The sequence below is a fragment of the Cyanistes caeruleus genome, chromosome 2, assembly GCF_971803275.1.
Source record: "Cyanistes caeruleus chromosome 2, bCyaCae1.hap1.1, whole genome shotgun sequence".
Taxonomy (NCBI): Eukaryota; Metazoa; Chordata; class Aves; order Passeriformes; family Paridae; genus Cyanistes; species Cyanistes caeruleus.
This window is the reverse complement of record NC_141702.1, coordinates 106,119,596-106,188,546: the sequence shown is the minus strand read 5'-3', so window position 1 is coordinate 106,188,546 and position 68,951 is coordinate 106,119,596. Positions and strand designations below refer to the sequence as shown.

At 51.0% G+C, this 68,951-nt stretch overlaps 2 protein-coding genes across 6 annotated transcripts; one reads left to right on the top strand and one right to left on the bottom strand.

Moving 5' to 3' along the window:
• The first annotated feature begins 29,327 nt into the window (after positions 1 to 29,327).
• Positions 29,328 to 52,567, top strand: RRBP1 (ribosome binding protein 1). 5 transcript variants are annotated; one of them, XM_086878911.1, is made up of 24 exons: positions 29,352 to 29,464; positions 34,889 to 35,590; positions 38,399 to 38,547; positions 38,749 to 38,871; positions 39,651 to 39,803; positions 40,276 to 40,394; positions 41,176 to 41,329; positions 43,040 to 43,178; positions 43,512 to 43,699; positions 43,851 to 43,888; positions 45,054 to 45,144; positions 45,743 to 45,835; positions 46,180 to 46,272; positions 46,372 to 46,452; positions 46,552 to 46,641; positions 47,078 to 47,170; positions 48,087 to 48,158; positions 48,339 to 48,434; positions 48,897 to 48,980; positions 49,561 to 49,650; positions 50,484 to 50,567; positions 51,043 to 51,141; positions 51,593 to 51,736; positions 52,016 to 52,560. In XM_086878911.1, the coding sequence occupies exons 2-24, from the start codon at positions 34,909 to 34,911 to the stop codon at positions 52,052 to 52,054; spliced, it is 2,994 nt and encodes a 997-aa protein (XP_086735037.1). In that variant the 5' UTR covers positions 29,352 to 29,464; positions 34,889 to 34,908; the 3' UTR covers positions 52,055 to 52,560. The 5 variants fall into 5 exon arrangements, with proteins under 5 accessions (XP_086735032.1, XP_086735034.1, XP_086735033.1 ...); XM_086878906.1 differs by lacking the exon at positions 49,561 to 49,650 and having other exon boundaries at positions 29,328 to 29,464; positions 52,016 to 52,567; XM_086878908.1 differs by lacking the exons at positions 49,561 to 49,650; positions 51,593 to 51,736 and having other exon boundaries at positions 29,335 to 29,464; positions 52,016 to 52,567.
• Positions 52,568 to 56,428: 3,861 nt separating this feature from the next.
• On the bottom strand, positions 56,429 to 68,506 carry DSTN (destrin, actin depolymerizing factor). The gene is made up of 4 exons (XM_086878912.1): positions 67,892 to 68,506; positions 59,185 to 59,492; positions 58,878 to 58,954; positions 56,429 to 57,785 (listed from the first exon to the last, which is right to left on the bottom strand). The coding sequence occupies exons 1-4, from the start codon at positions 67,892 to 67,894 to the stop codon at positions 57,676 to 57,678; spliced, it is 498 nt and encodes a 165-aa protein (XP_086735038.1). The 5' UTR covers positions 67,895 to 68,506; the 3' UTR covers positions 56,429 to 57,675.
• Between the last annotated feature and the right edge of the window lie 445 nt (positions 68,507 to 68,951).

Here is a 68,951-nt window from a genome sequence, read left to right as displayed (position 1 = left end):
GGTTTCCCTTGCTCCCCAAGAAGGTGAGGAAGATGCTCTGTTGGATGGACACGTGTCTGAGCTGCTTTACCCATGGTGTGCCATGAGGTCAGTGAGTCAATCAGTGCCCTGGGCTGCACAGTGGGTTTAGGAGCAGGTCAGACCCTGCTGAGATCTATGGAAGAGACATCTTCTGTCCCTGTAATGTCAGCCTGGATGCACTGAAGAGCATTGGATATATCATAGGTACATGGGCTGCGTAGAAAGCTGTTTCTCAGTGTTCTTGGATGCAAAGCTGCAGGAGACAGGACCTTTGGTAGTGTTTGTGTAACACCTCCTGTACAGGAGTCCCAATCCCAGATCTAGGTGATCATCCCAGGAGCAGGTGCTTCCTGAGCCTTTTGAACCTTTGGGGCTCTTTGCTCTGCAGAGCTGGACCTGAGAAAATGGATCCATCCCCTTGGCCTGGAATTGTAGGAATGCTTGAAGGGAAGGGTTGTAATGTTGCAGTGAACAGGTACAGATTGAAGGGGGAAAATGAAAGGGAGAGACAGTGTCAGCCAAAATGCTGGAATAAATCAAGGATCCCCTGGCTGCGGGAATAATGTGTCTTCAGTGTTCTCATCCAGGCACAGAGAGATGTATCCCTCCACATCCGTGACTGCTGTGTTTGCTGATGAGGAGTGTCCATGAGCCAGCTGCTCAGTTCCCAGATGGAGGACAAGCTGTTTGCCTGGTGGAAGGAGAGGGTAAAGAAGACCTTTGCTCTGCACTGAACCTCCCTATGGGTTCCACCATTCCTTGTATCCCTGCCTGGCCACTCCATTAGGCCTCCTGTGCCTCCTGGCTGGCCTATGCAGGATGTGTTCCTGCCACATGGGTGTTTTTGCTGTGAATGATGGAGCCCAGAAATCTGATACATGAAAGCAATATCACAGCTGATTTCCTGGAGCCAGTAAGGACAGGGATTGGAAGAACATGTTTCAGTGAGGTGCTTTTTGTAGTGTGGCACTAGGCTGGGGAATGAACAGCAGAAAGTGGAGGGTGGTGAGCTGTGACAAGGACACCACAGCAGGTAGGAGAGGAGGAGGGGTTCTTAATGTGTGTGTTTCCATACTACAGGGTCCTGCTGTGAATTTGGGAGGAATGTGCTCTTCCACTGAGGCAGGGCTGAGTGAAATTCTCTCTGTTAAGCATCAAAGTCAGGCTGTGCTTCCCTGGCAAGTACAACTTGCTTTGCAGCCTCAGGAAAAGGAGAAACCCCAGGAAAATGGTCTTGGATGGCTGCAAAGGTCAGATAAAATAGAAATCCATAAATGTCCCTGCAAAAACTGGAATAAGAGATATTCTACCCACCTCAGGGTGTTTGTACTTAGGTCTCCAAATGGGGAAAGGAGCATGCAGGAACTGCTGTAAAGAAGTTAAAGGTGTGTAAGGGTGTTTTATAGGCAGTTCTGGCCAAGTCTGTGTGTTATTAAATTATCTCCAGCCATGTCCCTGCTGCTGCTGGAAGTGCTGTGTGACCCATGCTGTTTCCCAAATCTTGGATACCTGCAGAATGAAGCTCCTTGGCATGGGCTGAAGCCATACCAGGGACCATCCTAACAGTCATGGTTCCAACTCCCTGCCAATCCAGAATCTGCCTCCTCCTCACTTTGATCCAGTGGGAGGCTGGTTTGTCCCAGCTGATCTGTGTGAGCACAGAGGAATATTCAAATTCCAGGACTACCTGGACAAGAAAAAGACTGAGGGTCTTTTGGGGCATTTGTTGGGAGGTGGTGGTGGGATTCCTGTGGCTGCTCATCTTTCTTGCAGTGGTGCCAGCCTTTCCTGCTGGGCAGCAGGCTCCTTGTGGTCCCAGTGCCTGATGTGGGGTGTTGTGGTGAGGTTCTTGTGCTGGAGAACCTTGTGTATCACTAGGGCTTGTCACTGTTTGGCACGTTATTTGGATTGTTTTCCCACTTCAGCTGTATTCAGATCAGCATCTTTAAACCAAATGCCCTGAAATCAGTCCAAGAAAAGAGTATTTGTTGCTGAATTTAGGGTTTGCCAGATCTGTCTGCAGCAGGCAAAGGCCACAGGTACCCTGGCAGCTCTGTTTGCTGCCCAGCTGCAGCCACAAGCACAATGTGTGGCAGAGCTCCCACCCTCACCTTGTCTGTAAATATTTGTATCCTTCCCTGGTCAATCAACAGCCTGGTATTTGCACACGGAGAAGGCAACAGATACTTGAAGAATTAATTTTCTGTGCAGCCCATTCACAGGAGCTCTCCAGGAAGGATTCTTGGTGGAACTGTGGGATAACAAAGCAGAGGGAGCAGCAATGATTCCTTCTGCTGCATAATGATGCCAAGGGCCATGGTCTCAGCAATGTTCCTTTGGGGATTTATGGAGCACTGAGCTTATCACCTGCCTGCAAAACAGGAGGTGCTTTAGGCTTGAAGTACCAGGGTTTGTAGGCAGCTGCAAAGAACAGGGCTCTTGTTAATGACGTGTCTAATCTCTCATCTCCTGGTGCTTTCCTGAGTCAGCCAGTCCCAGTGGTTACAGATTTACAGTTTATTTTTCTAAGCCTCTCCATGGGTCTGTGGTAGCTCAGCTGCCCAGGGGCAAGATAAGGTGGGCAGGCAGCCCTTACCAGCATTCCTGCAGAGCCATGGCCCCTCTGGGATCAGCAACATTCCCAGTGCTAAGGACAACTTTCTGCTGCCATGTGGAGCAAAGGAAGATGGTGGGGCTCTGATTTGAGGCTCAACAGCTTTGACTTTGTGGGGGCCTTGCTTGGCAATTTCTGCCTGGATATCACTCTTCCTTTCATGTGTATGGATAGATCAGCATTATTTTGGATCCACAGCATCAGGATTGTCACCCATGTCATTTTCTGCCCAGCCTTGCCCCATCAGTGGCTGTAGTGTGGATTGGATCAGGGATCTGCTCCAATTTAAAACCTTTTTCCCTCCTGATGTATCCTTCATTGTCCTTACAAAGCCCAGACGTACCTTGTTCCATCATACCAAAAAGGTGTCTGATAGTTTTTAAACTCTCACGGTGTCTTGATCCCACTCAGAGATGAAAGAAGGGGCAGGGATGAAGAGACAAGCCAGGCACAATGAAAATCATTACCCTAATTTCTTCATCTCTAAATGTAACATGCACCTTTAGGGCACAATCTCCATTGAAGCCTTTGGTCTGTGGATTGGTGTGTGGACTGGTAATGCCACCCTTGCAGCAGCCTGGAGCATGTCAGGCATCCCAAGCAGGATGGTTACTCCCATGATGAAGCAAAGGGAAGCACCTCTGGGTGTTAATGCACTGCTCACCTCCGCTGGGGTCAAGATCTTATTTCCAGCCTTTTTCCTGGTGCTGTTCAGGAATACCCACCCTCTCCCTGCTCAAACAAAAGAAACTTTTTAGGAAAGATTTGCCAAATGTTTCTCTTTGCAGCAACACAATCTTAATTCCTTCTTCTTGCCTCACTTTTTATCCACAACACCAGTTTGTGAGGCCAGGAGTAAAACAGTACAGGGAAATGATCCAGGCTAAAAAGAACCTGGTGAAATGGATGGTTTAGGTGTCACTCCTCTTGAGAGATTGTGGCCATGGTCAGAGACATTAGGTGGACTTCCTAAGAACTACTATAGGGCTTTGTGTACAGGCATATTTTGCCTGAAAAGCCACAAACCTGGTCTCAGAGAAGGGTTTGGAGAAATATGCAGCTGTCTCTATTTGCATGTCAGCTTTTGAAGGCAGTGACAGCACATCTTGGGGTAAAAAAGCCCCAAACCCTTAATGACACCCAGAACTGGCCAAAAGGAGTGTGAATGATATCAGATGAACTGGATAGAGTTTGACATTGTTCCATTTTCTGATTGACTTGTTGGGCAGATGTTTGCCCTGGTTAGAGGGTATAACACTGTCATGGAGTAAAAACACTATTTTGACCTAGTGAAAGGGAAGGCAGCAGCAGCAGTGGTTGGCCCACAAGGAGGCAGGTGGTGTTTCTACTGGTAAGTCTGCCTCCTCCACTTGCATGTTTTCACACTGTGTATTCCCACTTCCTCAGGAAGTTCTCATTCTTTTGAGTGTAGTAGAAGTTTTATTAAATGGCTTTTCTGGGTTGAAAGGAGGGACGCTGTTCTTTGAGGAATGGCTTCTCAGCTTTTTTTGCTCAGTGAAGAACAGCTGATGGCCCCATCTTGGCAAATCCAGCCATGTTCTGCCCAGTGCTGTCTCAGGGCACAGGGAGGGGAGACTTCTTAGGGATTTTTTCCTTTTAGTTCTCCCCATTTGTCACCTTCCTTGTGGGTTCACCTTGGGATGACCCAGGTGAGGAACTGGCTTTCTTTGCCTGAGTGTGAGCAGAGACAGCCTGGCCTGTGGGAGAAAGGTCAGGTCTACATATCCTGTTAAATGAGACAAGGCCAGCCCTTCCACAGCCTGGCAGCCCATGTGGCTTGGTTTGGAGCCCCGTGAAGCCCAGCAGTGCTCTCCCAGTCACAGCTCGGAGCATGCTGCTCAGGGGAGTGGCACACGTGTGACAGCCACAGGGTCACGACCACCCCACAGCAGGGCAATCAAACCCGCCTGCAAGAAGGGCTGCAGCCTTCAGATGATATGAGGAGTGGGTAATGATGGCCACAGCAGCACAGTGGGGGGCACAGGGCAATTCCTGCCTGCTGGAAAATGGCGCAGCTACAGCCACATCTCTGCTTCTGGCAGAGCTTGGTCTCCAGCCTCTCTTTATTTAGAGCCTAAGGAAGTGTGGAAACCCCTGAGAAGAGCTAGAAGTGCTGTTGCTGTTCTTTAGCAGATTTTCCTCTTCCAGAGGAGATTCCAGAGTATGCTGGAGGTAATATTTCCTCCTCTTGTTCTCCTTGGTTGTTGGGTGCCCATCCTTGAAAAATCGTGGGGAGGTACAAATCTGTTGGGTACTTGCATCTTCACTGGTTCAGTGTTTATAGGGCACCTGTTTTATTCCTGAAAGAGAAAGTGCTGGGAAAGCCCCTTCCCTCAGCACACCACCCTTCAGTGTCCCTTCAGAGGGGGGGTCTGGCCTTGGGCTGACGAAGCTGTTAAGGGAAACAGCTATCTATTCTTGTCCTTTTGGCCACCTGCAGAAACCATCACAACTGCAGAAGTTTGGTCAGCTTAGAAGCGTTTTGCACAGCTGCTGTCCTGCCATCTTGGGTATCTCTAACCTCGTAGGTATTTTTTCCTGCTGTGTTTTTTTACTGTTTTAAGTTTGTTAGGCTCTTCTGTAAGCACACTGCAGGAGCTGAAATTTCATTGTTCATCTGTGTGGTCCTCTTGTAACTGTGTTCCATGGCTCTGCCCTCCAGAATGAAGTGAGGTCGCATGGTGAATCCTGTGCCACCTCCTGTCCTTTGCCATGCTCCTTCCCTGGGCTGCAGGCTGTGGTTTCAAGGCTCCTGGGAAACACATCAGAAAATATCCCAGCCCCATGATGCAAGGCACTAATGACCCATGCAAACTCACTTTTCTGGTTCAGATTTGTTAAATATTTTTGTCTGACTGGAAGGCCCTGTGCCACACCAGGAGCTGCCTATCCCCGTGTCCCACTGACTGCACGCTGGACCATGGACTGCATGTTTTCCTGCACAGAAACAACATAAACTCCATCAACCATGGATAATTGGGTAGAAATTAGATGTTCTGCTTATGCAAAGCTGAGATGAAATGTATGTTGTTGAGTGGGCTGGTGCACAGATGCTTTGTTCCTGATGGTGGACATTCAGCCCTGGCACCTGGATGCTCTCCCTGAGTCTTAGCACAGCCTGCTGCCATGGGAGACTGGATGTGACCGTGCCTCACAGCAGGCAGTGCTGCTCCATCCCTGGGTCTTCCCCACTGCTGGGAGCACAGGTGCAGATGCTGTTGTGGCGCAGCTGAGAATTCTTTAAGTCCCTACAGCTTGCAGCATCTGAAGTCAATTGTTTCTTCCACTGTAAAATTGTTGCTACACAATTTCGCTTTGCAGCCTTTCAAACAGGCACATCTGTCAGATTTTCATGTTGTCAGTGCTTTGTCATGTGGGATTTTCTATTTATTAAGAGCAGAGCTTTTACCTTTTTAAACAAGCATCTCAATCACCATCTCAGCTAAAAAAGTACATCTCAGGGTCAGCTTACCTGAAGTCATCTTGAGGAATGCTTTAACTTAAGGATGGTGTATAACCCCCAAGAATCTATGGTTATAGAATGTGGGAAGCTTTTGTCACTCTTCAGGCCCTGGCAGAGAGACGTGATCTGCTTCATTTTAATCCTTAATTTTTGCTTGTATGGATAATTTAACATCTACTGAAACACTAGGAAGAAAATTATATAGGACATCATCTGTGTATACATAAAATGGGAGCCCCACAGCCAGTGTTCTGCCCTTCCCTGTGCTCTCCAGCCCAGAGATTTGGCATGGCACACCAACCCATGGGAGTGTGAGGAGGAGAAGAGGGTGAGGGAATCTCTTAGTAATGCTATGGTCATCAGAAAGTCGGTCCCTGCAGCCAAACTTACACTTAGGAGCTCGTTGCCAGCCATGTGGGCAGGCTTAAAGCCTGGGTCATGTGGCGTGGATGCAAATTTAGTGCTCTTGAAAACCGAGCTAAGCCTGAGGGCTCTACAGTAAGCCCGTGGAGAGCAGCTGTCGTGGCAGCGCATAAACGAGTGGGAAGGGAAAAACACTCTTTCCTTGTTTCAGAGAGAGAGAAGAATCTCTCTTGCCTGGGGCCCTGCTGTGCAAGGAACTGCGGGGCTGCGTGTCAGGCTGTGCTTTGTATGGCAGGATCAAGATGGGGACAACTGTCTTGGCTACAGACCTGAAAGGATGGAAAACCCCACACCTTTGTTTCCCTGGGTACCTCAGATGTGTGCCAGCTTTCAGACCAGGAGGCAAAGGGATAGCCAGGAGCTCCAGAGCTGAGGACTGCTAGGATATGGGAAGAGTTAAGCAGTCTGGACACAAGGAATGAGCTGTGGTGTTCCTTCTGTGATTTAAAGAGGGAAAAATGCACCCTCCCTTTCAGATGCTTCCTTCTGTCCAAAAAAGGCTAAATAGGCTCAGTGAAAAACCAGCAGAGGCATTCCTCATATTCTCTGGAGTAACTGGATGTAAAAGCCTGGATTTAAAGGGGTAGTTTGCAGCAGATTAAATGCAACTCTGAAAGGTATTCACCTTCTGCAGGAAAGCTGGCTGTGGTTTCCATAGGGAAGGAGGAGTTGGGTGCTAGCGAGAGAAAGATGAGTTTGTGTACGAGATGGGTCTTAACAAACACCGATGATTCATAAATCACCATGGATTATTAAACACAGGTGGCCAGTTTGTCTTCTTTATTTTATTAGGGACAGCTTACATGCACAGTAATAACCCCAGGACTCAGCTGGGCTCAGCAGCTACCAAACACCCGGGTGAATGGAATTAATCCTGATCCAAACCCAGTTCATGTCCATTGGGGACTCTCTCCTGACTCTCAACATGCTTTGGAGCGTGACCAAAGTGAGTTTAATGAGCTCTTTCTGTCATCCTTCTGCAGCCAAACAGGCTGTGCTGTCCTCTCTGGACCAGGCACTTACTGCACTCTTTGCTGGTGGCTGCTGGCCACTCACAAAATATGTGTGAGGGCTGGTTTGCAAAATTACCTCCACAGAGAAAAAAGCCATCTCTTGCACCCAGCAACAAGTCACAGAGGCAATCTGGGGCCTCAAGGAGGGGCAGGAGGAGGTGAGGAAAATCTTTAAAAGTGAAAGGAAAGTTAAGGTAAGTAATAGGAAGGAGAGCTGAAGATGGTAGCCAATGCCAGGGTGATGGGGAAGGGAAGGATCTCTAGACAGACACTGTGGTCCTTCCTTCCCATCTCCAGCCAGTTAGAGATGAGAGCAGCATGGGGCACATCTTCTTGGTGGGTGGATCGCTGCCTCACCCTCCCAGCTGGATCAGAGCTGCTCTGCTCACTGCCCAAGGAATTCCAAGGAGTCCAAGGAGGATTTCCTTGTCCTAGGGGATGAGAAGGAAGGTCTCTGTAGGCCAAGGAACCTCATCAGGCAGCAAGTACCAGCTACTCTGAAAAACACTGAACTCTTGCCCCCTGTGGGGGGCTTGTGGCTTCTTTTCAGATCCCAGTCCTGTTTGAGGTGGAGTTTCCTACTCCCATGGGAGTGGTTAGCCAGAGCATCCCTAGTGGGCATGGTTGAGACTATGTGAAAAGTGAAGGTTGGGGGATAAAGGGTGGGAAGAAGGAAAACAATTGATATGGGGGTGGGGGAGGGGATCTAGAAGAATGTTTCAGTCACTTTGGGTGGCAGTTTCTTATCTCCCTTGGGCAGAATTTCTGTGACTTTCTTCGACTTTCTGAGTGAGTGAAATGCAGAAGACCAAGTTTCTTCATCCCTGAAGTCAGGGCTGCCTTTGCTTTGACCTTTATATCAGGGAAAGAGTTCCGGGAAAGATTTCCAGGAAAGTATTCTGAAGAGAAACTGGGGAGGCAGGGGGGTAGAGCAGTGTCACTCCTTAGCTGATAGCTGCCTTTATTGGGTAAGGGTTAAGCTCTTCACCTCAGAGCCTTCCACAATACCAAGCCTGGGCAGCTCATTCTCTTGCAGTGCCTGGACAGAATTCTTGCAATTTCTCCAAATCAGACCTGTGCCTGTTGGTGGCTCTTACCCTGCAAAACTCAGCCACATGTGGGAAGATAAGCTGCAGGTCCTTGCCCACTGCCTGCTGGCAAAGCACAGCTTTTAGGGCGCTGTGACAAGTTAGGGTGTTCTTGCTGAAGGGTCCTACTGGAGCCCTGCAAAGGGTCACATTCCCTTGGTCCCTTTGCCAGTGCCTTGGGAGCAGACTGCATCCCCCCAGGTGGGGAGTGCTCTCTGCCCTGGTGCTGCACGCTCACTAATTGCGCCTGACACCCTGGGGAGGACTTTGTGCAGGGCTGTCAGGAGCACTTACTGAAGCTTGGCAGTGCTTCCACGCAGGTGCTGGATGAAGGCTGCGAGTCAGACCCCCACAGAGGGGCTCAGCCAGGAGAGGACTTTCTGCACATCAGTGCCTGGAGGTTCCCTGAGCAGGTTCCCATCTGATTTGTGCGTTTATTGTGTGCCTGGAATACGTATTCAGGCTCTTTTCTGAGGAAAGGTGTTAAAAGTTACTGCCAAGAGCAGCAGGGTTGGCTTCACTTTTTATGACTGAGGATAGGATTGCCACCAAAATCAAGTAGCTTTTAATGTAAATTTGATGGCCTAGCGCTGACCTGCAGCAAACTGGAACCAGCTGAGAAACCACCCTCTGTCCCTCTCTCTCTCTTTCCTACCAAGTGTCTGTCTCTAAGTAGCACAGACCACCCCACAAAATCTCACACATCTGTTGGGTGAAGCATTGCCCAGAGGTGGGAATACCCACATGGATTTTCTGTGGAGCACAGCCAGCCCCAACAAGGTTGTGAAGTTAAACAGAGTGTGTTTAAAGGAAGGGAGAGGATATGGTTTTCCTGGGCTTCTCCTTGAAAGGAAATGCCCTCTGAGAGGAGGCCTGGAAGAGGTGGATGCCAGGGCTCAGGGAGCAGGATGCAGTGACTTCCAGAAGCTGCAGAGGGGGAAGGGCTACAGTGAGATTAATTTGGACCTCTGGCAAACTGAGGGTGGCAGGGAGTGACTCAGCTGGTTGTTCTGCTCTTAAGTGTCTGCAACACTTTGAATTTGCTGAATGGCAAATCCAGCTTTGGTCCACCTGAAATGATACAGCTTGGATTTGCCAGATATGTTTCGGGGAGACCATTCCTGGCAGGCTATGATGGAAGGGCTAAGGGATCTTCAGGAAGACTTGTTGGCATGGCTGCAGCTTGAGACTCCCAGCCAGGGCCAGCATCCCCAGGGCTCTGAGCAGAGAGTGGAGCTGGGGCTGGGAAGGGGTGGCTGAGCCAAGAGCTGCTGGGAGCCTCAGAGCCCTCCCTCCCCACTGTGCCTCAGTGTTCCAGGTCTGCGTGGGCAGAGCATCCTCCTGGGAGGGGGGAATTGCTGACCATTGGGAAGCAAAGGAAAGCCTGGTTTAAAATAGCTTTGTTGGTGAGTCTTATTCCAGCCTGTGTCCCTGAAAAATTGGTTAAAAATCTGTTAATTCAGTTAAGAATACAAGAAGAGGTGTGTGTGTGTGTGTGTGCGTGTGTGAGAGAGAGAGAGAAGGCTGATCTACCTCTTGTGACCAAAGAGGCCAACACTAAAATCTGTGATCCCTGTAAGAAGAACAGAACCTGTGCTTGGGTCCAGACAGGATGATAGCATCAGACAAACCCCCACTTCTTTGTCAGAGAACACCCATGATATCTGTGAACCCAGAAACGGTGTGGATTTGGATGCAGCACAGGGCAGAGTGTGGGAAGCCTTCACTAGCTCGTGCAGCACTGATGCCAATTTATAAATTGGTCCTTGGTGCTTGCCTTGCCTTTAGATTTTCAGAAGGACATTAGGGTCATGCTGGCAGAGGATCTCCTGTCTTAAGTAACTTGGAAGAGAAAGAGCAAGGAAAAGCAGAATCAGGAAGAGAAAACATAAATGGAGAGGATGAATCTTTTGCCTGGCATTGAATCTCTCTTTTTGCTGTGCTGAAGTTACTTTCTCTCAACTTGCAGACTTCTAAGCTGCTTGGCTTGTCTCCCCCCTCACCTCCTGCTTTCAGTTCTTTGATCTGAAAAGGCAATTACTCAGTGAAACCAGGCAGTTGGGACTTCCTTGGGAGTGTGACTTAGCCGCTGCAACAGTGAGTGCCCAAGGCTCCCAGCTGCTGAGCCTGCACAGCTGGGCACAGGTGAGGTGCTCAAGTCTAATTTTTTCTCTCCAAGTGTTTTATTTCCCTCAATTTAAATCGGCTGCTGCACTTTCCTGCTGTTTCTAACTGGCCTTTAAGGGGTGTGTAGCTGGATTGCAGGCATGGGAGGGGTAAAGGAATCAGGAGTGCATTTCTCCAACACACCTCAAATTCTTGACCTGGAGCAGGATCCTTTTCCCGGCTTTATCATGCCTTTTATTTATATTTCATATTTCTATGACTTAACAGCAGATGGAAATCATAGCTCTAGCTCTGCTTCCTGTCTGCTCATGATAGGCATTATACCTCTACAGAGGTCTCCATCTACCCTTCAGGAACCAGACTTTACTTTTTGAGAGAGCTAAAGAACCAGCACCTCAATTTCTTGGGCACCAGTAAAATCCCTGACCTGTGAGAGTTCCTGCCAGCTCAGAGTGTCATAAAAATGGCAGAGTCAAGAAAGTGCTTTAAAAACTTGAAAGCGTGCTGAGATCTACCTTTTAATATTTTTTTCTCGGCAGGCAAAAGATTGTGTGTCTGTTGTGCTGCTTTAGACAATATCAGAGATTTTTTTGCAATTCTGGCTCTGGTCATTGAGGAAGAAGCCCACACCACAAGAGCCATAAGTCTTGCAAGCTGGAAAATATCTCCTATTTTCCCTCTCTTACCTTATAAAAGGCAGGTGGAAACCTTTGTGTCCTTCCTTGTGTCAAAAAGAGCATTGAGAGCATTTTGTTGTGGAAAACAGAAACCCCAGGATGATTTCACATGACCTCTTCCCCACGGATGATCCCCTTTCCGTGTCGCTGCCCCTTTCCCTGGGTCTTTTCCATAATATTTCCTATTTGCACCTCTGGAAGAAGCAGTATTTTGAGGCACAGGTTTTGGCTGTCGCAGCAGTGAGCGGGGCAGGTTTGCTGCTCCGGGCCACCAGCCCTGGCCCTCTCTCCAGTGCTGGGCTGGCAGCACCATGGCAGGGCAATGACTCAGTGCCTGGCAGAGGCAGGGAGGGGAGGCAGCAGCCCCCAACCTGTGGCTGAACAGGCTCAGCTTTGTGCTGGACATCTTAAAAGGAGCTTTATGACTCCTCTCAGCACAGCATGAGCCCCAGCTCCTGCACAGGCCCTTCTTTGTGGGTGGTGACGCGGGCCCGGCGCGCAGGCGAAGCCGAGCAGGAGGTGGGGAATGGCACTGCTGGCAGGGTCCCTGGAAAGGATTGGGACTGGGAGAGGGTAAGAGCCAGGACAGGGAAGCAAGACCCCAGGGTGCCTAATTCTGATCAACCCAGAGGGGAGGTGGGTGCCCTAAGGGTGTGCACGGGATCTGATTCACCCCTGAGTTGATGGTGGTCCCTGGATGTCACTTAGAGTCACCAAAAGCATAGCTGGCTGCTGAAGACTGCAACTCTTGCAAGCTGGTGTCAGAGGTCCCAGGAAAGATGGGGGAATGCTTAGAGAGGCTCACCTTGTGTATTGCAATTCCGTGTGAGTACGCAAAATCTCGACTCTGCGAGGTTTTGATTCACATTTCCTCTGCTTGGTTTCACGTTAAAAAAACCCCACCAAACCCTCTGCAGCTGCCTCCCCTCTCGGTCACAGGGACAACTGTATGAGCCATTGCTTTTACAATTTTTCTCTCAAAATATCAATTTTCTTTTTGCTTGAGCTAAATGGTTTCTCACCCTTTTCTCACACGTTTACATCAGTGGGTAACGAGAGCAGGGGATGTTCTCGGCTCTCTGCTGCTGTCTCTGCCCGGGTGCACATGTTCATGCAAGGTGTGTTGCTGGGAAACCCAGTGGCCAGAGTCCCCCTTGCTGCCTTCCCCTGGCCCTGAGCACGTTAATCTCTGCCTCAGCCTCAGCAGACAGACATCTGCTGCTGTTTTTCCAGGCGGTGCCGTGCCGGGGTGATGAAACACAAAGACAGCTTCTGCAGCTAAGCTGCCTCTTTAGACCACCTAAGACCTCAGCACAGCACCAGAGTGGGGCTACAGGGGCAAAGGCTGAGACCCACCTTGCACAGTGCCAGAGGGTCTCTAGGAGGGGAATTACTCCACATTTCTGCTGCACCATGTCATGATGATTCCCACCTGTTGGTGGGCTTTATTGCAGAGTAGGGGTGGGGAATGTTCCTTCTGCAGCTGTTGTCTAACTTTGCTTGAATTCCACTAAGCTACACAAGAACTCCCAGGCAAGGAGCTAAAATACAAGAATGTTAAAACACTGTTTGCAGCCAGGCCAGCGCCCTCGATGCACGGCTCCAATTTTAGTGCTCCATCACTTCTGTGGTGTCACCTCAGTAACAGCAGAGCATCCCATGGTACAAATCCTGGAGCGATGCAGGATGAACTTGGCCTAAATGTTGGCCTAAAACAGCTGAGACTGGATAATTTGTCTTCTAGGTATGTCAGTGGCCCTGAAGACAGGGCTGCCGAGTGCTGTGACAAGACTTGTGTGACAACAGCAATGCTTACGGCAGCCGTGCAGAGGCTGCTGGTGCTGAGCTGGTGCCCAGGTGTGTGTGGGAGGTGCTGGTGACCTTCAGGCTGGGATACTCCTGCTCACAAATCCAGCCCTCGAGCCAGGTTTCACATCCTCCTTGTGCCCTGCAGCTGGGTGCATCAAGCTCTGGCCGGACCACTCAGTATGGGCACGTTGTTACATGGAGGGAAACCTGGGAATTCCGTCTCTCTCAGGTTAGGCAGCCCTGATGTTTTTGGACTGGACAGAGTCCATAAGTCCATAAGTGAAAGGTTTGCCCCAAACCCAGATGGGAGGCACCAGCCCCAGAGTGCTTGACCCATGGGTCAGCCTGGAAATCCTGGTGCTGGGCTGCCCACTGGCATTTTTTGAGAAGCTTTCAGGAAAAATAGTTATTATACATGGGCCTCTGCCCAAAAACCCATGCAGCTGTATGGCTTGGAGAAGCTGGATCACCTGAATCTACTGCAGAAGGGCAGGATGCTTTTTTAAATGTCCCCTCCATCACAGATTATAAACTAATACCGAAAGTGAAAAAAAGATACAAGAGAACACATCTCTTCGGAATGGGAAGTAGCTCCTTGCAGACATATGGGGATGCTAAAGCCAGGCAACACATGAATTAACACAATTACTTGCCACTTTTTAAATTTCTTTAAAGTGTCAAGGTATATTTTTAGCACCAGAATTTTTGGTGGTTTAGGTCTGAAACCACCTCAAAGGCTGAAAGGCTTTACTGAGCCCCACAGCTGTGCTTGGGCAGCCAGAAATTAAAAAAGAAAAAGCCTCATAGCTGGAGAATTCAAACACAATCTGTTGCAAATAGATTTGCTGGGAAGATGAGGCAGGGCCAGGGGAAAAAATGGTCCAAGGGGCATTTTCTTTCTCTTGCTCCTCTGTGCTGAGGAGGGTTTGGGGGGATTTAGTGAGAATAAATCGCTAGGTCCTGCAGCAAGGGGTATTACAGCTCACCAGGGCACTGGGGCTTCTTGCTATCTGAGGTACAGATACCAGCTAAACTAATCCTCTGAAAATGCTGTAACATCCTCTTAATTCCTTTTAAGCAGGGCTTTCCTCAGGATAGCTGCAGCAGAGCCCTGAGTTTGTGCTGCGGTTGGACAAGCTGTGCTGAGGTGATGAGTGGGGAGCTGGAGGAAGCTGTGGGTCTCATTCTCTCCACACTGTGAGGGGGCAGTAAATTTGCCTGGAGGGCCTGTGGGATGGCCAGGTTTATTTTGCTATATGAAAAATTTACAAGGAACAGGGAGTAAAGCAACTCTAAAACTTCCCTCTCCTACCTTTCCACAAAACTCCCAGCGGGGCAAGGAGTCTCTTGAGGCACATCCACACTTGGGTTCACACAAGTTTTCAGAGTCTGGAAACAAGATACAAACTCCATCCCACCAAGTCTCTTCTTTCAGAAAAATGCTTTCTTCTTCTGCTTCTTCATGTCATGAAGGAGGTTTCCCTCATGTGAGAACACTGTGATATGCAATTTGTAGGCCTCCCACAACAAAATTTAGAGAGGAGGAAAACTTTCCCCATTTTGAAGTCCTGAGGGAGCAAAAGGCTTACACCCAAAGTGATGATATTCCTGCATCAGGATCCAAGGCTGCTGGTTGCTGCTGGCTGAAAGAAATCCTACTGAAATTGGAAGGAGACAAGGGAAGAAAGAGGCAAAGCAAAAACAGAGAGACAGAGAGCTGGGTACAAGGAGAGACTGAGGTTACAGGTTCCTGAGCATGTTAAAATCGTGTTTCCTGGCATCTTGTACAAACCCCCACGACTTTACAGTAACAAAATCCATGTTTTTCAGCAAGAGTAGTTCAAGTACAAACCTGAGACTTCTCTGGACCCTCATGCATCCTGAGTCCATGCATGAGACTGTGATCAGTCTCATGCATCCTGAGGGCAAAGTCACACACGCACCAGTATCGCGGATTCATCAAAGCAGGGCTGATGTGTTTTTCCCCTCAATGCCCTTCAGATACTTTCAGGAGCTGGGCTGTGGCTGGTCAGGCTTGGAAGGAGGGTGGAAGGAAAGTGGCCAGGTGGGTTTCTGGTGACCAGAGTGGGTGAAACATGGGTCAGATGATCCCAGGGGAAGGTGAGCTGAGAAGGGAAAGGTCACCCACACAACCCCAGGAGGAATGAGGCTCCTCCACCTACAGACAAGGGAGATAACAGCAGTATTTGGGGACACTTTGTCTCCTGGTAATTAATGTTGCTGATTCCTGCTCACTGAGCCCAGACAGGCCTTCTGAGGGGAAGTCTAAACATTAACAAAGCAAGTGGTGTGCACACAGCAGGGCAGCTCAAACACAGTGTGGGCGATTTGCCGGAGGGCATTCACACTCAGCCGTGGCACAGGGGGGTCCTCCTGATGCTGGACATGCACAGGTCAAGGCTGCATTTTATTAGCTCATCAAATATTTGTTTACATCTGTGACCTTCAGAATTTCCCATCACGGGCATGATTTTGGCTGCAGGTTTGCTGGAAGCCACTCGGACTTCCAGAATGGGCCAAGAGCAGGGCAGGACGGAAGAGCTCCTTGCCCACCCCTCTCCTGGGGACAAGGCTTTTACCAGCACTCTTTCCTTTCACAAGATTTGTTTTGAGGAAAGGGGGTGCCAGGGGAACCTCTGTGTGATCCAGGCTTGGCCATCCCTGTTGGCAGCTGCAGAATGACTGTCACTCTGAACACCAGTGGGGAGCAGTGGTTTATCCCTGCTGGGGACACCCTCCTTCTGCGAGCAAGCAGAGACTGGAATCTCCTTACTGAAGCCAAAGACATCTTTGCCATTCCAGTGAAAGAAAAGCACAAATGCTTTGCGTGAGCACCTCTGTTCCCTTCAGACCTCTTGTTTGCCCCTCAGGAAGAATTTGGTGGGGTGGAGCTGTCACAGTAAAGGTCCCTTTTCTTGAAAGGTAGTCTGCCCTTCAGACAGACTTCTGTGCTTTTAGAAGGGGAGCTTGAGGCTTCCACACCTTAGGGATATGGCCCCATTCTGCACAGGTGGTACAGGACAGGCTTTTCTCAGCAGTGGCTTCTCATGGAGGCTGATTCTTAGTGGTAATGTGTCTCTTTCCTTTTGAGTTTATCAAGTGTAACCTGCAATTATTATTAATTATGGCAATACTCCCAGCTGCTTATGGCTATTTGGACAGCACCATTTCTGTGCTTTCCACTGCCTAAATGCTGCACTGCTGACTGGACTATTTCCTGATAATATTTTTTTGTCTGTTTCTGAGGAAGCCTCCCCTTATCCCAAATCTCTCTCCTTTCCTAGCTCAGGACTCCCTTCCCCAGCCTGATGTGCTCTTGTTCCTGGGCAGGGTGCCACAGTTCTTCTGCAGGGTGGCCTTGCAGATTTGGTAACCTGGTTGCTCACAGGCTTATCTGAACTTGGTCCTGGCTTTCTTGGCCACTCTGGGTTGCATGTTCCTTTGAGGCAGAGAAAGGGAATGAGCTCCGCAGCTGCTGATGGCTGCAGCTACCAGCAGTGATGCGGTTCTCGTGTCAGCTCCTCTTTCATCTTTCCAGAAAGGCAAATTGCAATCACTGAGCTGTCAGTGATATGGACAGAGGCCAGGATTTGGGCTGGCTGTGTGATTATGTGAAGGCTCGTGCTTTGTGTGCCAGTTGGGAATTACCACCAGCAGTGCTACACATTTCTGGTGGTCAAGGCTTCTGGCAGTGCTGACAAGAATTCAGCTGGTATGCTCTGTTGTAGAGGTGCTGTGTTCATACAAACACCCTTCCCAACCCCAGAGGGTGCATCTTTTCCCCAGGATTTATTTTTAATGTAGGAACTTGTTGGAGAAAGGGGCAGCAACGCTCTGCAGTGTTTTCTGGTGTATCTGCATGAACAGCTGGGCTCAGGCTGGACATGGATGAGGAGAATCTGCCACAAGACCTTTGGATGTGATTGGTTTCAGACAACCGCTTAAATAACATAATTTAACACAGCAACATGAAGTCCACAGATGACTAAGTCTTTGTATTTAAAAATACAGATCTTTTTCTCCTATTCCCCATCTTAAGCTCTGTGCTGCAGCTTGACCTCAGTCAGTCACTTCCTTTTGTATAATTTGGGTGGCCACATTTTTTTTTAACTCTGAACAGTTCCTGCTTGATGGACTGTAATCTCAGCCTTTCAAAATACATCGGTACCCACCAAAAGTCTCTTTCCATGTGCTGGAAACACAAATAAAATGGAGCACCGGGGAGCAGCCATAACTGATCTTTACTGCCAACTCCTCTTGGCTAGTTGGTGAGGAGGAAAGGATGTTTCTCTCAGACCTTTTTTACATCCCTGATTTTTCCAGTAGGAAATTGTGAGCACATGAGTTCAGCAGAGCCCCAGGGAATGGGAATCTCCATAGGGACATATTAAGGACAATAACAACAATCAGAACAGATACCACATCATGTAACCCACAAGACTCCTGTAAAAGAATTACTCTTAAGCGTTGAGCTGCCCAAGGATGGGGAAAAAGCATTATTTTGTGTGTAGAAAAAAACGCCTGATGCTTCAGAATCCTATAGGAAAGAGAAAATAACTGTAAGAAAAGAGAGCAGCCCAGGCCTTCGTCGGTGATCTGGTGGACGAGCAGAAGCACATCAAATATCACAATACAGAGGCAGAGCTGTAGCTGCAGGTGGTCTGGCCCAAGGATTTTTAGCACCTACAGGTGTGACTCCCTGAGACGCTGCAAGGAGTTGGGAACCTTTGTGCTCAGGCAGGAACATGCTCAAAAAGCCAGAGTAGTGAGCCTGGGACTCCACCAAGACAGCATTGAAGATGAACATCTGTAAATGTGAGCTGCCTCTGTGGGTGCTTACAATAGAAAATGTGAACCTGGAAAGCTGGAGGAGATTCCACGCTCAGATCTTCTGGTAAGGAGCTGTAGTAATCTCCTTCAGGGATTAGGCCCTTTGGTCTTGCCCTTCAGAGGAGTTCTGGCAGGCACATACATGGTCTGAGCCTCTGCTGAGGTGGGAGACAAACAGCCTTGCTGATATCCATGTGTGTTGATGGAGAGCTGTCCTTGACCAGGGAATGCTGAAACAGAGCAAGTAAGATCTGAGCTGCTGCCTCTGATTTGGTGAGGGGTAAACTGTGCTGGGGGAAAAGCTCTAGGAAGGAGGCTGGTGAGCTTGCAGCAGGGCTTGTCCCCTCAGAAGAGCTGTAGCTCACATCCTCTTCATGTGTGCAGCCAGGAGTGGCTGCCCCCAGACAGGACAGAGTGTCTGCTGGGGCTTTCCCTGCTGCCAGCCAAGGGATGCTTTCCATGCAAACATGAGCAAGCAGGGTGAGACTGGCTCTGCTATGAGCTGACAGCATGATGGGTGGGAAGCACGTGGGTTGCAAACCACTGCCTGCCTCAATCTCTGGAGACCTGACCTCCAGAGAGTCTGTGGTAGTCATGGAAAACCTGAGGCACCTCTACCTTGAAGCAGGCTTAACTTTTTCCCTTGATCAGACACTGGCCTTCCACTGGGTCTTGTGATAGGCTGTGCCATGCTGGATGCCCTTGCAACCCAGCTATCTCTCTGGTTGGAAGGGAAGGCTTTGTAGGAGCTCTCCTTCAGAGCCCTTTCCCCAGAAAACTCTATCACTCTTCAAAAAATCTGTTTGAAAGGGCTCAGTGGGATAAAATGTTAAAAGAGGGGGAATGCTGAGAAGATGCAGCTCCTGCTTTGGTTTTAATGGCCTTAAGAAAACCATACAAAAAAAGAAAGAGTTGTTTCCAGGAAATGTTTTCCAAAAGTCTCAACTTGATTTCCTTTCCAGTGTCATGAAAGCTGTTTTTCGATAAAGATTGTGATTAAAAAACCCAGAAGTCTTATTTTTTCTCTGATTAATTTTAATGCTATAAATCCAGAGGGGAAAGGGCTTAAAAAGCTTAAAAATGTCTGTTTTTTCTCATATAAATGTATCATTCTCAGGAAGACACTCTCTTCTTTGACAAGGGTCTTTCTGTTGGAAAACCATTGCTTAGCTTTGTCCTGACAGCTCAGGGACAGTAAAACTTGTCAGCATGGAGAAACTGAGTGGCCAGGCTGGATAATGTTGGTATTGAGAGGGAAATTGTCTTTCTAACTTGGCTATGCCAAGAAATCACCTCCCATCTCCTGATCCCCCTTCAGAGCTCTGAGGCAGCTGCTGGCTTGTGGCACATTTCTTTTCCTAGATGTCACCTTGGGGTTTTTTTCCTCCTGCCTCCCTGGATTACTAGGATGCTTGAACTCATTTCTGACTGTAGTATTGCAGATGTGGATGGGCTGGGCTGCATTTTTAGGATCTGATTCAAAGCCCACTGAAGGCAGGAACAATTTGCTGTTGATGTCAGTGGCCTCTGGAGCAGGCACTGTGTAACTGCTAATTTTTATTCCACACAATTGCAGCTAAAAGGAGTGAAGTAAAACCTCCACATTTTATTTTAAAAAGAAAGTGCTCGGCCAGGTCCACTGGCTGCTCTGCTGAGCAGCCAAAACAAGGATCCTACTTAAGCCAGGGTTTTGCACCCTGCTGCAAAGTGTGCCTCCTTCAACCTGGCAGCTCTGGCTGCTCCTGTGTCCTCTCTGAGCTGTGGGATGCTGGTCCCCACTGTGGGACCCATGGATCTCACGCCCTGGTTTTGAGCACTGTGGGGTTACATGGAAATGTGCTGCTTTTGGGCTTGCTCAGGGGCTTTTTTCCTGCCTTTGGAAATCTTTAAATACCCTTGTAACTACAGGAAGCTCAAGGAGAAACACGAAATGCTCAGTCCTCTGACAAAGTCACAGACACCAGAGAGCTGCCAGGGGAGCAGGACCCAGGAGCAGTTTGTGAGTAAAAAATGCATGTATAGGTACACACATGAGTACAAATTCCCACTGTGGGGGCCAAGCTGCAGGGGAGGAGCTGACAGGGAATGTATGTGAAATTTGGATGGCTGTTTCATTGGGAAGAATTACAGACTCACTGCAACCAGACCTCTTGTTTGACTTTCCTTGGGTTTCATCTAAAAGCTAACAGGATTTTCTTTTCCACCGACTTCCGTGGGCTTTGGATCAGGATCTTTGTGCCTGCAGGGTTATCTCAGTTTCCTGGAACTCTTTCACTGTTTGAATTTGCTAAGTATATTTACTGCCAGGCTGCTTTCTTTTTTAACTCCCGCTGGCTTATTGCAAAAACTTTTTGTTCCTGGCAGCTGCTGGTACAGGAGCTCTCTCAAAATTGGCTCTGCACATCCCTGTGTGTCCCCTTCTCCAGCTGGCCCCACATAAATCTTAAAACAAGATCCACTATGCATTTGACCCTTGCAAATTATTTGGTGCAGTTAAAGAAGGCTGCCTGCATCAGGCAGCATTATTAATATTTTTCCTTTCTTTTTGAGCCTCAGACAGCCTTTCACAAAGACAGGGGCTCCCTGGAATAGATGTTTGCTCTGAGTTTATTCCCTGTTTATTTGTTTGGTCACATGAGGAAGGCAGAACATTCAACAGGCTTAATTAACAAATGTAGCCTCATCAATCCACTCAATGAATAAATAAGCATGGGTAAATCAAATATTCTGTTTTGGCTATTATTAAATGAGGAACATTTTCTAGTGAAAGCCCTGGCTGTAGGTGTTGAGCACCTTCTGAAGAACAGAAGAACGGGGCCTGACTTTTAAAAATAGAGGAACCCAAAGTGAGGGTTTGGTTTGGAGAACAGAGGGTGGTGCAGGGCTAGGTCTGAGCCACTGTGGAGCCTGTGGATCCCCCTCCTTGGATCCCCATCAGATGATGGAGAGCCATCACTGGAAGCAGCAGCCTTCCACCCAGCAGCACAGGGGCCGATGGTTGAGCAAGGCTCTGACGATCACAAGAGCACCCTCAGCAATGCCTGCAGACTTAGGTACTGGAAAACAGTCTGTGACTTGCTTTTCCACTTGCACTAGGGCAGGTTGACAAGTACCTGTTCTTGTTTTTTTAGGTATCGACAGAAAAGTAACACTTTTAGGAGAATGCATCTCATCCAGGAGTTAAGACAGGTCTTTAATGTACAAATAGGAGTGGAGGCAGCAATGCAGACAAGCTTTACATTGTATTTCCCTCCAGTACACAGAGTCAAAGTACAGCTTGTAGTATAAATATAATTGTGTGTATCTAACCAGAACAGCTGAGAAAAAGTCTGAGAAGTGTAACTCTTTTCCCTCTGTTAAGTCTGAAGCATGTGTTGCTATGTCAGAGAGACCCCAAAATGTGCTATTTGAAAGGATTCACTGCAGGGGCTTTTAAAGATAATCTTGGCACTTGCAGAACATCTAAATGTTTGCATCTTACACCATGTTCTTTATAAGCCATTCCCAGAGGTTAATTAGGCTGTATGAAGAGATTTACAAGAGTCTCTGCCCCTGGCAGTGGAAATGGGAAGCACTTCTGCTGGCTGGGAGGGATCCATGCTCAGCTCCCAGGAGGAATGAGCACGCCAAAGGCCATTGTCCACAGGACAGCTCTGCTGTGTCAGAGCACTTCAGGCTGACCAGAGTCATGGTGACCTGATTCCCAGCTTTCCCATTCAACCTCCTGTGCTCCAGTTTTACTTTTAAGGCCCTTGTCAATTACCAAATAACACTGCCCCTTGCCAAGGCAACTGCTGGCCAAAAGTCCTCTTTTAATGTGAGCTGAAGGTTTTCCAGTGCTCAGGGCCATGCTGGGAGAGCAGAGCCCAAGTGTGAGTGGCTGGGGATGTGCCTTCCCCTCCAGGGAAGGGTTTTTATTCAGCACACCTGAAAAACAAGGAGATAGCAGTGAGGTGTCAGGCCAGGCTGGAGCCACTGGTGTGTAAGGTGGTGCAGGACTATCCAGGGAATTTAAACATCACGAGCAAACGAGCCAAGCACAGGGATGGCACAAGCAATCACCCTGGAGCATCAATGCCACTGTTGTGCCATGGTGGGGGGACAACAGAGGCATCTCTGCCAAGCCTGAAACTGGACTTTGAATTCCTCCTACAACTTCCAGCTCTCCCCTGCACACCCAGAGACCTTCCCCAAGTCCCAAACACCATATTTTGACGCTCCAACACGAGCCTGCACATTGTGCTGCTGCAGCAAGATTTCGGGCTTGCTTTGACCCATGTTCAGCAACAGGTTCAAGCCCCTCACCTGGCCAAAATGTCAGCCTGGCACCTGGGTGTAATTGTATATGTACTTGGAGAGGAGTTTTTGGGTTTTTTTGTAGGGTTTTTGTTTATTTTCTTTTTAAATTTACTAATATAAGAATCCATTTTCTGCTCAGAGACAGGATTCTGAGTACAAAGTGTTGTGTGCAGCCAGAGAGCACAGCATGTTCTTGGACAGCACTGTCCAGGTACACGACTCTGCTCTAAGGAGACTAATTCAGAGCTAGGATTTACCTTGGCATTATTCAGTGCCACCTCACACACAGATTTAACCCCAAGCCTGAGGTTTCCAGCTACATTTTTGGGAAGAGAAATTGCTTAAAAATTATAATATATTAAAAAAAAAAAAATCTCCTTTTGTTTCTTTTCTTATTTTTTCTTGTTTTTCTCCTGCTTCTCTGGATAAATAGGTATGTTCTTTTTAGAGACCTTCTGATACATTTCAATGCTTATGTGGCAGATCCCAGGACATTTAAAGTAAGGTTTTTTTCTGCAGAGACAGAGAGGGGCTGTTGGCCCTTTGCAAAGTCCTCTTTGCAACAGTGGGTGTGTGTTGGATGCCTGTACCCAGCAAGGGAAATTCACTCTAAGATTCATGTGGAGCAGAGGGGGCTTGAAGTGACGTGGAAATAAAGAGGTTTAACAAAATTGGCTGCTTTTTCTGGTGCACAGGAGCAGAGGAATGAGAAATGGGGTGGGAACTATGCTAAGCTCAGAGAGTGAAGGTTTCTGTCCTCCCCATCAGATCAGAGGGATGGCTTCCCATCTGCCCTCCACTGCTGTCTTACAGATCGGTGCCACTGAAAAACATTCAAACAAAAGACAAAGGGAAAAATTTGCAAGGTAATTCTTTTTTTCCCCACATAAAATTTGGAGTGATGAAGGGAGAAGAAAATTCTATATTCTCTGAAGGGGCTCTTCTCCTCCCCAAAAATATGCCACTTATAGAGTGTATTTTTTCATGGAACCGGAGAAAAACCCCTTCAGTTCTTGGCTTTCTCTTCATGGCTCTTATGCCTGTATTTTGCAGTCCCTCCAAGTGCATCTCAGACTCTGGATGTGGCTCACATTTTCCCTCTGTTGGCTCCTGGCTTCAGCCAGGGGAGAAAAGGCATTGCACAGGTTTCACTTGGAGGTGTGGGGGCTGTAGGCAGAGGAGCCCTGGGAGAGCCTCAGCCAGGGAAGCCTGTCCTCAGCTGAGGTGTGTTTCTTCTAAGGCACTTTGAGGCTTTCTATTGAATGCTCAGAGTGCCCTTTTGTCCTCTACTCATGCTCTGCAGCACTAGCATCCCCAAAACACCTCAAATTCTCTATCTGGGGCCATGCCCTGGGATTTCTCAAAGCTGGGAGCTGCGCTTGTTCCTGGCTTGTTAGGAGAGCCTTCCTGGGCTGTTTTCAGTTGGATTACAGTTTCCAGATGTTGAGTCAGGCAATGAGCATGAATCCTGCTAAGATCATCCATGGGATGTGGGAAGAGTTCCCTTGACAGAGCCAGTGATTGCCCCATCCCAGTCTGCTGGCAGTGCAGCAAGACAGGCTGCACGTCCGTGAGCTGCTTCAACCATTCTCAGCTGATTTTCCAAATTCTGATGAAGTTTCTTGCTAAGCTCCTGAGTCACATAAGTTTGTGTCCAGCCAAACTTTCAAGAGAAGCATGGATTTTTCTGGACCTAAAGCCAGCTTGGGCATGGGAAGAAGAGGACTCTCCTCCATCCAGTGTGGAGGGAAGAGGTCCCAGGGTTTTTTTTCCTTGCCCAGATGGAAATGCTCTTTCTGCCAAGCCCCTTCAGCCCGGGCACAGGGACACCATGCTGCACAGTGAAGGATTAGGTAATTTCCTTCCCTTCTCCTCTGGAAGGTGTTTTGATTAGCATAACCATTGTGTTCCCAAATTAGCTTGGTTCCCGCTTTGCCCTCAGGCTGGCTTTTCCTGTTACAAGCCTGCCCTGGCACAGGGATGGTTTTCCACTGCAGCATCACAGCTCACATCTGAACAGATCCAGCCACGCTCAGTCCATCAGCTGCCCTTCCTGAGTAACCTTAGGCTGATGCTGAGGCTCCAGACAGCTGGTCCTACAGCCCTGCAGGTCACCAGTGCATGGAAAACCCCAAATGTTTTTGTGAGCTTTGGGGTGACGGTGTATGTGCTGGATGGAGACCAGCAGCAGACAGGACACGGGTACATCCTGCTCCCTGTCGTCGTGGCAGAGGGAATGTTAACTTCTGGCACAGGCTGAGGTGTACATCCCTGGTACCTCAAGCCATCCTAAATGGGGTCTGAGCCTGCCCAACACATCCTCTGCCAGTCACTCACCTGTTCCTGCTTTCCTTCTGCCAGGAATTGTTCTCAGCTGGAACAATGCAAAGTTCTGGGAAAGAATTAACGGGACAATCCAAAATATTTTCCAAAATATATTGCCAACAAGACACACAGAGAGAAAATAATCAGGGCCCCCTGATTTACTGGCTCTTGAGTGCCACAGAGAGCAGGAGCTGCTTGCATGAAGCTATTGGTTGGAAGATCTCTTTGGTGTCAAGCCTTATCCACAGAAGATACATCTGGGGGTCTGAAATCAGATGGTTTTAACACTCCTCCATTACTGGCTGAGCCACAGGGGGTGGCTCACAACCTCCCTCTGTGGAGATGAAGCTGTTTAAATAAATTCTTCCAGAGAACAGGTTTAAGTTCTGCTTAAAACATCTCCAGTACGGGATGAAGGAACAGATGAAGCACATGGATATTTGACCTTGCCCCATTACCAACCACATTTGTCATCATGCCTTAAGATGGTCCAGAGCAATATTCCACCAATTTCAGACGGGCTTCCACCTGAATGGGAGCTCAGTTATGGCCACGAGGGCAGAAGGAAGAATGGCCACGATGAGGCCAGAGGGCAACACGGGAAATAGGTGGGGAGGAAAGAAAGAGGTTCCCTTCTGAAACCCTTCATCAGCTGATTTAACTCCAAGCTCCTTACCAATTTACTTCTCTAACAATGTTTCGACTGTCAGTGGACCCAAAGATGAACTCACTGAACTTTTGGCTCCTGGTGACTGCCTGACTTGCACTGCTCCTGCCAGCATTTGGGGCACCTCACAGAGCAGAGCTGTCGGGACAGGGGAACAGCAGAACAGAGATCTAAGGCGTGAACACCAGGAATGCTCCTGGAAAAGTGTTATTTTACAAACACCCAGCTGCTGAGACACAGGGATTTAGTGTCTGCTGGGAACTGAGCTGTCCCACTGGGCTCTGGCTGCTAGCCCACTGATGTGGGGTCATCCTGCAGGTCCTGGTTCATATTTCATATTCCAGTGGTATTTTCCAATCCCATGTGGAGTTAGGTGGAAAAACAAGGAGGCCATGCAGGAGGTACACCCTGCTCCAGAAGCAAATCCAGCTGTGGCACGGTGCATTTTCTAAGCCAGGCCTCGGCTGTGCCATTGCAGAAACATGGATGAGGAGGCATCCAGAAGCTCTTGCCACCGTGTCCCTGCACTTTGCTCTGCTGCAGCATCCACCTCTAATTTCCATCCCTGGAGCAGAGCCGCTGCTTATTAAACCCAGACCAGCAAGGGCTTGGCAAGGCACGCAGGCTGGGAGGAACCGTCAGGGAGCCAAGGGGAGGCCAGACAGACTGATTCCTTCTTTTATGAAAAAGGGGAGGCTGCTTCCAGAGTCCTCAAAAGGATTGAGTGTGGATGTGGTGCTGCTTGGAGGATCAGCCTGATCCAGGAGACAATGCAGCATCACGTCCACGGAGCAGGCAGCAGCCGAGTCTGGAGTGAGGGGCTGCTCTGCTCTCGTTCCTCTCAGCTTTTTGGTGAATTTCTGCAGCAGGAAATATTCCATGGTAGGAGTGGTGGGTGGCAAGCACCTCTACTCCTCCACGAGGACACCACCAAGGCCAGGCAGAGCTCCCTGCTGTCCTGCAAAAAAGCACGAGCTGTGCCTGTCCCTGTGCTCAGCCACAGCCTGGATGTGGATCTCATGGAGATGGCACAAAGCACTTGGTCACAGTCCTGGGTGGCTTCCCAGCTGGCATTTCATGGTCATCTCTGCACAACTGAGCCTGGAGCTTGAGAAGGAGCTGGGCTGTGGGGGACCTCAGGGAGTCCTGCAGACCTTGTGGCAGCATTTGTTTGATGACTGCTGTACAGAGCTAAAAATACCTCAGCTATGGTTAGGAGTTCAGGATAACTAATACACCCAGTGGAAAGATTTGGAGCCGTTCCAGGGCTAAACAACAGCTTCTTCACCAACAGCCAAAGACTTGTGGATGCAAAAATAACTAGAAACTGAAAAACTTGAACTGGAGCAAGCGATTTTCAAACTGAACCCAAAAAAACCTTTCTAGTAGTGAAGAGGAGCATGGAAAATTGTCAGCACTTTGGTTGTTTTAACAACAGGGTACACAGACCTCTGGATTTAGGCTGGATTCTGCCTCTGGGCAGGAGTTGGGAGAATTTAAGGAGAATTTAGTATTTAAGGAGAATGCCTTCATTATGAAGGTGAAATCAAATTACACTGATAATATGTTATCCCAGTGGTGTGGATGAACAGCATACGTGCAGAGGGAAACGCTGTGATGGGAGGTACCCACTTGGTGTCTTATAAAGTAAGGGGGAAGACCCAAGAATAGACCAGCGGTGACTGTGGGTGCTGGGAAGAACGCTGTGGATTGAGACAGCTTCCAGCCACACAGGGGTTGGGGAACAGAGGGTGAGCAAGGGCTTCAGACATCTGTCTACAAACCCCAAACACAGCTGGGGAAGGAGCAGAGGGAGCAGGCCTCTGAGCACATCTGTGCCATGGTGGCAGAGGACACCCAGGCTCACATCTCAACTCTGTCTGCCTGGGGTTTCACCCCACACTGTGCATTTCCCCGCTGCTCTGCCCTCATTCTTGTTCCATGCTGAAGCAGACACTCAATTGCTCCCTTGGCTGGAGATGGTGAGAGTGAGCCCAGCTCCCCATGGCCAGGGTGCTTGGCTGGGGCTGTGCGTGCCAGTCCCTGCCCCAGTGAAGTACTCAGTGCCTTGCCCAGAGAGCTTGAGAGAGCCCAGCCTCGGGTCTCTCACACCCAGCAGGCATGAGAGAGCACCCATGGTGTCCCAGGATGCTCCTGGCATGGCAGGGGCTGGAAGGGGTGCCTGGCTGCATGCTCCACCACAGATGTAGCCAGGGAAATGGGGACCCACTGGGCTCGGGACATCGGTGCTGTTCAGCCTCTGCATTCCTGCATCCAAGTCCTTTGGGTTGGAGAAGGTCCTTGGGGAGTCTAATGGGCTGATGATCCCAGGTGGACTGAGGCAGGGAGGGATCCCAAACCTTTATATCTTTGCCTGGAGGTGTCATGGCCATCAGTGGTTTTCCCATCCCAGGTCCTGCTCAAAGTGGGGAGCCCTGCCCTGCCCCAAAAGAAAACCCAAAAGAGCCTCCAAGTCCTCATGAGTGCCGAGAAGTGTTTGTGCCCATTTGGGGTCCCCTTGCAGAAGCTGTGTTATCATAATTAGCTGAAACGTTTCCCCATTATCATATTTTTCCTCTTCTCCCACCACATCAGCCCTCATGAAACAGTCACTCATTCTCCCCTTGCTCTTGTGTCGAGATGTACCAGGCTGCGGGCAGGACCTGCTGCCCTCCCCAGCCTGGCCTCAATAGCACGGCTTGTTCTCCGTGCAGGGGGTGACAATCCAGTGGCAGCTGATGTAAATCCCGGGAACACCACTGAGACCAACCCCAATGGCCACCCCCTGAGAAGATCTGGCCACCGAAATACAACAAGGTTGATGTGCCAAGCCAGGAGGCTGGAAGGTGCCAGCAGCCTGTGCTGTGATGGTGAATTTTCACTCCCTCACAGACACTTTTTAATAGATGCCTTCCTTACTCCACAGCCAGGCAGGAGCTTGGTTGTGCACCACAGTGTGGCTGAGGAGACTGCAGGGTAGGGAAAGAGATGACTCTGAGCTTGGCTGAAGGTGTGGAGGCATGGGAGACATATTCCCACGCAAGACCAGACATTTTGTCTGTTTTGGGATAAAAAGTGCAGCCAATGCCACCTGTGTGTTACAGAGTAGGCAGCAAACCTCTGCTGTCAGACCAGCCCTTTTTGCCAACCCTCACACTCCCGCCTGGTTGGGTGCCGGGGTGTTGGTTGGTTTTGGACACATGCTCCTGGGGAGATGGGGCTGAGGTGGTTCTCATGTTCTTGTTACAGGCTGGCAAGGTGCAGCACCTCCTGAAGATGCTCTGGCTCTTGTCCAATGGCTCAGCCTAGCAGGTGGCTCTGACATGAAGGGAGTCCCTTCTGACCCACTTCCAGATAGAAAACTCCCTCTGGTGTGAGCAGGCACTCGATAGATAAATCTTGCCATGGGAGGTCACAACCAGGCCAGAAGACACACAGAAGGCGTGTGCCAAGAGGAGAGCCACCGTCCTGCGTGGCACTGGCCATCGCGGCCCCGGGTTTCTCCCTGTCCCGGGACCCGCAAGCTGCTGGGTGATGGACCGGTCCAGCGCTGTTCCACCGCCCAACGTTTGCAAACCCTGAGAAAAGGCTCCCGCAGGGGCTCGGCAACTTTCGGATCTGCTCCCTGGTGCTCACACCCAGCCCTTGAGGAGAGTCCCCAGCATGGAGGGACCCCTCACCCAGCCTCTCGCCGCGGCGCCCCAGGCCCGACGCTGACACCCCTGGCGAGGCCGGCGGGCAGCCACGGCCGGCACACAGCGATCCCGGGCAGCTCGGCCCGGGGACAGAGCTCCTCGGGGCTGCCCCGGGCGCTGCGGCGGCACTCAGGGACAGCGGGGGGACAGCGGGGGGACGGCCGGTTCCCCCGCGGGGAGGGCCCGGCCGCCGCCCCGCCCGGCCCGGCCGGGCCGCGGCGCTGAGTGGGCCCCGCGGCGCGGAGCGGAGCGGCGGGCGGGACGCCACGGGGCGGGGCGGGACGCGGCGGCCGAGCCCGGCGAGACAGCGGCGGAAAGTGCCACGACTCCACACGGCCGCGGCGGCGAGGAGGGACCGCGACCCGGCACGGGTGGGTAGGGGCGGCGGCGGCCCTTCCTTCCGTCCTTCCTTCCCCCGGCCCCTTCCCCGGGCAGCTCTTCCGCGATCCCCCCGCGCTGCCCCCGGCTCTCGGCTCGCCGGGAGCGGGCTGGGAGCGCCGGGCGCGGAGCCGAGCCCCGCGGGCAGCGGCGGCGGTGCCGGCCCGGGGCGGGCTCCGTGAGGCGGGGGCCGGGCGGATGAATGGCCCCGAGCGCGGAATGGCGGCGTGTGCGGGCAGGGCGAGGTCCGGGCCCCGCGCTGCCCCCGGCCCCCAGCGCCGCCGTCCTGCCCCAGCGCCGGCCGGATGACAATTACTAATCTGATTAACCGCGCTTACAGACGGCCCCGCCGCTCGGGCCGCTGTCCCTTGTCCCCTTTTATCCCTTAACTAAGCACCCCCCCCGACAAAACTCTGCTGGCGGCCGGAGCCCCCCGGCAGCGCGGGGATTTCAGACGGAGACATGGAGCCCAGCAGCGGGGACGCCCCCGCCCAGCGCGGCTCTCTCCAGCCGGGACAGCAGCAGCCTTGCCGCGGCTCTGCCCCGCTCCTCGCCCTGCCAGGGAAGCGGTCCAGCGGAAGAGCGTGTGCTGCACACGTGGCTGAGCGGGATGCAGGAGTGTCCGCGCTTGGAATGCCTGCTCTCACCTTCGTCGAAGCCCCGCACCAGCGGGAAATAACTGGAAGGAGTCGGGGCTACCTGGGATGTGAGCCCCAGGGAGGAGCTGGTGAGGACCGGCATCCAAGTGCCTCTTGGGACCAGGGAGGGGAGAGAAGATTTTTAATAGCCACTGCAGAGTTTAGTCAAGCTGCAGCTGTGCTGTGGTGCTGTTACACTCTTCTCCTATGTACACATGTATTTTCTGCCTGTTTTCTCACTCCTGGGCTCAGGAAGGGAGCTGGCAGCGCTGCTGGCAAGCACAAGCCAGCTGGCTGCTGCTGCCAGAGCTAATGGAGCACTAAGACACGTTCAATTAAGTCGAGCTATAACAGTTAATGATGGGCTGATCTGGAGTTGCTGCGTAGAGTAGGACATGCTGCTGGGAGGCTGGAAATGCACAGCCACTTACACAGAAAATGTATTTAAACAGAGGCTGCTGGCAATGTGGGCAGGATCTGCTCAAGGCGTGCAGGCTTTTCTCGTTTGTTTTTAATTTTTGTCTCTCTCTATTGCAACAGGGCGGAGAGAAAAACTCCAGGAGTATCTGGTGTTTGTTTTTATCTGCTGGCAGTGCTGTTGCTTTCTCCTGCTGCTGGGCTGCTGTGCTGTTCACAGGATCAGGCCTCCCAGTTCCCTCATCCATGCCCTTTCCCTCCTTTTTTTAAGCTGCTGGGATATGTAGAGGAAGGGATGCTGCAGGTGCATCACAGGCAGGCATTGCTGTGGGTTATGCAGAGCCCATCTGTGTGAACCCAGTTCTCTCTCTGCCCTCTGACCCCTCCTCACCCCTCCTGCATTGCTGTAAACTGAGATGCCACCTTCACACTATGGCAAAGTGGAAGCCTTGGATTGCAGGGGGGACAGTGTCCTGCTTGCAAAGAGCATCTTTTCCTGTCTGCAGCACCTGTCGACACCAGGAGGAGATAACATATTTTCCTTTGGCTGTGGAAAGAAGTAAGGTTTCTGTAGTTACTGCACAAGCTGACTCTTCCATTGCCCCTGCCTGCCTGTTGTGTGGCCTGGGTGATTTAAACCAGGGTTGGTGGAGGGCTGGGTCTTAAAGAGGCTGAATTCCCATGGATTTCATGTGTGGTCACAAAAGGGAGGACAGGCTGAGCAGGTGGCACGGTTCCAGCCTGGTTTTTGACACAGCTGTCAGTGACAAATGTGACCACAAGACACAGAGCACGGCCCTGGTGCTGTCATGTCATGTGTCTGTGGGTTGGTTCATCCTGGAAATTGTTTAGTGCTGAAAAACCAGCAAGGCTGAGTGCTTTTCTGGTTCTGCTTCCTTAGGGCGAGTTGGACTTTTGCTCAGGTCAGACAGGGGTGGCTGCGTGTGCAGGGAGGTGAGGGAGTTCAGGTCTCTTGGGCTGTTATCTGGGATTTTGGGAAGCTTGATGGATAACAAGAAAAAGCCTCAGGAGTGGAAGAGTCAGAGCACAGCATTTCAGCCAGCTCCTTTATGTGAGAAGGCCAAGTGAAATACCAGTTGTCCATCTTATTCCTGTTCTGAAGGTGGGGGAAAGCTTTATCTGGACAAGCTGTTTTGGGGAAGGACTTTGTGTATGGAAGTATTAGATGATTTCTGCTGTTTTGGCTGGGAGAGGAGTGGAGGATGCTCCACAAACTTCATGGAAGTCAATGTGCAATCCAGTGTTGGATATGAACTCAGTGTTTTGAGCATGGATTCTGATAACTGCTGGTGTCCACCCACCTCTTGGGCACACGACCCTCTCCCAAGCAGATGGAAAAATGCCATCGTAGGAGTGATGTCCCGTGGAGCACCAGAAGCTACAGAAGGGAGGATCCTGAAGTTTTTGGGCCTCTGCAAAGCGTGGCTGTCAGTGTGAGACTACCTTTGGTGCCCTGTTCTGCCATGTCCTCGCTAAGATATTTTCCAGGTGGGAAGCATGGAGGGCTTTCCTGCCAAAGGACACATGTGCTTGTGAGGGGGATGGTGTCTTGCTGTGCAAATCCAGAGCAAACTTCCAGCCCTTGGAAGGGCAAAGGTGGCAAGGTCAGGAAATGTCAAAGCAGAGCTTCTCTCCTGGGTGCTAACACCGCGGGACAAATGCTTCTGGCATCTCTGCACCAGGAAGTTTCTGTAGGAAGACTTTTCCTTATCCCCCAAATGGCAAGGCTAGCCTGGCTTGGTTTAAGTGTGTGTGGCTGTCTCTGCAGTGCTGGAGAGATGGGCTCTTCCCTGAACAAGTTGTTGGGCTGGTCGTGCCAAGTCCCGACCACAGGAGGAACCCTACAGGTAGAACTCGCTCCTCGGAGTCAGCACCGGGGCTGCGGGGCACGAGCCTTGGGACAGGACCAAGGTTTGCCATGAGAGCTCTGCTGGCAGTGATTGCTTCCTGGCTGGCTCCTCTCACTCCTGCCTGTGGGTTTTCTGCGGGCACATCTGTCCTTGGGAGCAGCGTGGGGCTCCCCTGGTCGAGCAGTGGGAGCTTGGATGGCCTCTCTGAGCATCTTGGCTGCTTTCAGGAGGAGCTCTGGCAGCTGCCATGGCTCTTCTGCAGGTCCACAGCTCCTCAGTGCTCTCAGCTGCTTTGTTCCTATATTGCTTTTGTTTTGCTGGGAAGGACTTTAGTGCTCATTTACATCCTTATCTCACCCTGGCTTTAGAGCAGGAGGCAAGGTACAGGCGGCTTTTACTGCAGCCAGTGGGGCTGGGTGAGGCTCTCTGCAAGGGAGAGAGGGTATGGGGGCTCTGGAGGGGCTTCTGGGGGGACAGTCCTGTGGGGTGAGGTGTGGGGTAGGCACACAGCTCTGGTGCTGTGATGCCACATCCAGCACTGCCATCTCACCCAGCTCACCACCCCTGTCTCTGTCCTCTCATCCATCCTCCGGAGTGGAGACCGGGATTTCTACCCCCATTGCCATCCCCTCCTGGTGGGCTCCATCGGTGGGCTTTTGAGGGTGGCAGTACCAGCTGCTGGGGTTGGAGTGCATTTGTCAGCACTTGGGGATGCCCTTGCCCCAAGCTGGAGCAGCAGATTTTTATCTAGATTTGAAGCTGTGGTGCTGTGAGGTCAAGAAGGTCTTATTTCTACAACTATGTTGGGGTTGCTGGGTGAGGCATGTAGGTCACCTTGTTCTGGCCCTAAAACAGCTCCTGGGTGCTTTGGTGTAGCCTTAAACCCAGCATAAGATCATGGGTATGTGTTCTCCACCCCTACTTTTTACTTACTGACAGGGAGAGGAATTCCAGTCCTTTTCACCCTGTGGGTTAGGAATTATCTGTCTGTCCCGGTTGGGACCATCCCAAAGCAATGCTCCCTAGTCAGGAGGCAATGACTTGGCACCAGCTGTGCTGGGATAGAGTGGGATGAGGGCATTTAAGTGCAAAATGGCCAGGGTAGATGTGAAATAGTAGTAAGTGATGCCTGTAGTATCAGCTGGGATCTCCAGCCGTGCCCTGGGGTAGAAAATTGGCCCTGACAGGGCTGGCTGGTTCCAGCTGGCATGGAGAGCCCTCCTGCCTGCCAGCTTCTCTCTCTGCTGCTTTACCTGGGGTGCCTGGAGAGGTGGGCAGGGAGAGCTGGGCTGCTGCTCAGAACATCCCTTCCCAGGCAGATTGAGTGTCTCCAGTGGGAGATTTGCAGCTCCTCCCAGCTCTGCAGCCCCTGCTTGGGTGCCGGAGATGAGTTTTCACTGTACTGTCCCCACCTCGAGTAGCTTTGTGCTGCAGATCGAAGTTTGCTGCTCCAGCTCTTACAAAGAAAGGGCCTCTGAGGTGTCTCCCTGCAAGCACTGAGTTTTGAAAAAGATGCTGATATCCTTAGTTTTATTCTTATTTTTGCCTCCTCCCCTTCCAGCCCCTCCCTCCTCAACCCACAACCCCTTAAAGAGGAAATTTGATAATGTCAACAGTTAAGTGTGGGGATGAGAACTCCTGGTAGCTGAGGACTTTCTGCATTTTGCTTGTTCTGTTCTGATTAACAATGATGAAGAACCACAGCCATGGCAACTCCTGGAAAGTGTCCCTTCCCAGATTTACTGCCTGACACCAGCATCTGGGGGATTGTCAGCCACCTCAGAGCCATGTGGAAGTGATGCCCTGGTGGATGGGCCAGCAGAAATTTGCTTTGAAACCAGGATGGGTTCAAATAGCCATTAAGAGGAGTGGAGATAGCATCTCTCCCCAGGTGTGGCTGAACCCTGCTTGCCAGACCTCAGAGCAGGCAGTGTGGTCTCTGCTGCTGCTCAGCAGTGTACAGCTGGCAAAGGGAAGAGGGAAGGGCTGCTGCAAAGGTTTCTCCTCCCAGGGGGATACTTTATTCCAGAGATGACACATGGATATGCATCTGGGTGCAGTGAAAAAGCCAGGTGCTCCAGGGAAAGCCCAGATTTTGGCCAACCTGCTCCCAGCAGTCTGGAAATCTGTCTTACTGCTGCAGGTATGGCTTAGGGTCATACAGAACCACCCCACTGGACATAGAATGAGGATTGTGGCTGTCTCTTGATTGCATCCCTGTTTATAAATTCCTTCTCTTTGGTTCTTCTGGAGACGAAATTGAGTCACTGAGGTACAACTGGACCTCTGTGCATGGGCACTGTAGCAGAGGAGCTCAAATTTGTGGGTGTGCAGGCAGGTCAGCCTGAGCCCTGTGAATGTGGAGTGTTCCTCTTCCCAGTGCATGGTGCCATGGGAAGACACGGATGCCCACGTGAAGATACTGCTCAGAAAAGCCATTGCATTTCTTTCCTCCCCTCCTGCCCCTAACTGTTGCCCTGGTGTCTTGCAGGCACAGAGGAGTGAGGCAGGATGGATGTGTACGACCCTCAGACGCTGGGTGTTATGGTCTTTGGAGGCTTCATGGTGATCTCGGCCATCGGCATCTTCCTGGTGTCCACCTTCTCCATGAAGGAGACGTCTTACGAGGAAGCCTTGGCCAAGCAACGCAAGGAGCTTGAGAAGGCCCAGCAGCAGAAATTAGAGAAAAAGAAGAAGGAGAAAGCAGTTGAGAAAAAAGGAAAAGCGAAGAAAAAGGAAGAGAAACCGAATGGGAAGATCCCAGAGCAGCAGCTTACTCAGGAAGTGACGGACCCTCCCAAGGAGGTGGTTCCTGAGCCCACTGTGGTGCCTGAGCCTGTGACAATTGAGACTCCAATTGCAGCGGTGGCAGTTGTCCCCCAGGAAAAGGAGAAACCTGTTCCATCACCTAAGGAGAAGAGGAAGAAAGAGAAGAAGGTGGCAAAGGTAGAGCCTGCTCCTAGCCCGGTGTTGGCTCCACCCCCGGTCAGCGTCCCCAAAAGTTCTCCCGTGCGGGAGGTGGCCCCTAAGGAGGTTCCTGTTGTGGCAGTGCCCCCAGTTGGCACTCAGCAAAGTGCTCCGGTCATCAGCTCTGTCACCCTCAAGAAAACCGAGGCTCTTCCAGCCCAGGAGGATCAGAAGCATGATGGACCTGCCAAGAAAAAGGCTGCATCCAAGAAGAAGAGCGAGCCAGGTAAGGCCAAATGCCTCTGTCTATATCCCTTTGGTCCAGCACACGGGCGTTGGAGAGTTACAGGTTCCTCTGGGATTTGCTGTTGTGCTGTGGGATCTGCACATGGGAATGAATGAGTGGTGCATGTCCCTGTCCTGGGAGAGGGAGAGCTGCACATCTGGGTGGGAAGCCTGGATGAGGTGTTTTCCCCATAGAACCCTGACTGTTAAAAGTGCAGAGGAGCTCTCCCACACTTCTGTGTGCAGCTGGGTCACTTCTAGCCTTTCCTCCTCCTTTGGTGGAGGTGACAAAGGATTCTTCAGGCAGAGAGGTTTGATGGAGTTTTATACTGCAGGTGATTGATCACAGAGTAATTAGAGGGAAGTGATTTTGGGTCTCCCACACTGAAGGGAAAACTTGCCCATCATCAGTCATGCCTCGCTTGATTGACTCAAGAGGCGGAAGAGATCAGGTGGTCCTGAACTCTGCAGAGTATTAAAAGGTGTAGGGAGGGGAAAATCAGCTTTCTGGCTGGATTCTTGCCTCTCATTGTACCAGTGGGAGCAGTTTGGGATTTATTTTTGGTTAAGTGATAATTACAGGCACTAAAAATGTGAGTGCTTTCAGACCTGTGTGAGGGTTCCCATGTAGACACGTGGGAGAAATCTCTCAGGTGTTCTCAAAGATGTCATGTGATGTGCATTTCTTTCTTTCTTTACCTAAAATATCCCCAACCCACCTAACTAAAAGACAACCCTTCTTACTGCCCTTCTGCAGCACATCCAGACCTGCTGTGCAGCCTGGCAGTTTCCACACCCATGTTTTGGAAGAGGGCCTGCCACTCAGCAGGGCGTTTGCAGCTGCTGGGCTTCAAGGATGGGTTAAACTCCTTGAATCTGCCCTTCTGAGGGAAGGATTTTACTGGAGGCCATCTCCAGACGGGGATGGGGTTTGGAACGATTGGAGAAGCTGCTCCTGCAGGGCACTGCAGGGGTGGTGCTGGGGAAAGTGGAGGTGACTGGTTTGTTGTGTGCACCCGTGTGAAAAGCATGGCCCTAAATCCAAGCTGTAACAGCTGAGGGAATGTGGCTGGGAGATGAACTTTTAGCATTTGTTAGGCTGGGAGGTTTTTGGGTGCTCCAAACTTAAATTCCCTTGGGTATGATGGGCCAATCCTGCATGTCCTGAAAGCAAAGAGTGATGTCTTAGCTGCTCCTGTGGGATTTTGCAAGGGAAATCTCTTGGTAGGATTTGTGCCCTGAAGCCATCTGCAGTTTGCCCAATGTGTTTTGAGCAGCTGTGGTCTCTCCTCCTCAAATGCAAAGGAGCAAATTATTCTGTGGCAGATAAAAATGGGTGTTCAAAGTGTTCAAGAACATGTCCACAGCACTGAAACAGATGGCAAAACTGACAGGAATGCCTCGGGGTGTTTTTCTGCCACAACTCCACCTGGAGAAGGGCGGAATTCCGCTTGGTGTGTCCCTGCACTCAGCAGGACTGAGCCAGGGGATGATGCCATGTGCTGTCCTGCAGCCCTGCAGTTGCCAGCATGAGTCCAGGGTGAGCCAAGCCTGGGGCCCTGGCTGCACACGGGGGTGGAGCTGCCCTGGCTGTGCTGCTGGGAAGGGCCGTGGCTGCGGACACAGACTCGGCTGCTGCCAGGGCTTGGCACTGCCATCCCAAATGGATCTACCAGAGATCACTTAGCAGTTACTGTCACTGGCCAAACAGACTCCACCTGGGGAAAACTAATTTATTCCCCATTAAAATAGATGAGAAACAGAGATTTTTTTAGAAATTGAAACAACGCCTTCCTCCCCGCCCTTATTCCCAGGCTCAGCTTCACTCCTTCCCTCCTGACTGCTCTACCCCCCATCCCTGAGTGGTGCTGGAGGATGGGGACTGTGGTCAGTTTGTTACAACCACTCTCTGCAGCTCTTTCCTCCTCACACCTTTCCCCTGCTCCACTCTGGGGCCTTCCATGGGCTGCAGTTCTTTGGGAGGAACCTGTTCTGAAGGAACCTGTTCCAGCATGGGGTCCATTCTCTAGAGGAGAATCTCTGCTCCAGCAGCTGCAGCACCTCCTCCTCCTCCTTTGAACCTTGCTGCTTGGGGCATCCAAAGCTTTGTATTCAAGAGACTCTGGTGTTAATGACTTAAGGGGCTCTGGAGCTACTGGACTCCAAACTGCTTTTCCTTCTGTGATTTTCTAGGAAAATGAGCCCACTGGGCCATAGATAGATGCAGGAACCCCTAAACCACTGCCTGCCACCCTCTGTGTATCGTGACCACATGCACTGAGGTCCTACAACAGCATCATGGTCCCTGGTGCTCCCTGGCTTTTCCAGGTTAGCAGGGGAAGGGTTGGAGTCATGTTGCTCCCTTAGCAAAGAGCTGGAACAAATTTGGCTGGTGAAAGGTGGGAGATGACCTTGCTGTCACCAGCACTGCCATGTGGGGTGATGTCTTTCAGCAAGGTTGTATTTTGGTGTGGTCCCGCTTCTGATGCCCGAAATGTCTGAGCCCCCTGGCATTGGCAAAGCTGTCCCAGCTCCTGCTGAGAATCCCTCACTTTGGTAGAGCGTGATGGCAGGTGCTGGGACCGGTTGTTGAGCAGGCAGAGCTGGCAGCTGACCCAAGGAGCACGTGTGTGGTGTCATCTCCAGCACTTTTCCTGCTGTTCTCATTCGGAGAGGTACCAACTGCGGCTCTGGAAATCTGTGTGGATGATGGTTTGGGATGGCAGCTGTGGGGTTGGAGCCAGCTGAGAAGATACAGTATTTCTGCTGCTGTCCCCAGAAGTCCCAATCCCTGCTCTGTCCTCCCTAGCACCTACGGATTCGGATGGGGCCCTGTACCTGCCCTACAAGACTCTGGTGTCCACAGTCAGCAGCATGGTGTTCAGTGAGGGGGAGGCCCAGCAGCTCATCGAGATCCTGACGGAGAAAGCAGGGATCATCCAGGACACCTGGCACACGGTAGGGCTCTGCCAGGGCTCTGCTGAGCCTCAGGAAGTGCAAGGGGAGGGAAGGCACCCCATCTTCAGGCAGGCTGGCCCTGAGGGTGTCTTGGAGAACGGAGCTGAATTTTCCCCTGGAGCAGAGGGCGGGATATCGTGTGTGTGGGGTGGAGGGGATGGGCCTGAGGGTCCCCCCTGATGTGCCACCCCATGCTGGCAGGCCACGCAGAAGGGTGACCCCGTTGCTGTCCTGAAACGCCAGCTGGAGGAGAAGGAGAAGCAGCTCTCTGCCGAGCAGGAGGATGCAGCTGCTGCCAGGAACAAACTGCGGGAGCTGAGCAAGGTAAGCCCTGTGTGGCCCTCCTGGCACCCCTGGTGTGGCCTCTGCTCATGGTGGCTCTCCATGTGCCTCCTGCTCCCCACATCTCACCCCCTGTTGGGGCTCTTGGGACCCCTTCACCTGTTGGCTGTTTTCTTCCCAAAAGGGGGAGGAGATCCCCCTCTACCCTCCTCACTTGGGCCTGCTCCAGTTTGGGGAGGTGCCAGCCCAAAGAGCCACAGGCTAGTGCCCATTGACAGCCATGGGAAAAGCAGGGGAAAACCCTTTCTGTAAGAGACTGCAGCTTCTCCTTCAGGAAGAAAAGCAAATCCTTCCTCATTTCAGCTCCCCTGAGATGAGATGATGCCTTTATAAGGAAGGAACCTGATCCTATTTACAGTGCCCTTCCCTGACTCAGCCCCCTGCCTCCACCTCTTTTTGGGTGTTGGAGGTGGAACAGATCCCCGCCATGCTGAACTTGAGGCTGTCAAGTCCATCTGCTTAATTTTTTCTGCTTTTCCCCAAACGTTGTGTGATGTTATTTATCCTGGAAGAGGAAAATAAAATTCCAGGCTGTCTTACTCCTTTCTCTTAGCTGGCCCAACATGGAACAACAGTGGCATCCAGTGGCCACAGAGCCCAAAACAAAATGCAGGAGGAAATGTAAGTGCTAAATGTACCTGGGCATGGGGGCAGCAATGAAAGGGCTAAACTTTGTAGTCTGCTGAGCTAGGAGGCCACATCCTCTTAAAATGGGGAAACATGTGCTCTGAGGACTAACTGGGGGCCTCCTTTCCTGGAAGGAGCTGTCAGCTGAGCGGGCCAAGGCGGTGGCCATGGAGGGCAAGCTGAAGGAGCAGCTGCTGGCCCGCGAGCGGGAGATTGTGGCGGTGCAGGCACGGATGCAGGCCAGCTACCAGGACCATGTCAGCGAGACCCAGCAGCTCCAGGGCAAGGTGAGCCCCAGGCTGTGCTCTGCACCTGCCTCCTTCCTCTGCCAGCTGGCTGCTGGTGGCAGATGTGTGACCTTCTGGAGAAGGCTGAGCTGCAGGAGGGGGCGAGAGCCTTGGGGAGGGGTGAGACCCTGCGGTGCTCCTGGGTGCCCAAGTTCCCCCCCAAACCCCTTTAAGGCCCCCCTAAATACCTCTTAAACTCCCCCAAAATCTCTCCCAAACCCCTTCAGGTCCCCTACACCCTTCTAAGACCCACTTGCTGCCCCCTAAACTCCCCAAATACCTCCCCAACCCCTCTAAGTCCCCTCCAAACCTCTTTGGAGAAGAGCCACGTTGGAGCATCTTCCTGGGATGTCACACCCCTGAGAGCTGTCATCATCAGCAGACACTCCCCAGACACTCCTGCTCATCCTGGGCTTAGACAGGGGCAGCAAAAGGGCTGGTGGTGGCATTAACCCCTCTTGGGCTCCTCTAGATCCGAACTCTGCAGGAACAGCTGGAGAACGGTCCCAACACGCAGCTGGCTCGCCTGCAGCAGGAGAACTCCATCCTGAGGGATGCCCTCAACCAGGCTACCAGCCAGATGGAAAGCAAGTAAGGCTGGGAGGAGGGGCAGAGCCTGGGGCTGCCCTCTGGCAGACCTTGGCTTGGCCACCCCCTTTCCCAAAGGTACTTCTACAGACACCCCAAACATCTGGAGGAAGAGGAGGGAATGGGGAAGGAAGAGCTTGCCAAATGGCTTCTGGGGGTGCACCAGGAGAAACAAGGATGTTCTTCCCAAGTGAAAGGGCAGGGAATCCCTCTCTCCCTTAGGATCACCTGTGCTGATGCCAGAACCAACAGGCAGTGGAGGAGGGAGAGGGGATCAGAGGTACTGTGGTGGTTTTCCCCCCCTAGGGGAGCTCATAGTTTCAAACTTGAGAAGACGTGCAGCTGGCTCTTTGATGGGAGTGATGCTGCAGAGAACAGAGCCCAGCCCAGTGTGTGCAGAACAAATAGGAGCTAGGTGGAAGAATTTCACACTCCTTTTTATGCACAGTCTGAAATGACTGGTGATTAACAGCAGGCAAATAATTACAGAGTGGACTCCAGCTGTTGTAGTGCTTCCTCTTGTGTCTGGGAACACAGAGCCATGTGTCCTCTACTTCATGAGAAAGGAATGTCTCCTGTGACTGAAACAGGACTTTTTCAAAGTGTTTTGTTGGCTCTTTCCATCCCCTCCCTGAAGGACCAGGAGTGTCCTAGAAACAGGCAAACAAAGTTCACCATTTCAAGTCCTGTATCAGGCCCACAGGAGGATGTGTTTCCCCCCAACCAACACCAGAGAGGCTTGGCTGTTCTGTGGGCTGAAGTAACCTTGCTTCTGTTGCTGCAGGCAAAATGCTGAGCTGGCCAAGTTGAGGCAGGAGTGCAACAAGCTGATGAAAGAGCTGTCTGAGAAGTCAGAGGTGTTGCAGCAAGAGGAGCAGCAGAGGAAGAGCTGGGAGATCAAAGCAGCGGCTTTGGAGAAGCGAATCGAGCAGCTGCAGGTCAGGCAGGCGCCGGGAAAGCCTCTCCCCTTGCAGAGATGGGTGGCTAAATGGCAGGGGATGCATGCACTTGGCCATGGGAAGGGCTAGGAGGGAGATGAATGTCCCTGTCTGGGAAGGAAGCTGCCTGGCAGGCTTCCTAATTGCTCTCCCTTCCATTAGCTTGTCACATTCCCTGTGCCCCTTGTGTAGCATCACCATCAGAGCCCAGGGAGCAGGATGCCCTGGTTGAAGCCATTCCTCTGCAGGTGCTAAATCTCTCTCTCTCTCTCTCTCTCTCTCTCTCTCTCTCTCTCTCTCAAACTCAGATGGTTTTAAGCTTGTTGCTCTCTCTCCCTGGTGCAGGAGATGGAGCTTGTGGCTTTTTTGGTTGCCAGTAGGGAGTGGCTGGGTTTGGGGTTTTTAGGGGTGTTGAAAGGACACCTCCCAAGCAGAGGCTCTGAGCACCCAGAGGTCTGTTGCTGGCAGGCAGGCTGTACTCACACAGGCAGGAACATCTTCTTGGGATGCTGACAGTGCTCCTGCTGGGATCCTTCTGGGATGTTGCTAAGCTCTGTGCTGGGAGCATTAATCCTGGTGTAGCAGACAAAGTGAGGGATGTCCTTCAGGAATCTGCTGTGTTCTCTGGATTGCTTTGGCCTCTTCAAGAAGGGGCTGTGGTGGAGGAGACCTTTATCTGCCAAAATAGTTTTGTAGAGGAGTTCCTAGAGCAAGGGACCTTCCAAATCCTTGCTCTGAATTTTTTTGTGTGCTTGAGGATGTGTCTCTCTTTTGGGTGGGCTGCATTTGGCTCCTGCTGCTTTTGCAGGTGAGGAGCAAGGAGTGTGATGTGAGCAGACAGCTGGTGTGAGGGCAGGAGCTTGCTTCCCTGGCTCAAAGCAGGAGCTCCTAGACATACTTTTGGGAGAACTCCAAGGCTGTTAACTTGCTGCACACTTTAATGCTCATTAAATAAATCACAATAGCTGGAATACTCTAAAGTCAGGGGTGTGCTTAAGGTGCTAGGGAGAATATGTTCCACAGTAACACCTGGAGCCCTGAGCTGAGGATATTGAGTCAAATCCTCAAAAACCAGAGCAGACCTGCTTTCCTGGTGGTGCTGAAAGTATCCCTTGGACAGAGATAGGTCTTCTAGTTTACCTTTTCCTGTCCCAGCCATGCAAAACAATTTTTCTCCCTCTGCAAGGATGCGACTTTTACCTGTAAAACTGCAATTACTCCTCCTCCTCCTTTGCCTTCCCCCTCAAAATGCCTGCCCTGGCCAGGCCTGTTCCTTGCTGCTTTCTGTGGTGGAAAATAAAAAGTATTCCCTGGCTGAAACGGCACAGAAAATTCCTCCACTTGTGGAAACGTGGTTGGGTGTCTCTGTTCTGCAAAGCCTTGTGCCAGCACCTCTTCCTGCTGGGCTGGGGTGGTTTGAACCAGGGCTCTAAGAGGTTTCTCAGAGCTCTCCAGAGGGGAGGTTGGCCATGGAATTGGCCCAGGACCGAGACATTTGGGTATTGTCTCCTTCCCAATGTGAGGGCTGGCACGGGATAAAATGTGAGCACAAGGCAGGGTGCTTCGTGCTCAGGGGGAGCCTGGTGGGAGGATGACTTTAATCCACCAAAACACAGCTTAAAAATAAGATTATGTGGCACGTGAGGCTTTGCTTCAAACTGGCTGGGGTGTCTGTCACGCTGCAGGAAACCTTCTCTTCCTGCCATGCAGGCTTACCAACGGGAGGCAGAGGTGATGCTGCAGAAGAGGCTGGATGAGGTCAGCGACGAGCTCCGCAAAACCCAAAGCAGCTACAAGAGCCTGTTGGCAGATGCAGAGAAGACCAAAGGGCAGCAGCAGAGCATTGCTGGTGAGGAACTGGGATCAGCATGGGGAGGGCTGTAGGGCAGACTGCAGACTTTAAGAGCTTGGAGGAGCCAGCTGGGGAAGTAGATCCAGGGATGAGTTAGGCTGCCTGGTGTTGGTGTGAGCAAGGCAGGGGCTGGTCCGTGGTTCTGTCCCAGGATGTTACTCCACTGCCTCTCTCCTGTGCTGTCCTGCATCCCTGCCTGCCCTTTGCCTCCTCAGTGCATCCATGGCCAAGGCTTCTTTGGCTAAGGTCCTGTGTGGACAGAGCAGGATGGGGAGTCTCCAGGTTTGTTTGCACCTGCACTGAAGTGTTTGTCACCCTTCCCTCCAACAGAACTGCAGGGCAAGCTGCTGAGCTCCGAGGCAGAGGTTAAAAGTAAGCTGCTGGAGTTGGACAGTGTGAAAGGGAAACTGCAGGATGCCAGCTCAGAGAATACAAAGCTCCTGGAGAGGATCAAGTCCATCGAAGCCCTGCTGGAGGCAGGCCAGATGCGGGAGGCAGAAAAAGACAGAGACCTGCAGGTTGTGTGCTGGTTTAATTGGGGTGGGAGGAGGGGAGTGGGTGACCCTGTGTACACAGTCCCTGAGTTATCTTTGCTCTGGGATGCCACAGAAAGGGCTGAGCTGTATCACATGCCTGGGGCAGGTAATCAAAGTGCTTTCTCTCTTCCAGGCAGCCAATGAAGCAGAAATGAAGCAGTTGCAGTCAAGGTGGGTCCAGGTGCACATCTTGCAGTGGCATCTCCAGCTTCCTGTCCATGTGTCCCAGGCTTCCTCGATCCCTGAACCTGTGGCTGAGGGCTTCCTGCCTTCCAGGCAGGCTTGGGGCTGCCCAGCTGGGAAGTGAAGGTCAATCCTGGCCAGCAGTGCTGTTTAAAATGCTAATTTGCTCTGTTTCTGGCCCCGTATATCAGCCAGTCCATTCTGAAGTAAAACCGAACTGCTGGCAGGCACATGGAGTCTGACCACTCCTGCAGAACAGGAGGTTCTGCTGGTGCTGGTGCTGGGTCTGGGATGTCTCTGGTCCAAGTCCCTGCTCAAGGCTGGGCCAACCAGAGGAAGGTTTTTTTAAAATGTTTCCAGGTATCTCCAGGGATGGAGATTCACCACCACTCTGGGTCCCTGTTCCAGCGTTTGATAACCTCTTCCCCCACCTCCCAGCACAGAAAGGTTTCCTGGTGTTTAACTGGAGTTCCCTTGTCATGAGTCCTGCCTGTTGTTCCTTGTCCATGTGCTGGGCACCTCCAAGAAGGACCAGACTCTGCATGGGGGGGAAGATTTCTCAGATGCCCTCGTTGCCAGCAACCCTCTGTTGCATCCAGCATCCCTCTAAAGGAAAACAGCTGTTGAGTTGTCCTGAGACCCCAAGAGACTTGTGTAGTTCTTGTCAAGGGCCTGAACCTTGGTTTGCCCAAGCTGAGAGTCCCTTCAGGGGGATCTGAGGGTGTGGAGGGAACCTGCAGCTTTCTGCTGTCTACTTGGCAGCCCTGATTTAGAGTTGCTCAAGATTGTGGGATGATACTTCCAAAATACAGAGCTGTGGGCTCTCTCAGCCTAATGAGCCACAAACAGGAGCAGTCCCAGCTGTGCAAGCCAGAATTCCTGGCCTTTGCGTCAGGTTGCTTCTTCCTCTTTTTGTGTGTGTACAGCCAGCCAGTTACTTGATTGCTTTTTATTGCTGGTAAGGGGGTAGAAAAACTAGATCCCACTCCAGTATTGCCATGGCTGTGGTTTTTAGTCCTGCTCCCTCTTCCTCCTGCTGTGTGTAGATCCCAGAGCAGACCAGGATAGGAAGGGCTGTGGTCTCCGTCTCGGGAGCTTGCTGCCCGTGAGGGAGGTGACTGCTCAGGCTCACTCCTGCATCCTGCCCTTCCAGACTCCAGGAGAAGACAAACCAGCTCTCAGCCTTGGAAAGGGAAGCCACACAGCTTCGGGAGGCAGTGGAGCAACAGAAGGTGAAAAACGACGTAAGTGAGTGACGGACAACCCATCGTGGTCACCTTCTGATGGCTCCAGGGTGTGGCCAGAGGCTCTTCCAGCCCCACAGAGCCCTGGAGGCATTGCCTCGTCTGCCAGAGAGCAGGAATACCCCTGGCAGGCTGTGCAGCTGGAGCTGGTGGGCTGCCTGAGGTGACATGGCTGTCCCTTGTTCTCTCTGAAGGTTTAGGACCTGCTAAGCCAGAGAGATCCTACACTGGTAGGGCCAAGGCAATCTCTGAGAAGGCTCCTTCACACCTTCCTGCTCCTCATCCCCCTACTGTAATGTTGTGTCACTTGTGTGGAGGCCACCTTGCATCCCTGCACTTGGCCTGTGTCCCCAGCAGGCATCCTGAACATACTTCTGGAGCTCCTGCCCCATCCAGGGCACTGCCAGAGCAGTGGGGGTGTGTGGAGCCACCGGGAAGATACAGGAGAAAGGAATGAGTGTGGGCATGGGATGGAACACTCCTGACCAAACTCAGTTCCCTGAGCAGAGGCTTTGAAATCCCCTGCAGTGCCAGCAAGTAGCTTGGTGGCCCTTGGCATGGCTTGTGGCTTATTGCCTTCCCTGTGTGGTCTCCACAGGACCTTCGGAAAAAGAACTGGAAGGCAATGGAAGCACTGACCACGGTGGAGAAGGCGTGTGAGGAGAAACTGCTTGCTGCTACTAAAGCAAAGGTGAGCCTGGCATTTCCCTGGTGTTGGAAGGGAAACATTCAGCTTCCCCAAACCACTAGGGAGGCCTGCCCTGGGCTGCCTGCCTGCTTAGGAACAGTGCTGGCCCAAATCTTCTGCAAGCTTCTCCAAAATTTTTCTTGAGGGCAGTGCTGGTACTGGTCATGGTTGGGGAACCAGGGAGATAGTTGAACTGGAAGTGATGTTTTTGTGGTTCCCAGCACCAGCAGTTTGCTGTGTTGGTTGGTTTCCCCAGCCCTGTAGGCACAGAAAAGCAGGACCAGTGTTGTCAGGCTGGCCAGCAGGTGCCCAAGGCCTCCATCCATTGCAGTTTGTCCCTCTTTCAGGAAGAGCTGGCCCAGCAGCTGGACGCGCTCCAGACACGAACCAAGCAGACGCTCCTCTCTGCCCTCCCCGGAGTCACCTTGTCCTCAGAGCAGGTGGGACAGGCTTCCTCAGACCCCCCCAGAGCCTCCTCCACATGTGGAGAGATGTCTAAGCATCCTCCTTCTTCCTTGTTCTCTTTTTTCCAAACTCAGGATTATGACACGTGGCTACAGGAGTTCAAGGAGAAGACTGTGGGTGTGCTAAAGCAGCAGATGATCACAACAGAGCCACCAGTAAGTGAAGGCTGGAAAGTGGAGGGGCGAGGGTGTGCTGGAGGGTCACATGTTTCTACTTCTCATCTCTCTCTCTCTTTCCCTTACCTCTCCTTTTAGGATTCAGCTCTTAAATTAAAAGAGGCAGAGGAAGCACAAAGCACTTTACAAGCAGAATGTGAGCAGTACAGAACGATCCTCGCAGAGACAGTAAGCTCCTGCCCTTTGCACCGTATTGACTTCCCACTGGAAATCCCTCTGGAGAGGTCTCCTGTCAGCCCAGGCTGCCCATGAGCTCAGGGTGGGCATCCCGTGGTGTGTTGAGGCACTGCCCTGTGGTAGAGTATTTGTCAGTGAGACAGAGGAACAGGATAAAGGTGAATTTCTAGAGCTCTTCTTCAGCCTAAATGTGTTGGAAACCTTGCTGGTGGTGATGGAATGAGACACAGCAAGGCTCTGATGACTGGGTTGGTTGAGGCAGAATAGGGATTAGGAGCCCCCAGCCCCACCTGTTTCTAATTCTGTCACCTGTGGTCTGGCCCAAATCCTTGGAGAGGCTTTGAGTATGCCAAAGCTTCCAGCCCTTACAGTGCTCAGCTGTGTGGGGCTGGAGGAGGTTTGGGCTCAGCTGAGGCTTTGCCCACAGGAAGGGATGCTGCGAAACCTGCAGAAGAGCGTGGAGGAAGAGGAGCAGGTGTGGAAGGCAAAGCTGACAGCCTCTGAAGAGGAGCTCCAAAAGGTGCGTGTTGGTGCTCCTGGACACTTCCAGGAGAAGGGGATCTGTTTGCAATGAATTGGTTGGTGGCCCTCAGTGTTCCTGCCAGCTGTGAACACTGAGACACAGGAACTTCCTTTTCTCCCCAAATCTACCCCTCCTGTCACCAAGCCAGCTGACAAAAAGCCCACCTCATGTAGAATTCTTCCTCTTGAATGCAGAACTGAAATTGAACTATTTTCCATGGTCTGGCTGCTCCCCATCCGTCACATGGGGTTTTGGAGTTAACTGGGACTGCAGGGAGGTGGAGGAAGCTGTTGTACAAGAGATGTTTGATTTCTCAGCCCACTGTTGGCTCCTGCAGCACCAGCACTGCTGAGGGCTGGTGTAGGATTGCACAGGGTGACGTGGCCACTGGTGGTGTTCGTGATGGGAAGAACGTCTGGTGCCTAGAGCAGCTCCCAGAGCAATCCTGCCTCTTGGTGGAGAGGAGGTGAATCCCTCCTTTCCAAAAACTTCAGCATCTGCAGAGTCCTCTTCAAAAACCAGCCTGGGTTTAAGTGTTTTTTCTGGCAGCTTGGCCTCTCTCAGTAATGAAGTCCCTGCCACCTCACTGGAAAATTGCTGCTTCCAAACCAAAAAGTGCTTTCAGCAGGAAGCTTGTGCTGAGTCTGGTGCTGGTTTCTCGAGTGTTGAAACTTGACTGCAGCCACCTGAAACGCTGCAGGCAAGAGCTGTTGCCTTGCTCCACCATTTATGGCCTGTGTGTGTTAGACCTGTCCTCCCTGGGAAGGAGAGCTCCTCTGTGGAGCTCCCCTTGGGTGTCAGACCTGTTCCTGATGGGTACAGGATAAAGTGGGAAAGGTGGGAGTCAAACAGCAGCAAGTTTTTGATTGAGCTAAAGGTGCTCAGTATCCTTCTCTGATCATTTCTGCTTCAGTCACACCTGCAGCTGAAATCCCTGGAAGGCATGGTGGAGAAGTTGAAAGCAGATCTGCAGAGCACAGATCAGGTGAGGTTTTGTGGGGAGGGGAGGTCTCTGCATGGGTGCCAGAGAAGCACACGCTGTGCTTGGGTTGAGTCAGGCCCCATCTCCTGACTTGCCTTGGGGAGGGCAGACTTTAACCATAGGATGTTTGGGATGTGTTTGACCTCAATCAAGCCCCTCCTGCTTTCTTCTCTTTTCATGCAGCTAAAGGAATACACCTCTCTTCTGGAAACACAACTGGAAAATCACTTGGAGACAGCCAGCTCCGAGCGCCAGAACTACACAAAAGAAGTTGGAGCTGTAAGTGTGGAGGCTGCTGCCTTCTTCTAACCCTGACTCTGCACCCATGCACGTTTTGAGGATTTGAGAAGTGCCCTGGGCATCTGGGAAGTGCCCCAGGGATCTGTGGCTTTGCAAAGGAGGAGAAAACAGATGGAGATGGTTACTCCAGTCTGGGTTGTAGACTCCTAAAGGCAAGAGTCATGGGCAAGGTGATGGGTCAGGGAGATCTCAATGGAAGTGCTGTGCCCTGCTCCTGGCTGGCCTGTGTGGTCTCTGTGGCTCAGGTGAGACAGACCTGTCCCATGGCTGTCTCTGCTTGAGCAGGCATCAGCAGGCAGGTCAGCATGTGCTGACACCCTGACCTCTTTGGGAAGATATTGCATCATAAAAAATCTTCTTTGGGCCAAAGAGTTCCAAAGCCAAGTGCATAAAAGTAGGGTTTTTTTTTTGTTTTTTTCCCTTTCTTTTCCTCCTTGGCAGTTGAGGCAGCTCTTGTCAGAGTCCCAGGAGCAGCTGGAGGCAGCAAAGACTGAAACACAGAAGCAGAGCAAGGAGCTGGCTCTGGTAAGGAGGGACCCTGGGACTTGCCCTGCTGGGTCCTTGGGGCTGGTTTGCAGAGCAGCTGTGGGGCCAACACCCTTCCTGTGGGCTGAGGGAGGGCAGGAGGGCACAGCCATTGCATGGGCAGACCTGGTGCTGCTGGGGACCACACGTTCAGAGGCGATTGCTGGGACCCAGGAGGAGATTTTTGTTTGCCTGTCTTTCCTCCTGTGATGGGGCTGGGAAGGAAGGGAGAGCAGCAAGGCTTCTCAAGCTGGTGTGTAGCAGCAAAAACAGCTGCCCCATCAGTGGATACTTGTCACCACAACATCATCCCTGGGGCATTTGGGTATCCCTCCCTCCCTCCCCTCTGAGCAGATGAGGTAGGAGTGTGTGCTCTGCACCTGTGAGAGCTGCTGAACCTCCAGCTGCCCAGGTTAGATACCACTGTCCTGCTCTAGCAGAAACTGAGCTGGCTTTCCAAGCATTCCAGCTTGTGTGCAAGCCAAAAAGTGTCAGGCTTTATCTGTAGGCTCCTGGGGTTTGTGTGAAGGCTGTGGCACAGGGATGTGTCACTGAGCCAGGCTTGCTGCTCATCCCCCAGGTCAGGCAGCAGCTGAGTGAGGTGAAGAGCCATGTACAGGAGGAAGTAGTGGGGTTACAGGCTGAGCCAAGTGAGCCTGCACCCCTCAAGGTTAGGGTGCCGAGACCATTCCTGGGGATGCTCTGACCCTTAACCATGTTCCATGTCCTGTGTCACCGTCTCTCACTGCATGGAGAACTGCACACGACCCTGCTCAGGGCTGCCACAGCTGTGTTGTGCCCCAGCCTGTGCTGGGGGGAGCCAGCCCAGCACCCCCCATTAACCACGTGTCCTGTTCCCTTGGGGAACAAAGCAGGTGGCTTTCACCAGACTGTTCCCCTTGGGAGCCCCTGTCCTGGCATCAGGCTGGCAAGCTTTGGGGGACACAGGCAGGACATGCAGCGAGCCTGTGGGCCAGCACTGCCGTGTGACACTGCCCTGTAGGGTCAGAGTCTCCTCAGAGGAAGGGGACTACACCCTGACAGAGCTGTGCCCAGATCCCTTCCCAGCCAGGGAGGATGAGGATTACAGAGGTTTCATAAATCTTGCTGGAGCTGGGCTGAGGGCATTAGCAGCAGCTGTTCCCTTCCAGGCTGACACCTCTCACCAGTGGCAGGGCTCTTTCTCCTTTAATCCTGTTAACTGTGGATGGGTTATGGGGGCCTGCCAGACACATCTTTCTCTATGGGATGCCTCTCATCCCACATCCCAGCTGGTGCTGAGGAGCAAGCAAAATTGGGCAGTGCTAAGCCAGGCCCCAGGCTCGCCATCAGGAATCCCCAGGAGAGGGGGCATGCTGGTACCTACTGCCCTTTGGTGCCATGGGGAAAGCTGTTCTTATTTCTTCTGTCCAGCCCAGGTGTTTTGGCGATGTCCCTGCTAGCTCATTTCTTGAGTCTTTTTAAAATTTTATTTCTGGGTGTTTTCCCCTCTTCTCAACACAGTTGAAAACCCAGCTGGAGCAGAACGAAACGCTGGCAGAGAAGGAGCAAATGCTGCGGCAAAAGCTGGCACGGGAGCTGGAGGAGGTGGGTGTGGGGGAGGAGGATACCAGGGTTTGCAAAGCCTTCCTGGGTTCTTAGCTGCTAATGAAGCCCAAGAAATAATTTGAAGAATTAATCTGAAGGCTTTTCCCCATCACTGTCCACACCTCAGGCATCACTGTGAGACGTTCCCTCCTGCGTCTAAAGGACTTCTTACAGCAGCTGTGCTAAAGCCATGTGGCATCACTGGCCCCTCAAACTCAGCTCTCCCAGTCCCCCCATGTCTTGTGCCAGCTTTTTCCTTTGAGGGTTATGGGCTTTAGCTGGGTTTCCTGCTGCTCCAAGCAGGAAATGCCATCTCCCTGGTGGAAGCTGGATCAGCACAAGCAATGCCTTGTGTGTCAGTACCACCCAGCTCTTCAGCAGGACACACCCAGCCGGCACTCGGGGATGGCTGGAGCAGATGTGTGGGAGATGCCAGCACTGTTGGCTTCTGCCCTTACTGAGTGTCCCTTTCCAGGCCCAGAGCTTAGCATGCAGCTTGCAGGCAGAGCTGGAAAAGCTGAGACTGGCTGAACATGCAGCAGCTTCAGACAAGGAGGAGACCCAGCATCTCAAGGTGAGTTGGCTGTGCCACAACAGTGAAAGTCAGGTCTGAGCAGGACTACGGGTATGATTTGTCATTTCTGAGGACTGGGGAGCAAGGCCCATTGGTTACCCTGCAGGAGAGGGCTGAGAGCTCTGCTGTGGCTAGCTGACAACAGGGCCGCAGCCACTGCATCCCTGCAGGATGAGATCAGTGTGATGTCCTGAGCAAACACTCACAGGCTGGGCTTTTCATGCATTGGGAAACCATCCACACCTAGCCCAGGGCATCTCCAGGGAGCCAGGGAGAGCTTTGGGGGGTGCCTGTTGTCCCTGTTGAGGTGGGAACTGGGTGTTCCCCTGGCCTGTGGTCGTTGAGACAGCTTGATGCAGTCCTGAGGGGGCCTGAGGTGTTGTGAAGGGGTGAAGGTCACCAGGTGGCAAAGGGAGGCTCAGGCAGGTGCCTTCTTTTGACTGCTATGTAGGAAAGACTTGAAAAAGAAAAAAAATTAACAAAGGACCTGGGCCAGGCAGCCACCAAACTACAGGAGCTACTGAAGGTTACCCAGGACCAACTGTCCAAAGAGAGAGAAATGGTGAAGAAGTTGAAAGAACAGCTTCAGGAAACGGTACTGGTGGTGGCCATGTCCCTCCCCTTGATGCTGGTGGAGGCCCTGGGGCAGTGTGCAGCAGGCAGGAGTTCAGTAGTGCAGGCACAGTGGTCCTTGCTGCCAGAAACAGTTTGGGTGGCTTTTGGGAAATCCTGAGACCACATGAGATGGTGGTCAAGGTCCTCCCTGCCCCACAGGCAGGACATGGCCCATTTGTGAAATGCTTTGGGCCTTGAGCTGCCATGAGAATAAGGGTGAGGCCAAACAGAGTAACACACTTCTTTTTTTGTTCTCCAGGGGAAAGAGGACAGTTCAAAGGAAGGGACTTCAGTTTGACAAGTCTTCACCCTGGACCTTACAGTTAACTTACCAAAATGCCTTACACATTCCTAAAGATAAAAATTTATGCTAAATTTACTGTAGATAAAAGATACAAGCCATTAGTGACCCAAAACCTAGTTTTGAAACTTACAAGAAAACATACAAAAAAAAAAAATCCAACCAAAAAACCAACCAATAAACACTGCAGTTTGTAAGAAAAATCTTCTTACTTTTTTGTACAACTCTTCGGTTTCCTGGGGAGCTGCTGTGGCCACGCACTGGGGCTTCACCCTCCTGTTCCAGCAGAACCCACCAATGTGTGAAAAGGGAAGACTGTGTACATCAACCAGTGCAATTATAATTATATATTTTTTCCTTTTTTTCTTTTATTTTCTTTTTTTCTTTTTATTTTTGAGTGAAAGGAGTGTGAAAGTAAGACCCACCATGGAAGGATGCTCTCTTGGATGGGTGGCTCTTGGCATGTGTATTTCTGGGTGTTGATGCAATTAAAATGACGCAGTGAAGAGAGCTTGTCCTTGCTTTATTTTTCTTACAAGTTTGTTTGTGTTGGGTTTTTTAAGTTTGCAAGCCAGGTAGCACTTTGGTGTCACTAAAGAAGGACTCTGCTTTGGCCAGGAGCATATTCTTTATTCCCCCTTTTGCTGGCTGCGTCACAGAAGCCATCCCCTGGTTTCGATCCATTACAAGTAAAGGACAGACACAAATCCTTCCCACTGTTTTCCCACTGATGGTCCAGGGCTGGGCTGCCTGTGTGGGGTTTGGCAGAGGGACTGACATTTTGCCAATGCAGTAGGGGCATGGTGGGACAGGGACCATTACTCCTGCTTGCTTTAAACCCCAGTGCTCCCCTGTACTCTGTCCCTGTGGGTGCTCTGTGGTGGCCCTTGGTTACTGTCAGGCTCTCCAGCCCTCTGCTCTCCCTTGTTGCTTTGCTTTTTTTCTTTTCCCCCCTTTTTTCTTTTCTTTAATGGTTCTTTTATTGTTCTTTTTTTTTTCCCCCTTTATATTTTCAAGCTGGTTTCTTAGGAAATAGCAGAGGCCATGTGACAGCTTGGTGCCTTTCTCCCTACAATAAAGCTGCTGAGCCCAGTGCTGACATCAGCAGGGTTTGAGAGAGGGGAGGAAAAGGCCCCTTGGTCCCTCCAGTGTGTGCAAAGAGCCAAGGCCAGGATGGAGGATGAGGGGCAGACCTGCTTCCATTTTGTTCCTGGGGAAGGCCAGTGTGTGACCAACCCCTGTACTGCACACCAGAGACTCCACAGGACTGGGACATCCTGTCCCTCCCTCAGCACTGTGGCTTTTGGGGCCATGATGAAGGTGGGGGAGGACTGTGTGTGACTCAGCTGGGACCAGGTAAGAAAAAGAGCAAAGCAAATGGGGAGCTGAGAGCCAACCCTGCCCCCACCCTTGTGTGAGTCCCCCCACTCCCTGTCCCAGCACAGGTGGCAGATAGGGCTGCTCTCCCCATCCTCGAGGGACAAACTCAGGAAGCAGACCTCTGCCCCACAGCCAGGATTAGCCTGTGGTTTATCATCCTGGACTTTGTGGCACATGTAGAGGAATTCATGAATCAAGGCCCGCTGGCGACCTCAGCCTGTCAGCACTGTCACTTGCCCCAGCCCAGCATGCCTGACCTGTAGGATTGAAGCTCCCCAGAAGTGAGGGAATGCCTGCACTGTATTAGGATTGCACAAAACCCCCACCCAAGCCACAGGCTGGAGGGAGCTTTTGAGCGTGGCAGGGTGGCTCTCATCCCCAGGAGCCACAGAGAGGAAGGGCCCCGCAGCTGCAGGTGCCGGGAAGTGATGCAGTTCCTCTGGTTTTGCAGTTTTTTGTTTTTGCAACAATTCTTTCCTTTGTTGTGCGCTCCTGTGCAGACAGCAGATACCCAGGCCTGCCCCCAAGGCAGTAACAGACCCCAAAACAGCCAGTGCAAGAAGTGCAGTCAGTGTTCCAAGTGCACTGTGGAACAGGTTGGCTCCAGTGGGACTCCAAAGGCTGCCCCACGACAGGTCCAGTGTCCCCAGCCCCAGGGCACATGATGCCCTTCTGACACACAAAGCCAAGCTGGCTGTTGTAGGAAGAAAGAGGACTGTTCTTGTGAAGCAAAGCTGAAATAATTCTTTTTGGGGAAAAGACATTTAGCAGATGTTTTTTTGCACCTGGAATGGTACTGTTGCCATTGTTTAATTCTCTTGGCACCTTAATGGAAGGGGAAGGACATCCAGAGGGGCCAGCAGAAAGCCACACCTTGCCCAAGAGCACATGGAGCTGAGGCCTGGCCTGCCCCTGCTCTCCCCACAGCTGGTGGGATTTTGACATGTGCCCACCCAGTGTCACCTCCTTTCCTCCAGAACCACCCAGGCTTGGTGCTTGTCAGCCCATGACTCACAGCAGCCCCACTGCAGGCAGGTACCTTTACTGATAAAGATCAAGAAGTTGCTCAGCTGGAGTGACTTGGAATAAGAACAGTGGATCCTTCTGCTGATTCAGCCATGCCTGGAATTACTTTTCAGCCTGAGTACCTGGGCTTATCAAGGCAAAGTTGAAGACAGTCAATTTAACCTTCCTTGTAAATTACATTTACAGTGCCTGCTGTTTACATTTAGGCCTGAATTATCAATCTCCATTTCCTGTTCTCATCTTCTCATAGGCCCAAAGGACAAAAATGGCTTTTGGGAAGCCACTACCTGCATGTGGATTTCAAAATGTTTGCTGTACCTGGGCAAGTCCTGCTGAGCTTCTGTGACTGAGCTGCCTGCCTCACCTAAACTCCTTCACCTTTTTCTTCATGTACCTCTGTTAGGAAGTGATTTCTCCCACCAGCAACCACCCAAGCTATAGGAAGCATTCATCATATTGTCTCTCCCTGCTTGTCTTGCCTTTTCAGAAGGTCTGGGTGATTTGGGAGAAAACTTAGAAACAGTCACAAGAGTTTCATGCCCTGAAAAAGCAGGACAAGCAACCATGAGAGGGGAAGTTTGGCCAGCAAACCCCATGATGTGGACAAGCCCACAGCACTGCAGCTCTGAAGATTAATTAAGAGTTACTGTTAGTCCTGGAGCACAAAGCTCAATACACTTTGGGACTTCTTGTGCGGGTTCCAAAAACAGCCAGACCCTCCAGCTGGCTGAAGCTGTGGCACCACACCCAGCCAAGACCCAAAGTACCTCTTACACTCAGCTCTGGGGCTAAGGTACTTTGAACCCAACTCCCTGACCCAAGGGCTTTCACATTCTGGGAAATGCTCTCCTACCGTACAGGTTTGACATCCTTCCTCTTTTGCAGTGTCTCCTGCTCCATTTTCTGACCAAGGAAGGAAATCCCAGGCAGAAGTGACCACAGCATCACCTGGGCTAGATAAAGATGCCTGCAGCCTGGAGGCACCAGCTATCAGCTGGATCTTGGCTAGGAGTTGCCTGTTTGTCAGGCAGCACCACTCCCGGTGTGTCACACTGGTTTCCTTATCTCCACCTGGACTTTGGACAGAGCTCAGTACTGCAGACACCTGGGCAAGGAGGAGCTGTTTATGACGATCATTACGCACTTGGGTGAGGTCCCAGCTGACTGAAAGGCAGGCCAGTAGCCCCAGCAGAATCCAGGCCAGTTTGCTTTGCTCGGAATCAGGAAGCTGCACTCCAATGGATCCCTTTGCATCAGAAAACCTTGTGCTCCAAGCCCTGTGACCCGTGTGGGTGCCAAGACAGAGCACTCAGTCAATGCCTGTCTTTAATGAAGGGGTTTAACCACGCAGCCTGGCCAGAGGGCACATGCTGAGTTAGGTAATGGCCCATTATCACCCCGGCCCCCAGACACAGCAGCACAGCGCTAGTACTGCTCTGCCAGGAGCTGAGGGGACACTGCAGCTTTCTGTCCCTGCACAGCTGGGAACAGCTCAGGGAGGAAGGGCCATCCTGTGACTGCCCGGACTCCATGGGCCTGGCCAGAGAAAGCTCCCTCAGTCCTCACAGGGAAGGCAGTGCAGAACAACCAGCACATGGCTGGGCTCCTGCTGCAAACAGGGAGATGGCTCCCAGGATGGCCCCCAGACAATGGGAACTTGTCCCAAAGCCTAAAGGCAGAGAGAGGTGCAGAGAGCACCTCTAGAGCCAGAGCCTGCAGCAAGCAGGGGGATGCAGAGCCAAAGAGGGGAGTACACTGCAGAGACAAAACCTGTGCTCCCCCCAGATCCCTCCAGCTTCAGCAGCTCTTCCTTCCAGCCTGTTTCCCCCCACTCCTTCTCCCAGGAGGAGGGCAGGGCAGTCGCTGCAGCAGCACGCAGCTCCCTAAGTGCTTAGCCAGATCCAGCAGTGCCAGCCCTGCTGCAAGAGGGCTGATCCCGAGGCTGGAGAGCAATCAGTCACTGACCCAGGGGAGGGAAAGCCCATTTATTTAGGCTGTTCAAATTTGGCACGCACAGAACATATCACAGTAATGCACTGGAGGCTAAGGGTTTTGGTTTTTTTTTCTTTTTCTCTACAGACATACAAGAAAACTCTATGCAACTCCCATGTACACATTACACAAAGGAAACAGCTTTAATCAACCACTGATGAAACATGGAAGCTTTTAAGATCTCTGTAGCTGGCACAGGAATGTTCTCTACCCCCCATACAAAAGGCATTTCAGGTCAAACTTTCTAGTAGGTGATATTTCCATGCATTTCTACAGAATTAAAGAAGCTAACAGACAAAAAGCCCAGATCAAGCCATATTAGTCAGGCTGATTGGTTCTACTAAGTTAAATCAATAGTAATTATGGACAAATGGACCAAGTGACCAAAGACTGGGGCTGAAAATACCATTTTTAAAGTTGTGGTTCCTTTTCATTTTACTACCCATAACTGGAGAGCTCTGATATAAGAATCTGCATTTATAAAAGCCTCAGAAGCATCTGATCCACTAGTAAGTGTATATTAGAGAAAGGTAGTTCTAAATTAAACTACATCAACAGAAGAAGCAATTTCTATAGAATCACTCAGGAGGAAAGAGACCTCAAGACACTTCATAACAAGAAAATTGAACCTACAGAACAAGTGAACCTTTAAATATTATTACTGCACTGTGAGTTAACAGGAGAGTGGATTAGGACTATTCCTCCAGAAAAAAGTGTGTCTGTTTTATGTCTAGCTTCATAATTAGGCTTTTCTTGACAGCTCTGCAACTGCAAGCACTAAGAATTTAACTCAGTTTTGGTGCTAACAGGTTGCTTTAGCTGAAGTTAAACTACAGGTTTTAAGTTTTGTCTTAAATGGTTACAGGGGAAAGTTTTTGAATTTTGCTTATTACTGTTTAGAAAAGCAAGAACAGGAACCAGATTGTTCTCACCTCTCCACCTTTCATGATACGCTGCTCAAATTTTTGGAGACCTTTAGTGTTAATCCATTGGGGACAGTACTGGGCTGGACAACCAATGCAAATATTAATACACCAAGATAAATCCTTAATTTGATTTATTTAGGGTCATTTGTACATACGAGCTACATCTCCAAAATCTACTTTATTCTACAAGACAGCTTCCCTACTGTTAGTGAAACCCTTGCCTAGAATGTTTGCTTTATATAACTGATCTATTAAAACATGGAATGCTTGTAGAGTTGTGGCACTGTATGACATCTACACGGGACTTCCTTCAAAAGCTACGACTAGGGAGCCTCCTAGCTTCTCAGCAATGCAAGCTCGGTTCAGGTCCTCTGGCCCATTTGCTTGGCATTCATGCTTTATGCCTAAAAAAAGAGGCAAAACACTCAATAATGCAGTATTTCAACATGCTGGTAAGCAATCAAAGAAACATACCTGGTAGTATTATTAGAAGAAGCAATCCAGTCACTCAAGCAGACAAGTCCTGCCTTAGCTTAGGGAATTTGTCGGTTTTTCCCTGACACATCCCAGGAGACATCTGGCTGCACACCAAATGTCACTGAAGGGACATGAAGGGAGAAATTTGTCACTAGCTCAGTGCTCAGACTGTTGGCCTTTCATGGCAGGCTCTTAGAGTGAATCCCTCATTTCTTGTGCTGCCCTGGATACAGCAGGGGAGGGAGCTCCAGGCAAGCACACGGAGAGGGCTCGCTCAGCTCCCGCTGGCTCTGCAGAGGTGGCTGAAAGCATCACACTGCGAACCTGAGAGGCAGAGACTGAGAGCTGGGCTACACAACCAGCAGAGCTTTCTTTTCCTTTTTAAGGCTGGAGAGCCCAACCCATGTCTGTCTGCCTTATATGGTGAAAAGCAGAATTTCCTTGGGATTTCTTTTTCTCAGCTTCCACATGGTGCAGCACACAACATTCTCCAACGGCAGTTCCAGTCCCTGGGCAAACCATCCTGTGAAGGCTGGCACTGCTGCACAGTGATCCTGTCAGTCTTGCACAGGGCAAGATTTTGGCCCAGTGCAGCCTGAGGAGCTGAAGAGTGCTACCTGGCTATCAGCCAGACTGACATACTACAGCATAGTAAGTTTATGAGACTGCATTTTAACAGACAAAGGGATGGAAGTGCCCTGCCACTGAGGCAGCTCTGCACAAAATCCAGTTTTGTGTCATGAATCTAGTGGTTTCTAGCTTGTATGGTGCAGATGTGCTGCTCCATATGGTACCTCACATTGCAAAACCTGTTCTTGTTCTGAGCACTGTCCTAGTGCCTCTGAAATTTTGTCAGATAATGTAAATTTGAGCCAAGCTCACTTTAGCTCTGTCACATGACACTTCACTTTTCACCAGTATCTCAAAAAACAACAAACCCCCCAAAACCTAAACTAATTAAGCCTTGCTGTGTACCTCAGCAACACAGCAGAGTTAGGACCATTAGTTGTATTACATACCTTGAAACTTCTTTTTGATTGCATCCTTAGAGCTTGCGTAGATCATCTTACTTTTGAGAGGTGCTTGTTCTGGTGCCCTAGTGGGACACATCACAGAGAGTGAAATTAGTGACATTGGTTATCCAGCCCAGGCAGAAACAATATCCTACCCACCATGGACAAGTGGAAGATCTCATGGCTCCAGAATACAGACCAACTCACTTTAAGCACGCCATTTTCCCAGTCTGGGCAATACAAACGCTCAGAGACCTCACCCACAGAGCCTGGACTGCATGCTAGGAATGAGAAAGTTGGGAAGGTGGCTTACCACAAGAAAAACATCAGCTCTTCTTTTTTGGATTCCTTGGTCTCGAAGCTTGCATCATACAAGGCATAGCGGCAATCCTTCTCGGGAAGCATCTGCACAAAGTGCTTGAAAGGGTCGGTGACTGTCACTCCGACATCTCCCACCAGAATCTCTTTGCCTTCCTCCACAATAATGCACTTTTTGTCTGGACTGAGGCAGAAGATGACAGCCTTCTTCCTCTTCTTGATTTCCTCCGGCGTGGAGCACTTCCGCACTTTCATGTCGTAGAAGATACGGCATACCTCATCGGCCACTTGTACTCCGGAGGCCTGCAAAGACCACAGCAAACACCTTCAGGCCTTCCACCCCTGATTTTCCCTGCTATATTATGGCGCTGCCTTAAATCCAACGCTAGAAGACAATAGATTCTTGCAATAGTCACTTGTGGCATGAGAGTCTTGTCAGAAAAGGCTGCAGACCCTCTTTTCCAAAGCCAAGTAAAGAATCTGGAGTCTCGCTGCTGCCCACAGCCGCCGCCAAACCAAAAACTATTCCAAAGAAAGCACAATCCCACTTACACCAGAACACTGTTTTGGGGAGTTCTGCAGGCACGCCAACCCCTTCTTCTCTGACATTCAGTTGTGGCAGATCCTTTGGCATAACAGCAGCTTAATTTTCTTCCCTGTTTCAGGCTGGCAGGAGAAGTCCACAAGGATCTTCTGTTCAAAGTTTCCCAGCCATTTCCAGCTCACTTGCTAGCAGCTTTAGGAACAGAGGTAAAACTGGCCAAATTCCATACTTGTCATATGGACTTAGTTTAGAGATCAAGGGAAATGTACTGCGATTGCAGTGGTAGTTTTTAGCTGAACAAATCAACTTTGGGAAGTTGCTCTGAATTCAGTATTACAAACAGAGAACTTTCAAGTCTTAACAGTTAAAGTTTCAGTTCTCAGCACCTACTACTCCAGCAGTTTTTAAAGCAAGCTCAACCCTTCTCAACATTTCCCCCCCCCTTGGAGTCAGCTGGGGAACTGTAGCGAGTGGTATCCTATTCCCCTGTGTAAGCTGGAATAAGAAGTGCACATGCACCATTATCAATATGATGTTAAAGGCAGCTGCACAGAATAAAGTGGACAAGACCTAGCAAGAATGACAAAAGGATGAGCTGCATTTTCAGTCCAATGCTTTTCTGGGAATGAGACAGGAAAAAAAAAAAAAAGGAAGTAGAAGCATTTACATCTGAGTTTTATTCTCAGACTGCACCAAGTTGGAGAGCTCAAAAGCAGCTGTGTAAGAGTGAATACTGCAAATGTGGGAAGCCAACAGGCACAACTGGAAGGACATCATGGTCAGAGAAGTAAAGACCAAACTGAAGCCTGTCCAGTACTGAACAACTCTATCTGTTCAAAATGCTACACACAGTATAAACAATGAGATTCCCTTAGAATCCTGCTTCCTCCCTCACTGTCTTCCAAATTCAAATTACATTACTCATATCCATCTATCAGAAAGAAAACTGCCTTCCTCCCTCTGTGCAAACCACAACACGTCACTGCTATGAGCACAGTCAGCAGTACCAACAGTCGGGGGTACAGTAGCAGGTGAGAACAACTCAACTGAAAAAGGCTAAAGGCTGTTCTTCATTTTTTTAACTTATCTTCAGTCCCAAAATGTGAGCTCAAGGGATTTCTTTTGCATTTTGAAGAAACAGCAGAGTTCAGCTGCAAAACCAGGGGGACAGAGGTGCAGGGGAACTGCTCAGTGCTCAGGCTGTCCTCAAGAGATGGTTATGGACTGGACACCTACTTTAATGTATGGGTTTTATTTAAAACCTCGACCAGTGCCTACCATGAAGGATCTCAGATGAGCCCAGATTCTCCTCTTTCTACCAACATCCTTCCTCCTGTAACTCTGGGTGGCTGGCATAGCACTGCTAACCCAGCGAGGAGAGGTGGCACAACTGGCAGAATCTATTACCACAGAGCTTGGTATCTAGAGCTCCCAAGCGCCGGTCACAGAAAACCAGGGAAATCTCACACATCAGCAATCTGAGGCAGCTTTTCTTCAGGGTGGAGAACAGTGCTTTTCCTAGGCTTACCTAAATAAAAGGGGACCGCCCTCAAGACTTACAATGCATGGTCAGTCTGTAAGTGGTAATCTATGCAGAATTGCTTGCACTTTGGGACAGGAGAACAGCAATTCAGTCACCGTGCCCCAGCTGTGTGGCAGGCAGCCATCCTTCTGCATATCACCAATAAGGTGATGGAAGTACATGGAGAAAGCCTATTTCAGGATAAATTCAAGCAACAGTGTGAACATGGACTCAAAGTGACTCATTCCTGTGTCACCTCCTCCATACAGAGACTGCACTTTGTCAGAGTAAGAGCTCCCAGTGACTGAGAGCTAAGGACAAATAAAGGTCTTTCTCCTCCTGTCCCTGTGTTTGGTGTGGGCAAGAGCCTCTTTGGGAAGACTCTAAATAACGCAACGTTAACCTAACAAAACAGCTATTTTATCATTCACTAAGGACAAATCCACAGCGAATTCAAGAGAACCCTTCTCCTCACCGAGGTTTATTTTCTAACTAATGGTACTTCAGTAGCTGGCAATGGGTGGCAAGACTCAGGTTTTAGTCACAAACCCCCTCAATATTCTTAGAAAATGCACAGGAAGTCTGAACTGGCATGGAAATTAGAGTATCATGGAAAAGCAGCACGTCACCTGCCTTTGTCAATTCTTAAGCTTTGCTTGAACACGACAACTAATAATTCCATTGTACCAAGTTATGTTAACTCTGAAAGAAGAGGTTAATGCTCAGCTTACAGCCAGAAGCAGCAGCAATAGAGCTGCAGGTTGATGTGAACTGTGCAGTCACGTGAATTTGCTTGTGCTACTACACAGCCAGAAACATGTCTCCAAGTCAGGAGACAAGCTGTTTCTTTAAAAAGAATCTGAGCACTGCTGGCAAGTCAGTTCAGATTCCAAAAATGTTGAAAGTATTTAGTCTGGAAACTCAAAATTCACTGTAAAACTTCAGCTGATAACTGAGGCTGACCAGAAGCATAAGGGACAATAGTGACAACTGGATTTTTTTAGCTTTCAAAAGCAAAAGGCTGTTAGTAGCTGATGCTACTTCTTTTCACAGCTGGTATACAACCCCTGGATTCATCACACAAGCTGACATTAGCAGCCATTGTGTTGCCAGGGACAATGCAGATTTGTTCCATCTGAAAACACCCTATAGCTGTGTTACAGTATGGGCTGAGATGAGACAGTGCAACAAACCAGTTCAGTCTGAAAAGAGGATCTGCTGTCCTAACTGTAGAGGCTCCCTCTTCAACCCTGGACCTGTGCAGCCAAAAATGGCTTCACAAACATACTTAAAAAGGAAAAAACTCAAACCCCAGGCAGCTTTTGTTTTAAGGCAGTTGCAACCACTCTGTGTAGAACAGCAACAGGATGACTGCTAAGAGCACTGGAACAAGGAGAAATGCCAGACTCTAAATACATGTCCTCAAGTGACATTTTAACCTCGTCTCTGCTGCCTTGTCCAGAAGAAGAGCTGGTGAGAAGCCTCCACCCTCCCAGTAATGACAGAGTAAACACTTGTTAGTCTGGATTTTCCCTCTTTGGCCAGATATGGCTGTGCTCAGAGGATTCAATACAGCACATTGGTTATTATTTTGTGTGTTGTGGCTTGAACGCTGTAGAGCTCCAGCAGTCAGCTTGGTCCTGTTCCTTTTCCAGGACGGATGCAGTTATCCAGCTCTTGACTGGCACATGGTTCAATGAGCAGCACATACTGCAGGCACTTGTGGGATCCATGACCATCAGCCAGCTGGTGACATTTCACTGTAGGGGCCAGACCCTTAACTGCAACAAGGCAGCAGCAAGCAGGCAAGATATAGAATCCCCAGATGGGAAAATGATGCCAGGACAACACATTCAGGAAAGAAGAGAGAGAACAAGTTTCTCTGAGGGAATGACAACTGAGTTGTCCCCCAGCAGCTCATGCAACTGCTGCAGACACGGCACATACTGGGGGCTGAGCCTCTCACACATTATCTTGTGGCACTTACGGCACTGTCTCCACTAGATCTCACACAGCCTGCAGCAGGCACCTGAGGCAGGCATTTACTGCCTTGTCAGCAGGCACTGCAGAAACACAGCAGCTCTTGTTCATAAAGCCTCGCTCTTGCCTGAAGTGCAAAGCTCTGCAGAAGTCTTGGGAGAGAACACAATGCCCTCCCTCCACTGGGCAGCCCAAAGAGGGAGCCTTCTGTCCAGCAGGCTTCCAACTGCAAGAACCGGACCCAGCTGCCTTCACTACGAGCTCCCAACATTTTGCCTCCATTGCCATGTAGCCAAACTGAAATTTAATCTAAATTGGGAAAGACTGAAGAATAATCCAAAGCTTTCTCAAGAAAATCCCCATACAGAAAAGCCTTTTCAGGAGTGAAAGACATGCCAGACACCTGATAAACTATATCTGTAGCAAGCCTGCACTAAAACACAACTTTGACACAATGAAATTAGACATCTCTTTTGTTAGGAAATGCTGTGAGCTCCAGTATGTTTCTTGAATATTTGAAATATTTTACCTTGGAAGAGTCTTTGTTTTCCTCAACTGTAAGACAGCTATGAAGACCTTAAACTAATGACTTAGCTTGTCTCAAGACAAGTTTGAAGGACTAAATTTGGGTTTAAGTCTTGAGAATTTCAGACTGTTGGTTTTCCCTCCTATGATTAGAGTCCGAGTGGTGCCTGGGCATGCATTATCTCCAGAGACATTCCAAGGTGCAGTTCTTGACTTGTTTTGTCTGGGAACCACACACACACGTTGTACACACCAGGGTGAACTGTCCACAGCTATTCAAGTGGAAACTTTTGCTTCTTGGAAAAGCATCATCAATTTTTTTCCAGAATCTGACACCGAGAATGTACGCCTTGTTTAATTGCAAGGGCAGCTTTGAGAACACTGTGCTCCCATGTTTGCTGGTCACATTAATTGGCATGTATTTGATTTTCAGTTTCTTCAGCAAACCCTGTTTCCCCCATGCCTGGCTTACCCTCCTTCCTATCTACCTCTGAAATTCCCTGCCACTGCCAGAGCTGCCTGTGGAGCCATGTGGCATTTCCCTCTGACTCACTAATGTGTCATAGTACATCTCTGCAACGACTACTTTTTCAATTAAACCTATTTCCCTCCCCCCCACCACTGGTCCAGGACAGCACCCTTCAGGGAGACAGCTGTCCCTTGCACTGCCACACAATGGAATGTCCTGGGCCATCACCAGCAACTTGAGGGGAAAACTAAGCCAAGGTACTTGTGGGAACGCTTAGCAGAAAGGGAGGGTAGCAGCCTGGCGGAAACAAAGTTTTGCCAAATCAGAACTCTTAGAAAGATGTCACCTAAGGCCGAAAAGGCAACTGAAAATGCAGATTGTCAAAACCATAAGGACATTAAATACTGCTTGTCTTTTAATTTGTTATCTGAGTGCTCAAAAAAACACATCTGATATTAACATCCCCACTTTCATGAGCAGGAAAGGGAGCAATGCAAGGAGGAAATGCAAGGAGGAGTTACTTTAAAACTTCATCCCAGAGACCAGCAACAGCATGGGAATACCAGTGACTTCAGGGCTCTGGAAAAGCCCACATTCCCAGCCTACCTATAGCTGGACAGAGACTCAGCTCCATTTACAGGGGACAGCCTATACATCTGAAAGGCCAAGGCTTCAACTCAGATCTGAAGCCTGACAGGAAACAGAATTAACAGCCTTTTACTGCTGTTGTATAAGAGGCCATTATTTGCACACCATAAACCAGCAAGAACTACAGAGTCATCTGCATATCACTTGTAGACAGATCTTGCCAGCTAGACTCAAGTTCTTATTTTGCATTATTTGGTCTCTTGGCAGGGGGAAGGAATCAAAACTCTATTCAGCTTTTATTCCCCACCCCCTGACAAGAAGATTATTGACAAGACAAGGAGAGATGAGTAGGAAAGCAATTATTTAAAAAAAAAAAAAAACAAGGAAAAAAACCTATCCTTCGAATTCCTGAAGGTCATTTCCTCAGCCTTCAGCTGAAGAGGAAATTATCTCCTTCTCTGAGCCACCATGAAGTTCACTCCCAATTTAATTATCGAGGTAGGCAGAACAAGCAATACCCACAAAAGGCAATCCCAGCAACAGTACTGAAAAACAGGAACTGCAGTGGCCAGTAATAGCAGGGCAGAAGTTTTGAGCAGCACCCATTCTGAACTGTGCTGAAATGTAAGTTCTTAAGGTAATGCAGGTGAAAGCTGGTGTATAACAGGACCCTTGCAAAAGATCAAGTCTTCTCAGAAACACATTCAGCACACAAAACAGCTATTATGAGCCTAAATGCTGGTAATAATTTTCTTGTGGCCCTCCAGGCACCTACAGCAACCTAAAGTTTAAATGTCACCCTCAAAACCAGGCTCTGAAGGCCAGCTCTGGGCATCCCTGATACTCATTACAGAGGGATCCTCCTCTCCCCGAAGAGATTGCTGTGAATACTGAACAACCAGGTGAGGAAAAGGCCGAGAACAGCTTCACAAGCAAGTCCTGGTTGTATTCAGGCTCTCCCATATGGGACTGCTTAGGTCAGCCCTTGCACCCAGCAGGAGCCTCTTGATAGTGATTCTGACAAGGCGAGTAGGAACATGCCAGACACCGACAGCAACAATTGTCATGAGGCTGTTATCTTGTGTATGAGGCATATGTACCTTGTAATTACACAGGTCTGGGAATAGCACTGACTAACAACCAAGAAAAATAATTTGCACGGTCCTCCAAAGACCTTGGAATCATTTAATCCAGTAGCAAAGAAACTGAACATCGTGGCAAGACACAAAAGCCGAAAATCCAAGCTCTTTTGATACCGAAGGATGACCTCCTGCTGGCACTAGTGTACTTTGCCAGAAGCCCTCCATTCTGCCCCAAACCAAGTTCAATTTGCAGCCTCTCAAAAAAGCCAACATAAACCCTACTGCAAAAAGGAGACCGCTATGAGAAATAGTAGTTTTGACTGACTTGGGAATTCCCTGGTTCCAAAGCAAGATGAAGCCTGACATGCTGAGTAGTCACACTTAACTAGGTTTGCATACTGCAGAGGTGGTAGCTGGCTTGTTGAGACAAGCCTCTTTTAAACAAGAGCTTCGAGTCTCATCAGACTTTTTAGCAGCATCATCTGCAATTCCCATCAGCTCTACTCCGTGCTGCAGACCAGCTTGGTCTAGAAGCTCCAGCTCGGGTGCTAGAGAAAGCAGGGACATTAGGAGTACATCCTGTCTGCCAGCCCTATGGAACAAAAATTCATTTCCCGGATATACCACATGTTTAATGAACTACTGGTAAATACCAAGGGAAGGCCTCAATATTTAACACCTCTAATACAGGTAAATAACCCAGGCAAGTGTGTCAAAACACACAAGTGTGTGTTGCTGGACAAGTGCTTGTGCATGACTCAAGCGAAAACAGGGCAGCAATTAAAACTGCATGAGCTTATAACTGAGACAAATTTGTCAAACTCTTGTCTCCTGAGTTAAACGGGGATGCAAACTTTGAGCATGGGCAAAGCAAACGGAATGAGCCACCACGAAATCAAACACGCGTTTTGTCTATTCCGCCTCATTTATGCAAGGAGAGCCCTTACACTTTTTATTTTTTGAAAGGCAGGAAACACAAGCAAGTCGGTGCGGATGCTTAATACTTTTTTGTTTCTCTGTTTCCAGCGTTATGCCTTGGATAAATGCTTCCAGCACAGTGGGGAGAAACAAAACAGAAAAAAAAAACAAACAAGTCCTTGCAGCAACTACCTCAAAATTTCAGCTTCCTCGAGCAGCCGCTGCGACACCCTGTTTTTTACGATCAGCGATTCCCCTCCCCGGGTTCCGCTTCCCCCTTTTGTCCGCCACCAGCGCTGCGGGCTCGGGCCGGGCCCGGCGGAGGGGGGCCCGTGCTGGCCCCGGCTGCCCACGGAGCCGCCGCCGGTTTCTAGGCCAGGCCCGAACCCCTCGGCCATGGGAAGATGGCTCCCGCCGGGACCGAGGCGGCGGCCGCGGTTCCTCCCGAGCAGGGCAGCCCCCGGCCTCGGGGGAAGGGTGGGCTCCCACCAACACCGCCCGGTGCCTTCCCTGCGAGGCTGCGACCCAGCCCCTCGTGGGGAGCGGAGGGGGCGCCGCCTCCCCATCCCCTCCCGGCCGCGCCCTGCGGCGCGGGGAGGTGCCGCGCACAACCCCCCCCCCTCCACGGCCTTTTCCCGCCGCGCCCTCGCTCCTCACCAACCCCCCCTCCCAGGGCCGAATGGACGCGCCCGCCCCCAGCGCCTGTGTGCGACGCGGAGCGTCCCATTACCTTACGGCGGGGGGGAGGAAAAGGAGGGAGGACAGTTCCATCGCTTCAAGGCGGGGTGGGAGTAACCTTCCGTCGCCTCATGGCGGGATGGGGGCGGGGGGGAAGGGAGGAGAACGGATCCGCCGCGTCAAGTTCAAAGACAAACGGGAAGAACCGGGAGAAAGGGAAGGAGAAGGAAAAGAGGGCACGATACTACCAGGCACAGCGGCGCCGCCAGCAAGAGCGCCGGCCGGGATGCGGCGGGCAGTACCGCCGCCCCCCTCCCCTCTTTTTCCCCCAGGGATGAAGGCAGAGGCGGGAGACGGAGAAGCCTAACGCCCCCCGCGGTGGCGCGCAGTGCCTACCATGGCGTCGGCGGGGCGCGGCGAGCGGGCGGCGGAGCGCGGTGCGGCGGCGGCGGCTCCCTCGGCTGTCTGGGCGCGGCGCGGGCTCCGGCGGCAGGAAGAGAAGCTGCGAGGGCGCGAGCCGGGCGGAAGCGCTGCCGACGTCACGGCCGCCGTGCCCGGAGGCGGAGGAAGCGGTTGCTATGGCGGGAGCCCCGCGTGGCGACGCCCCAGCCACGTGCGCACGCGCGAAAGTGATGGGGGGGCGGAAACCCGGGCCGCTATGCATGGCTCCTCCCGTGCCTGGTTAACCAATCACAGGGACATCCCGGCTAATTGACGTGCCAGTTGGCCAATGGCAGGCGCCCTCAGCCAGGTGGGCGGGGTTACCTGCCCCAAGGTGTGCCGCGGTGGGGGGCGGGGAAGATAGTGAGGGCAGAGCCGGGGGTTCGGGGAGCCGTGAGGGAGAGCGCGGGGCGCACGAGGAGGATTTGGGTTGCTGGGAGCGCGGCTGGAAGGGACTGAGGCGGGCGTGAGGGGGTCGGGGAGCGGCCGAGGGGGCGGCCGTGGTCGTGGGGTGGATGGGGAGCCTGCGGGAGGAGGCGGCCGCAGAAGCAGGAGCGGCTAGGGGCGGGCGGCCGGGCGGAAGTGTGGGAGTTTTTCTTTTTTTTTTTTCTTTTTTTTTTTTTTTTTTTTTTCCTTCCTCCGAGGGTTTTTCACTACCTACTTTGGTGCGATCTCAGGCAGGCGGTGCTGATTGGCTCGGGCTGCTGCGGCAGGAGCTCAGCGCTTCCCGCGGATCCCGGCGCTGCTTGGTGCCGGCGGCAGAAACAACGAGCGGGTTGTCCTCGGGACAAAGGCGGCCCTGAGAAAGCGCTGCTGCCGAGGCCGCGGTTCTCGGAGAAGTTGCTGTTTCGTGTTCATGGCAGTCCTGCTCGCCCTGACGAAAATACTCGTTCCTTAATGTTTCTGACCGGCGAGGCTCGGGTTGCTTGTAATCAGAGTATGACGGCATCTGCTGATGGTACAAAATGTGAAGAAAGTTATGTTTTTATCACCGGATCCTGAGTGCAGTGATGTT

What these genes read in the sequence shown, in the direction of transcription:
- RRBP1 (XM_086878911.1), top strand. Translation starts at nt 34,909, where the DNA reads ATGGATGTGTACGACCCTCAGACGCTGGGTGTTATGGTCTTTGGAGGC. An exon ending in TCCAGGACACCTGGCACACG is followed by an intron (nt 38,548 to 38,748) that starts GTAGGGCTCTGC and finishes CCATGCTGGCAG; the next exon opens with GCCACGCAGAAGGGTGACCC. An exon ending in TTGCTGCTACTAAAGCAAAG is followed by an intron (nt 45,836 to 46,179) that starts GTGAGCCTGGCA and finishes TCCCTCTTTCAG; the next exon opens with GAAGAGCTGGCCCAGCAGCT.
- DSTN (XM_086878912.1), bottom strand. An exon ending in GAGCTGATGTTTTTCTTGTG is followed by an intron (nt 58,955 to 59,184) that starts GTAAGCCACCTT and finishes GTGTCCCACTAG; the next exon opens with GGCACCAGAACAAGCACCTC. An exon ending in AATCAAAAAGAAGTTTCAAG is followed by an intron (nt 57,786 to 58,877) that starts GTATGTAATACA and finishes CTCTTTTTTTAG; the next exon opens with GCATAAAGCATGAATGCCAA.